Source organism: Trachurus trachurus (assembly GCF_905171665.1).
Source record: "Trachurus trachurus genome assembly, chromosome: 7".
NCBI classification, from domain to species: domain Eukaryota; kingdom Metazoa; phylum Chordata; class Actinopteri; order Carangiformes; family Carangidae; genus Trachurus; species Trachurus trachurus.
The window spans coordinates 33,216,037-33,276,984 of NC_139901.1; the positions used below are offsets into that span (position 1 = coordinate 33,216,037).

Consider the following 60,948-nt stretch of genomic DNA (forward strand, 5'->3'; position numbering starts at 1 on the left):
TCCTCTGTCTCTCACCCTGAGCTTTCTCCTGGTTTTCCCTGTTAAAAGGGTTTTCCATGGAGTTTTTCCTCAGTGGATGTGAGGGTCTAAGGACAGAGGATGTTGTTGTGATGCCATGTGAAGCCCTTTGAGACAAACTGGTGGTAAAAACGGGCTATACAGATAAAATTGCCTTGCCTTGGTCAAACTGTGCTGCTCTGCACTGGTTGAAACAGAAACCTGCAGCCACACACGGTGCTTAGTGCAGCAGTCTGGACATGTCACTGACTGTAGGCCTCCCTGCTGCTTCTCTCTCTGCAGTGAAACATGTCTCACTCCACCTTTACAGCATGGATGTGTTAGCTTTACAGTCTACTATGGTCTCCACCTCCTCTGGTGCCGCTGCAGTCCCCCGCTCCGCCTGCAGGGGGCGGTCGCTATGGAAGTCAGCGCGCGGCTCTGAATTTGTTGACACACGTCATAAAGGCGCGACGGAGGAAGCGTCAGCAGCTGTAATTATACAAAATAATAAAGACACTAAACCTAAACGGTGGAGCAGCAGAAAAACACGAGGCTCCGCGGAGGATCAGCGGCTGCAGGCGGAGGAGGAGAGAGGGTGAGTGGAGGGAGAGGGTCGTTATGAGGCTCCGCTGCTTCACACCGGGCAATACAGAGATCTGATCACTGGGATCGATCATCTGATCACTGATCAATCACCTGATCAGCTGGTTCACTTCATCCAAGATCCAGATTCAAAGTGTTTATTGTCATTTAGCAGAAGGAAGCAGCTGTCGTCCACAACACAGATGAATAAGAGACACAACTAAGTATAGAAATAGACAATTAAACAGCGACAATAATATAATAATAGTAATAATATAATAATAATAAAATATAGGCTATGTATATAAAATAAAGACAGAACTCCAAGCTGAACACAGGAGGTAACAGTTGGATCAGCTCCAGGTGGAGACTGATCTGTTCTCCTGTGTACTGGGCTACTTGGTCTTTTTAAATGTATTTTACCGATATTTATGTAAAGCTCTATTGTTATTTATTATTCTCTGTTTTTATTGGTGTCACAGCCACAGAAATGAAATTATTATTATTATACTGGACAGAAATAATATGATTTAATTGACTCACCGGCGACTGAAGCAAAGAGCAGCATCAGGATAAGTTATTGAACTTATTGATAAATTAAATCTGTTATCATCGGTGTGTTCAGGTGCAGTGGGAAGCTACCATTAGTTCAAGTGTACATTTTTTTCCACAGACAGCGTCAGATGGCGACTCAAACATGCGTTTGTGTTTTTTTTACTTGAAGCAAGTAAAGAGTTGATATTCCTGTGTTTATGACACAAACGGGAGCTTCCCACTGCACCTGAACACACCGAGCGTCAACTTGGGTCTCGACTCCGCCAGACTTTGAATTAGATCTAGTTTTACAAACATGTCGGCTTGTTGAAGTAAATAAACGTCTGTTTGCGCTCATAAATTTCATGTTAGGAGCCACTTTGCCCGTAGTAAAAAAAAGTTTGCCATAAAGCTGTTGAACTGTCCCTTTAAAGTGTGTATCTGTGTTGTGTGTAGTTGGTGTGTGGCCTCGGCAGCAGCGATGAGGATCCGCCTGCAGGGCCCGGGCCACGCCGCCAGCCTCCTGGCCGAGCTGAACCGCTGCCGTCAGGCCCGGCGGTTCTGTGACGTTCTGCTGCAGGTTGGGAACCGGACGTTCGCCGCGCACCGCGCCGTGCTGGCGTCCGCCGGCGCGTACTTCCGCAACCTGCTGGCGCGGGCGCCGGCCTCGCCCACCGCCGCCTTCTCCCTGGAGTTCATCTCGCCCGCCAACTTCGAGAAGGTGCTGACGTTCGTGTACACGGGCGAGATCCTGGCCGACCTCATCGACGTGGGCGTCCTGTACGAGCTGGCGGAGCGGCTCGGCGTCGCTGAGCTGGTCCGCGCCTGCCACGCCGTCTTCCCCGACCTGCAGCCGGCCGTGACCGCCAGCTGCAAAGCTGCTGAGTTGAGTTGTTGTTGAGTTACTTTATTTATAGTCAGAATCACTTCTGAAATCTGTTGTGCATCCGAGAAACATCAACACAGTGTAGCGCCAAACAAACATCAAACAAAACATCACAATTTTGAAAGATTTTGAGGCAAACACCAGAAATACTCTTAGGGCCAATGGCGTGAATTAGTGGTAAAAATTCTCAAAAAAAAAAAGTTTAAAAAAGTGGTAAGATTTCTTTAAAAAAAAGAAAGAAAAAAAAAGTGCTAAGATTTCTTTGTAAAAAAAGTTAAAACATTTTCTCAAAAGTGGTCAAATTCCTAAAAAAAAGAAAGAAAAAGTTTTAAAAGATTCTCAAAAGTGGTGAAATTAAAGAAAAAAAAGTTTTTAAAAATTCTAGAAGAAACTGGTAACATTTCTCAAAATAAGTTTAAAAAGAATCTAGACATTTAAAATTTTGAAGCAAACACCAGAAATTTGTCATGCGTCCGAGACACATCAACACAGTGTAGCGCCAAACAAACATCAAACAAAACATCAAAATTTTAAAAAGTTTTGAGGCAAACATCAGAAATACCGTGAATATGTGAATTAGTGGTGAAAATTCAAAAAAAAAAAAAAAGTTTCAAAGAGTGGTAAAATTTCTTAACAAAAGAAAAAAAAGTTCAACATTTTCTAGAAAAAAGTGCTAAGATTTCTTAGGAAAAAAAAGTTTAAAAAATCTAGAGCTACTAGCTACTTTTTATGTGATGAGTCTTATTTTAAGTAGAATGAGATTTGTTTTGACTAGAAATAAGACAAATATTCTGGGTAAGATTTAGAGTTTTTACAGTGTGGATGCATGATAAATATTTGTAGGAAAAGACTTGCTGTCGATGTTTGTGTTATTGATATATTAACTCTCTGGATGACCCAGTCAACTATACCATGCACTGACTCCATACTGCAGAACACTAAGAACACTAACAGAATAGGCTTTCTGGTACCAAAAGACCTTAGTCTCCTAAGAAAATAGATACGTTGCTGTGTTTTACTACAAATATGATCAATGTGTGTGCACTCCATGATAGAGCAGCGTCCACATGCACTGCAAAAACTCAAAATCTTTCCAAGAATATTTGTCTTATTTCTTGTCAAAATGTCTCATTTCTAGGCAAAACTAATCTCTTTCCACTTAAAATACGACTCATCACCTAAAAATGAACTTGTTTTTAGATCATTTTCACTTGTTTCAAACACATTTTCACTTGAAATTAGTAGAAAAATCTGACAGTGAAAGCAAGTTGTTTGTGTTTGTAATAAGAAAGAAAAACTTGCTCCACTATCAGATTTTTCTACTTATTTCAAGTGAAAATCTGCTTGAAAGAAGTAAAAAGTGTCTAAAAACAAGCTGCTTTTAATGTGATGAGTCTTATTTTAAGTAGAATGAGATTTATTCTAACTAGAAATAAGACAAATATTATTGTTAAGATTTAGAGTTTTTACAGTGTGGATGCCTACTGTAAATATTTGTATGAAAAGACTTGTTGTTGATGTTTGTGTTATTGATAATAACTCTCTGTTAGACCAAACATGACTTCTTTTGTCTTTTGTCTTCTCTCTCCTCTTCCAGTCCTGCAGACCTGGTGCTGAACTCCAGCGTGGTGTCAGCCGCCGCCGTCTCCACGGTGACGGCTGCGTCGTCGTCGTCGGTGTGTTCCTCCGCCGCCTCCTGCTCGTCTCTGTCTTCATCCGCCGCTCCGACTCCCGCCGCCGCTGCCTCTCCTCTGTTCCCCCCGGCGACGACGGTCCGGTCCACGACGACGACGACGGTCCGGTCGACCTCGACGGTCCGGGACGACGACGTCAACGCTCTGACGCTGCAGCTGAAGGCCGAGGACGTCCAGTCCAGTCTGGGCTACGGCCAGATGTTGTCCAATCAGAGCGACGCGATGCTGCTGCTGCATCCTGAGGCTCCGCTGCTGCAGCTGAAGACGGAGCAGGAGGAAGAGGAGGTGGGAGGAGGAGGAGGAGGAGGAGGAGCAGGAGGTAGGGTATTGCCAAGGACCTCACGATACGATACGCATCACGATAATTTGAATCTGGTAAAATGTCTCCCCAAAAAATCTAGAAAAAGTGGTAAAATAAAAAATAAAAAAAAGTTAATAATAATAATAATTTCAAAAAGTGGTAAAATTTTCTCAAAATTTCTAGAAAAAAAGGGTAAAATTTCTATTAAAAAAAAGAAAGAAAATTTAATTCTAGAAGAAAAGTAAGACTTCTCAAAAAAACGTAAAAAATGTGGAAAAATTAAAAAAAAATAATAATAATGAAAAAAAGTTTTCTTTTCTCAAAACAATTCAAAAATTCCAGAAAAAAGGGTAGAATTTCTTTATAAAAAAAAAGAAAATTAAATTCTAGAAGAAAGAAAAAACGTTAAAAATCCAGAAAAAGTGGGAAAATTCCCCCAAAAAAGTTAAGGCAGAACTATGCAAGTCGGCCGGAAATAGCTTGCTCCTTTTTTGAAGAAAAAAAAATCGATATTTAAATATTGAATATTGATATCGTATCGCGATATAAAGTATCGCGATATATTGCCATATCGATGTTTTTGCCCACCCCTAGGAGGAGGAGGAGGCTGTAACGACGCCTCTAGAGACGGACGGAGCGGCGACCACACGGCGTCCGACTGCTGCTCCTTCCCAGACTCCTCGGCTCAGCTCTGCGCTCCGACTTCCTCCTCCTCAGGAGAGACCCTGGAGGACCGGCTGATGTTCAGGCAGGAGGAGGAGGAGGAGGGGGGGAAGGAGGAGAGGAGGGAGGAGAACGGAGCGATGGAGGCGACGGAGGAGTTGGAGGAGGAGGAGGAAGAGGAAGAGGAGGAGGAGGAGCAGTGGAGGCAGCTGGCGGGAGAAATCATCGAGCTGAGCGACGACGAGAACTTCATGGAGGAGGAGGAGGAGGAGGATGAAGACGACCTGGTGTGTGTGGAGGACGGGGACGGACGGAGCTCCGGTGGACAGGTGAGACTCTCTGTCGGTGTCCAACCCCCTTTTTATGTGCTTTTTTCACAACTTTTTTTTCCAGGGACTCTATTTTCTGGCATTGAAGGGGTTAAACGTCTGAAATTAATTAAATCAAAGGTTTGGATCAATAGAGGAGAAGTGGATAAGAAGATTCATGCAAAAAAAACTGGAAAAATATTGTAAAATATGCCTTTTTCATGGCTTCAAACACATTGGACACTATTGTCCAATGTAGTACATGTGTCGTTTTTTTTCCCAAGAGTCCCGTGTACAAAAAACTACAAACCCCAGGAAATCAGTGTTGCTACTCATCAATGACATATCCAAGACTGATCTAATTCCTCCAAACCAAAATCAATTTGCATTCAGTTTTTTGGAAATAACCCCCTTTTTATGTGCATTTTTCACCACTTTTTTCCCCAGGGACTTTATTTTTTGGCATTGAAGGGGTTAAAAGTCTGAAATTAATTAATTCAATGGTTTGGATCAATAGAGGAGAAGTGGATAAGAAGATTCATGCAAAAAAAACTGGAAAAATATTGTAAAATATGCCTTTTTTATGGCTTCAAAAACATTGGACACTTTTGTCCAATGTAGTACATGTGTCGGTATTTTTGTTTTTTCAGAGTGTTAAGGTGTTATACAGGATCGGGTTTGGAATTCAAAAATATATGAAAAATGATGAACCTTTAACAATGTTGAAGGCTCTAGCGAAAACCACTATGAAATAGTCGCAAAATGAAAATCAAAAATGGACAAAAAAGTCTGTTTCAGACACAAAGGTTCAAAAATTCTAGAAGAATCTGGTAGTTACTGGTAAAAAAAAAAAAAAAAAAAGAAATTTAAAAAGTGGTTAAAATTTCTCAAAAAATCTAGAAAAAAGGTTAAAATGTATTTAAAAAATGTGATTCTAGAAGAAACTGATAAGATTTCTGAAAAAAACATTTAAAAAAATCTAGAAAAAGTGGTAAAAAAAAAACATTTTAAAAAGGAAAAAAAAATATATTTTTTTAATGTGGTAAAATTTTCTCCAAAAACTTCAAAAACTCTAGAAAAAAGGGTAAAATTTCTAATAAAAAAAAAAAAAAATTCTAGAAGAAACTGGTAAGATTTCTCAAAAAAACGTAAAAAATCTAGAAAAAGTGCTAAAATTAAAAAAGTTAATTCTGCTCCTCTGTCCTCCTCCAGCTGCTGTCCTGTGAAGCCTGTGCGGCCCCCCTCCCCCCCGACCCGGCGGCGGTGCATCGTCATGCCGACAGCCACCTGACGGAGACGGGGCTGTGCAGAGTGTGCGGCGCCATGTTCACCGACCGCGCCGCCAGCGTCACGCACACGCTGTCCCACGTGGGCGTGCAGCTCTTCACCTGCGGCATGTGTCGCATGGAGTTCTGCAGCCAGAAGAAGCTGCTGCGCCACCACCGCCTAACGTCCTGCAGCTACACGCTCCCCCAGGGGGCGCTGCAGAGCGGCGGGGGCAACGGCCAGGACCTCGGCGCCGAGCTGCAGTGCGCCGCCTGCAACAAGACGCTCGGCCACGACTTCCAGGTCGGTGGTTTGATGCTCTGACACACAAACATCACAGGGGCTGTGTCCGAAATCCCCCCCTACTCTCTATCTAGTGACCAGTTGTTGTAGTGGTGTCCGAATGTTTAGTGATTATTAATGTTCACTATATAGTGACTGAATCTATCCCACAATTCACCGCAAAATGTAGTGAACATCCGATGGTCACTAACCGGAGCAAGATATCCCATCATGCATTGCGGTCACCGGCGACCGTTGTAGCTACCAAATAAATGAAGTAGTGACCGGTGTAGCTACCAAATAAATGAAGTAGTGACCGGTGTAGCTACCAAATAAATGCAAGTAGTGACCAGTGTAGCTGCCAAATAAATGCAGTAGTGACCGGTGTAGCTACCAAATAAATGCAGTAGTGACCGGTGTAGCTACCAAATAAATGCAAGTAGCGACCGGTGTAGCTACCAAATAAATGAAGTAGTGACCGGTGTAGCTACCAAATAAATGAAGTAGTGACCGGTGTAGCTACCAAATAAATGCAAGTAGTGACCAGTGTAGCTACCAAATAAATGCAGTAGTGACCGGTGTAGCTACCAAATAAATGCAGTAGTGACCGATGTAGCTACCAAATAAATTCAGTAGTGACCGGTGTAGCTACCAAATAAATGCAGTAGTGACCGGTGTAGCTACCAAATAAATGCAGTAGTGACCGATGTAGCTACCAAATAAATTCAGTAGCGACCGGTGTAGCTACCAAATAAATGCAGTAGTGACTGGTGGAGCTACCAAATAAATGAAGTAGTGACTGGTGTAGCTACCAAATAAATGAAGTAGTGACCGGTGTAGCTACCAAATAAATGCAGTAGTGACCGGTGTAGCTACCAAATAAATGAAGTAGTGACTGGTGGAGCTACCAAATAAATGAAGTAGTGACCGGTGTAGCTACCAAATAAATGAAGTAGTGACCGGTGGAGCTACCAAATAAATGAAGTAGTGACTGGTGTAGCTACCAAATAAATGAAGTAGTGACCGGTGTAGCTACCAAATAAATGCAGTAGTGACCGGTGTAGCTACCAAATAAATGAAGTAGTGACTGGTGGAGCTACCAAATAAATGAAGTAGTGACTGGTGTAGCTACCAAATAAATGAAGTAGTGACCGGTGTAGCTACCAAATAAATGCAGTAGTGACCGGTGTAGCTACCAAATAAATGCAGTAGTGACTGGTGGAGCTACCAAATAAATGAAGTAGTGACTGGTGTAGCTACCAAATAAATGAAGTAGTGACCGGTGTAGCTACCAAATAAATGCAGTAGTGACCGGTGTAGCTACCAAATAAATGAAGTAGTGACTGGTGGAGCTACCAAATAAATGAAGTAGTGACTGGTGGAGCTACCAAATAAATGCAGTAGTGACTGGTGGAGCTACCAAATAAATGAAGTAGTGACCGGTGTAGCTACCAAATAAATGAAGTAGTGACTGTTGTAGCTACCAAATAAATGAAGTAGTGACCGGTGGAGCTACCAAATAAATGCAAGTAGTGACCGGTGTAGCTACCAAATAAATGAAGTAGTGACCGGTGTAGCTACCAAATAAATGAAGTAGTGACTGTTGTAGCTACCAAATAAATGAAGTAGTGACCGGTGGAGCTACCAAATAAATGCAAGTAGTGACCGGTGGAGCTACCAAATAAATGTGTCCAGGTGCCAGAGTTGTCCGGTTGCGGCTTCCACAGACTCCCACAACAAACGTCAGAGCAAATTTCCTAACAAGCGTTATAAACTGACCACAGACTCTGGATAGCGATGCTAATTTCTGTTAGCCCGTCTATGAGATTTTACATTATACGTTAGCATTAAGCTAGCGGACTTTATGCTTAGTTGTGACACTGGCTGTGTGTGTTTTGAACATGGTTTCAAACTATGTGGGTTTGATTGAACATCTTTGATGCTTAAATATATATATTACCGCTCAATATATTGCTTTACTCCTCTTTTTATGTTGGTACCTATACACCAGTAGGTCAATGCTACACCGGCCGCTACCATGGTTGTATCCATGGTACCTACGCCAGCCGTTACGATCGCGGTCGGAACGTTTTAATTACACGACGTAATACGTCATTAACTGTGCAGCGGAGTAGTGTCCGAAAGTGTTTTTTTATTTGACCAGTGAGTCCACTATATAGTCACTATATTGAATTCACTAGTGAGTAGGGAGGAGGGAATGAGGGAGTGATTTCGGACACAACCAGGGTCTTTTCAGAGTAATGGGCCCAGAAGTCGGAGTTAGGGCCACGGGGGAAACACACCGGGGCGACGGGGCGAAGCCAAAGGAGAGTAGTTAAGAAGACCATTTATTGGAGTTATTCAAACGCCTACCACTCAGGCATACTTTCACCTAGAGACTCTATTTAAACTTTAAAATGTAGACACAAGTCTTGTCTATTGGTGTATGAATCCGACGTGTCGATAGGTTTTATAGTTTTTGATCAATCCCTGTTCAATGACCATGATCATTTTTGGAGAAATGTTGAGATTATAATGGGTGTGTATTGCACGGAATGTTCGTGTCAGAGTGGGTGACATCATCGGCTAGAGTGGGAGAAATTGTCTGAAACTGTCTGAAACGTTTCTCTTTCCACGCTGCTCCTGGACACAATTTACACTCTACACACGTGATTTTTTCCACAGTTGTAGACAAACTTGTCCTCTCTCTAACAATGTGTTCAACAGAGCAGAGAGACTTACAGGATTTAAACTGTGAGCCTCTGAGTGCGGCCACTGACTCTAATACAAAGATTTTCTGAGAGAAGCAGAAGGGACCCCTGTTCAGTGGCGTGCACAGACTTTTTGAAGGGCAGGGGCGAAAAGGAAAAAAAGGGCACCTAATAGCGCGTCCTCGCCACTGAAGAGAGCACTTTAGCACGCGTTTTGGCTTCCCTGAAGGCACTTTAACACGTGTTTTGGCTCCCAAGAGGGCACTTTAGCACATGTTTTGGCTCCTAGATGTGGCTCCTAGAGGGCACTTTCAGGGCTGCCAAGTTTCAGAAAATGACAAGAGTGAGACTGTAGCGACATGGTGCGTTTGGCCGACGACCACAGGTCGGTGGCGAAAAAAATTTGGCCTTTTTAAACGTTGATTTGGCCTGTTTTATAATATCAATACCTTAAGACTAAAAAACATTGATGTGGCCTGTTTTAACACGTGTTTTGGCTCCCAAGAGGGCACTTTAGCACACGTTTTGGCTTCCAAGGGCACTTTAACATGTGTTTTGGCTTCCAAGAGGGCACTTTAACATGTGTTTTGGCTCCAAGAGGGCACTTTAGCACACGTTTTGGCTACCATGAGGGTACTTTAGCACACGTTTTGGCTCCTAGAGGGCACTTAAGCACGCGTTTTGGCTCCCAAGAGGGCACTTAAGCATGTGTTTCAGCTCCTAGAGGGCACTTTAGCACGCATTGTGGCTCCTAGAGGGCACTTTAGCACACGTTTTGGCTCCTAGAGGGCACTTAAGCACACGTTTTGGCTCCTAGAGGGCACTTAAGCACACGTTTTGGCTCCTAGAGGGCACTTAAGCACACGTTTTGGCCCCCATGAGGACACTTTAGCACGTGTTTTGGCTTCCAAGAGGGCACTTTAACACGCGTTTTGGCTCCCTGGGGGCACTTTAGCACGCGTTTTTCAACAATTGGGACACGAGGGGGGGCAACCGCCCCCCCTGCCCCCTGTGCACGCCACTTTCCCACGTTCCCAAACTATTTACTGTAGAAACACCAAAATCATATCAAAGTGTTCAGGAAGTCCTTACGACGACCACGGTCTGCTCATTTTTCTGATAGGAGCTACCATTTTGTCAGAATAAACCCAAATGTGAGACCAGCGGCGAAGCAGAAAAAATCACCCTTTTTCCTGAATCACAGCTGCATACAATGAAAGCTTTCTGGTACCTTAGAATGAGTTGTTACAAGTCGTTACAAATACATAAGTGGGCGACGCACAGAACCGAGGCGGCCATGTTGCATCGTGACTGTAGGTAACCACGGAAACGGCCTGTTAAAACTGTCACCACTGTGTAGTGTGAGGAAGGACGGAGGCACTGGTGTTGCATTCAGGTGCAGTCAGGCAGACGGCCGTCGGCAAACCAACCGAATGTCATTTTACTCCACCAGAGAAAGACGGTAAAAACAATACCACATCACCATGACAACATGTTGTCACGGACCACTTGTTTACATAGACGCTTGTTTATCCTGTTACATGCAGCGTCTGTTGTCTGTCTGACGTCTGCCCCATTTCACCTGAATGCAACATCAAGAATACGTTCAGATATGCAACCGCACCGCTAGATGGGGGGAATTCCTACACATTATACCTTTAAAGTGCTCGCAGTAATCTGTAACCAGCAGCAGCACCTTGTTTTACAGATTTAAACCCAGAGAAGTTAGAAAAACACTTAAACTTTAATTTCAAAATAAAAGTCTGTATATTATGTGGCGTCATGTTTGTGCAACAGGAGCTGACTCAGCTGTGTGTGTGTGTGTCTCCCCTGCAGGCCGTCAGAGATCACCTGCTGAGCCACGTGTGTCCTCAGACTCTGAGCTGTGGTCTGTGTCACCACCTCCCTCCTCCTTCCTCCTCCTCCTCCTCCTCCTCCTCCCTCTGCTCCCTGCTGTGGCACTCCCTCTCCCACCTCTCCCTCCCGGTCTTCACCTGCCCTCACTGCACGCGCTGCTTCGTGGAGCGCCCTCTGCTGGACAGCCACATGTTCGTGCACGCTCACGAGGCGGCGGCCAAGGAGAGGGAGCGGTCGGCGGCGGCGCTGCGGGCGTACAGAGGAGTCGGCACTGACGGAGGAGGAGCAGGAGGAGCAGGAGGAGGAGCAGGAGGAGGAGCAGCAGGAGTGGAGGAGCTGCATTGCTTCCTCTGCACACAGACTTTCCGATCGTCGTCGGCGTTCCAGTGCCACCTGAGCCTCCACACCAACGAGCCGCTAGAGGGAGCAGCTTGGTCCGGGAAACGTAAAGCCGACCAGGCGGTGGATTGTCCTCCTCCTCTTCCTCCTCCTCCTCTTCCCTCCTCCTCCTCGCCACGGGACGGAGGAGCAGGAGGAGGAGGAGGAGGACTGATGAAGATGAGCAACCTCGGCCTCGGCTTCAGCTTCAGCGTTCCGGACAAGTTCTTCCAGAATCCGATCCACCACCACAGCAACTCCTCGTCCTCCTCATCCTCTGTGGTTCTGACCAACGGGAGCTCCGCTGGGCTGCAGCAGCATGACGGTGCAGTAGCGGCGGCAGGAGTTGGAGTTCGGGGGAAGTGGTACCGGTGCCGTTACTGCGGGAAACGCTTCGCCCACTCGGGGGAGTTCACGTACCACCTGCGCATCCACACGGGCGAGAAGCCGTACCAGTGTAAAGTCTGTCTGCGCTTCTTCCGAGGACGATCGACCATGATCTGCCACCTGAAGACGCACGCCGGCGCCCTGATGTACCGCTGCACCGTGTGCGGCCTCTACTTCTCCACGCTGAAGCTGGTGTCCTCGCACATGGAGCTGCACAAGGACCACCTGCCCCCGGACTTCAACATCGAGCACACCTTCATGTACAACGACCACTCCAAGGAGCCGCTGCCCGCCGCCGCCGACGCATGACGGCTCTAACGGCTCTGGATCGGTTCAGACTGATGTTTCTGTGTTGATCTGATGGTTCCTGCACTGCAAAAACTCAAAATCTCAAAAAAGAACATTTGTCTTATTTCTAGTCGAAACAATCTCATTCTACTTAAAATAAGACTCATCACATTAAAAAGCAGCTTGTTTTTAGACACTTTTTACTTCTTTCAAGCAGATTTTCACTTGAAATAAGTAGAAAAATCTGATAGTGGAGCAAGTTTTTCTTTCTTATTACAAGCACAAACAACTTGCTTTCACTGGCAGATTTTTCTACTTATTTCAAGTGAAAATTTGTTTGAAACAAATGAAAATGATCTAAAAACAAGTTAATTTTTACGTAATGAGTCTTATTTTAAGTGGAAAGAGGTTAGTATTGAGTAAAAATTAGACACTTTGACAAGAAATAAGACAAATATTCTTGGAAAGATTTGGGGTTTTTGCAGTGTGATGGTTCTGGATCAGACTAATGGTTCCTGATGGATAGGGATGCACCGAATATTCGGTAACCGAATATATTTGGCCGAATATTGCAAAAAAAAGCAACATTCGGTGGAATGAGTGAAAAGCAAGGCCGAATATAATAAAAAAAAGTCTGATAAATATGCGATCGCGCGACGATCGAGCCACGATCGAGCCGGCAGCTTAAACCCCATGGAGCTTTATTAGTAAGTGACTCCGACTGCTGGAAAAACAACAGCAACAAGAGCAGTGGGGGGGAAGCTGCACCGCTGCACGTCGCTCCGAGAATGGAATGTACTTCATAGATCTTTCAGCACTCACAATGGACCGATATAAATGAAAAACTTTATTTAAAGGGATAGTTCAACATTTAGTCAAATTGGCCCATTGCCATAATCCCTATAGTCATAGCAGTAGGTTCGTTACCTTTAATTGTCGGTGCAAGCTGTTTTTAGAACGGCGGAGCAGAGCCGTGAGCTGCTCAGAGCTACGCTATGGAGGCTCATTATGGGATTTCTTGGTTTCCCTCATCAAACTCATCAAATACACAATCCAACAACTCCACAACGCTCTGGTGGACAAGTTGTGAGCTGCACAACCCAGTATTTACCCTGTATTTACCTCTAAAACGGCTCCGTTTTGTAACGTTCCATTATTATCTCATAGCGTGGTGAATGTGCAGCTCACAACTTGTCCACCAGAGCGTTGTGGAGTTGTTGGATTGTGTATTTGATGAGTTTGATGAGGGAAACCAAGAAATCCCATAATGAGCCTCCGTAGCGTAGCTCTGAGCAGCTCACAGCTCTGCTCCGCTGTTCTAAAAATAGCTTGCACCGACAAATAAAGGTAACGAACCTACTGCTATGACTATTTGGCCAATTTGCCAAAATGTTGAACTATCCCTTTAACTTGTTGTGCTTTTTTGATGAGCAACGGCAACTGGAATATTAAAAAACTGGCCGAATAGTCAATAAACATAATTTACTTTCTTTGAAAATTAAGTCTAAAAAAATATTTTATTTATCCAATAGGCCCTATTAAAAAAAAAAAAATTAAAACCACTTTCGGTATTCGGTATTATTCGGTTATTCGGCCAAGCGTTTTGATTTTATTCGGTATTCGGCTTCGGCCAAAAAAAATGCCATTCGGTGCACCCCTAGTCCTGGATCAGTCTGACGGTCCTGTATTGATCTGACGGTTCTGATGGTATCGGCCCGGTTCAGCTCCTCGCCTCTGAAGTGAACTCTGTCTGGTTGTCGTGGACCATATACTGAATATAACAAACTAGAGCTGCAGATGATGATGATGATGATTACCTCCGTTATTGATTGTTGATTATTGATAATTTGTCTATCAGTCACAATTACCCACAATTCACAGTGTTGTCTTTAAATGACCTAAAATAACCAGTTTATTAACAAAAGAATCAAGAAAAGAAACAGATTCTCTGGAGAAATTTTGATATTTCTGTTTCATAAATTATTCAAATATTTGGTATTGATCAGAGATCCAGTCCGATCTGGTTTCTCTGAGACGGACCGATTGATTGATCGATGATTGGTTAATTGATCGATCGGCCGCTGCAGCTCTGTTGTAGACGTAGACGTGTAGAATGTAGTGGAGTGTTGTGTGACTGAGGTTTGGTCTCCAGCCACCTGGTGGCGCCGTGTCCCGTTGTGTCTCTATAACCTCGGTACCAGGATCGATTCCAGTGTCAGTGACTGATCGATTGATTGGTAATAATAATAATAATCACACTGTTGATCAATGAAGTAGCACCTCATTGTAGCATAGAAATTATTTTCTTATCTTTGCAGTGGAAATTTTCACAGTGAGATTTTTTAAAGTTTCATGTTTCACTTCCTACAAAAAACATAACCTGCCATATAACTGTGTGTGTGTGTGTGTATGGAAGCCCATTTCTGCCACTTGATGAAAAAAAAAGTCAAAATTATGAGATACTAAGTCATAATTATGAGATACTAAGTCATAATTATGAGATAGCTAAATCATAATTATGAGATACTAAGTCATAATTATGAGATAGCTAAGTCATAATTATGAGATACTAAGTCATAATTATGAGATTACGAAGTCATAATTATGAGATAGCTAAGTCATAATTATGAAATACTAAGTCATAATTATGAGATTACGAAATCATAATTATGAGATAGCTAAGTCATAATTATGAGATAGCTAAGTCAAAATTATGAGATAGCTAAGTCATAATTATGAGATTACGAAGTCATAATTATGAGATAGCTACTTCATAATTATGAGATACTAAGTCAAAATGATAAGATAGCTAAATAAATTTTGATTTAGTATCTCATAATTATGACTTAGCTATCTCATAATTTATTTTCATCAAGTGGCGGAAATGGGCTTCCATATGTGTGTGTGTGTGTGTGTGTGTGTGTGTGTGTGTGTGCATGCGTGCGTGCGTGCGTGCGTGCGTGCGTGAGAGTTGATTGCGTAGAAACATGATGTTGAAGTGCCCGTCACACATTTGTGTCTTATTTATGATCACAATTTATTATTTATTATATTTTCTACATCTTGTATTTTTTTGTTTTTTGAGAAGAATAAAATGAAATAAACTCTCTGACTGTTACCAGCTCCTCGGTGACTCTGTGTGTGTGTGTGTGTGTGTGTGTGTGTGTGTGTGTGTGTGTGTGTGTGTGTTGTTTTTTGTTTTGGACCTTTCCTCTCAGACATCAGTTTTCCAGTGATGACCGGGCAGAAAGCAGCAGCAGCAGCAGCAGCAGCGTCGGGTCTTGAACCTGCTGCTTCCAGGGGCTCGGGACCTCTGGCCCTCTGTCAGAGCCCGGTCTCTTCCTGCCATTGTGCCTGAGTGTGAGTGGACTGGCAGCCCCCCCCTCTCACCCCCTCACCCTCTCACCCTCCTCTTCCTCCTTCCTCTGCTCTCGTTATCGTTTCAAACACTGAACTCTGACACTTTTTCCAGAGGGAAGAAGATGGAATAAAGATCAACAGGCGTCGCTGAGAGCAGAGATAACACACACAGGAAGAAGCAAAGGAGATCTGCTGCTCCACCATGAGGACAACAACAGATTTAAGGGATAGTTCAACATTTTGGGAAACTGGCCCATTGCCATAATCGCTACAGTCATAGCAGTAGGTTCGTTACCTTTAATTGTCGGTGCAAGCTGTTTTTAGAACGGCGGAGCAGAGCCGTGAGCTGCTCAGAGCTACGCTACGGAGGCTCATTATGGGATTTCTTGGTTTCCCTCATCAAATACACAATCCAACAACTCCACAACACAACGCTCTGGTGGACAAGTTGTGACCTGCACATTCACCACGCTATGAGATAATAACACAACGTTACCACACAGAGTTGTTTTAGAGGGAAATTCATGCAAAACCACTGGTGCACGTTGCCTTCAGGGACAGTTTTTCATCATCAGTCTCTGTATTTCCCTCTAAAACAACTCTGTGTGGTAACGTTGTGTTATTATCTCATAGCGTGGTGAATGTGCAGCTCACAACTTGTCCACCAGAGCGTTGTGGAGTTGTTGGATTGTGTAGGCTATTTGATGAGTTTGATAAGGGGAAACCAAGAAATCCCATAATGAGCCTCCGTAGCGTAGCTCTGAGCAGCTCACGGCTCTGCTCCGCCGTTCTAAAAATAGCTTGCACCGACAATTAAAGGTAACAAACCTACTGCTATGACTATAGGGATTATGGCAATGGGCCAATTTGACAAAATGTTGAACTATCCCTTTAAAGGTCCAGTGTGTAAAATGGAGGTAAAAACCGCACATCCAGCGACTGTGACGACTTAGAGTATTTCAGGAGCGATGAGGTGAAGATCTAAACCATTTTTTTCCTGCTGTTTCCTCCTCCCTCTTCTTTGTCGTTTGTTTATTATGAACGTGAAACTCTTGAATCGTGCTCTCTGATTGGCTGGATTTTCCCTTCAGGCTGCCGTACAAACATGGTGGCGCAAGATGGCGACGCTCTCTAAAGCAAGACCCTTGTTATATGTAGATATAAAAGAAGAATTAAGGCTACCAAAACCAAACAGATTTTATTTTATAGCGACTATACATTTATATATTCATGGGTACTAGATTCAGATTTGAACAATAAACCTTGATGATTATTATTACACACTGGACCTTTAATCTCTTGATAAAAACAAACAGTTTTATTGTGTTTTAAACAGAATTTGTTCGACTGCAGAAACATTATAATTTATCGGTGGCATCATTTGTACGTCACAATTATGACGTCTTCGTCTGATCACAATTATTATTTTGCATTACGGTTCAAATGGTTTCCACTCATCTGCATAAAAACATCTGGATAAAACAAACGTGACATCATCACGTTGCACCCCCCCCCCCCCGTCTTCTTCGTCTACTATGGTTTAAAGGTGTTCAGAAATGGCCGTTTGTCCTGTTTGTCCCGCCTCCTTCTACGAGTTTACCCGAGTAAGGAAAACAAATTTGATTGGACGTTATCGAGCAGCGAGATATTCAATGTTTTGGGGGCGAGACCGAGCTCAGTGTGTGTAGGCTATGTGTTTAGCTAACGTAGCTAACTGGTAGCTAGTGTGCGAGTGTGTTTAGCTAACGTAGCTAACTGTTAGCTAGTGTGCGAGTGTGTTTAGCTAACGTAGCTAACTGGTAGATAGTGTGTGTATGTGTTTAGCTAACGTAGCTAACTGTTAGCTAGTAGAATTGCTACATTATAGCTTGCTAACTTAGCTAGCAAGGCTAAGTGATGGAGCGCAGGGATCTGGAGGAGGAGAGTTTGGTGGCGGTGGACGAGTCTCCTCGTTCTTCTCAGATGTTTGATTGACGGATGACGGATCCAATATCATTGGCTGATGAATCGTGAGCAACGTGATGCATAATTCATGCACCTGCATTATCCAATGTGAAAGAAAATTACCCCACTTTCACCCCGGATTTACTCGAAAATAGAATTTTGCACAAAGTTTGGCCTACATCGTCTCATAGATGAGTGATTACACTAATGTTAAGACCCACAGTGGGCTCAAAATTAATTTTCTTTTCTGAACACCTTTAATGACACGAGTGGAGCCACAAACTGTTTATCTGGAGCAACTTCATTTCTAATATGGATATAAATGTCTCTTTTTCTTCTTAATCAGGTGTGTGTGTTATTAGACTGTGTTCACGTTTTATTATTATAATTGATCAGAAAAAGTGGTAACCCTTTAATTTACAGGCCGTTTACGTGATAATGTCAAGAAATAGCCTTGAAATAACGGTCGATTTCATACTAATGTCATGTTTTTCATAAAGGTAATAGATTACACATGCTTTTCATGCTTTGGATTTTTTGGGAAAGGCCAGAATTTTTCTCCACCAAGTCGTTATGTAATTCACCAACATTTCTTGGCTATTTCTACACACAATCGTTATTTCTTGGCCATATTTCTCAACATTACTATAAAATTGACCGTTATTTCTATTCTAGGCTATTTCTACACATTATGATGCAATTAATTGTTATTTCTTGACATTATCATGTAATTAGCAGCCAGTAAATTAAAGGGTTTATTACAGACAATTAAATCATTAATCGCAGTTATTTATAAGGATTATCAATCGTCAGTTAAGATTTCATGATTGTGACATCAGTAGTTTCTATGGCGACTCTTATCTGACTCTGGACAGAAAAAAACACATTCCTGGTGCCTCCCCCCCTCCCTCACCCCCCCAGGTCAGGCTGGTCCAAGTCGGGTCGAGCCGGTGGACGCTGCCCTGAGTTCCTGTGGGAGTCGAGCAGCTTGAAAAGGGGAAAAACAACAAAACAAAAAAAATCATCAAACATTTCCTGCCTGGCTGCGTTTACACTGCAAAAATCAAAACCTTTCCAAGAATATTTGTCTTATTTATTGTCAAAACATCTCATTTCTAGTCAAAACTAATCTCTTCCCACTTTAAAATAAGACTCATCACCTAAAAATTAACTTGTTTTTAGATCATTTTCACTTGTTTCAAACAAATTTTCACTTGAAATAAGTAGAAAAATCTGCCAGTGAAAGCAAGTTTTTTGTGTTTGTAATAAGAAAGAAAAACTTGCTCCACTATCAGATTTTTCTACTTATTTCAAGTGAAAATCTGCTTGAAAGAAGTAAAAAGTGTCTAAAAACAAGCTGCTTTTAATGTGATGAGTCTTATTTTAAGTATAATGAGGTTTGTTTTGACTAGAAATTACATTTGGGGCCAATTCCAATTCCTATCTTAACCCTCAAGCTCAACCCTCACTTTTAGTAGCCCTCAAAACCAAGTGTTAAGGGCTATTTTGTGACTTAGAAATGGGACACCTATTAAATGCAGATACGTCTGAATCAGGGCCCGCGTTGTCTCGCGCTGGCTCGCTTTCTTTGCAGCTTTCGGTTTGGTGAAAATACGCAATGCATTCTGGGTAGCCCTTGCTCCCAAGGGTGGTGTCGGAAAATCTCAATATTGAGGGCGATACAGCCTTAAACTTGCCCCTCAACTTAATTTTTCTGAGAATTGGGACAGCACTTGCACTAGCGGGAGTGCGCATTTTTGAGATCGAGGGTTAAGCAAGGAATTGGAATTCACCCTTTGACTAGAAATAATACAAATATTCTTGGTAAGATGTTGAGTTTTTTGCAGTGTGCAGTGTGATCAGATACATGGTTATGAGAGAGGGAGGTGTCGCTGAGCTGCAGCAGCTCACAGAGTCTGAGCCTCAACACAACAAACATCCAGCTCCAAAAAACGTCTCGTCGTCTCTTGTTTCTCTGCTCCGTCCTTTACGAGCCCACGTCAGACTGGCTCGTGCTGGCGTTGCTCAGCTTCCGTTGTTTCCCCGGCGCTCCTCCTCCTCCTCCTCCTCCTCCTCCTCCTCCTCCTCCTTCGGCCCCCAGCTGGTCCCGAGCTGCCCCCCCCTCCCTGGGGATGTAGTTGACCACGGTGTTGATGAGGTTGCTGCGGAAGCTCTTGCTGAGGAAGTTGTAGAGGATGGGGTTGGCGACGCAGTGGAAGAGCGACAGGCCCTGCACCACGCTGAAGGAGAAGTAGAGCACCTCGATGGCGTCGCAGCTGAACACGTGTCCGTCCAGGTCGTCGATGATCATGAGGAACATCACGGCGTGGTACGGCAGCCAGCACAGCACGAACACCAGCGAGTACACGTGCACCAGCCACACGTCCCTGCGGCCCTGCACCTGCAATATGGCAAGAGGATTTAAAGGATAATTGCAGTTTTTTACAATCTGGACCTTATTTCTAGCATAAAATCAGATCATTTCCTCACCCAGATAACTTTGGTGTCATTCCAAGTGGTTGTGATGAAATGAGCTCCAGCCGAGAGGCGCGTATATCCGTATAATGGAGTCTACAGGGCAGCAGAATGCAGCCTCTAAATAACACATTATCTGCAGAGAAACTCCTTCATTTCACCAATATTTAGTTCTGATATGCTAGTGCTATTCCCCTCTGAGTCCGGGGTTAGCTGTTATCAACATCCGGGGTCTGTAGGTTGACCTACTGACCTCTGACCTGGATGATGTCATCTCTGAGCTTGTTGCTAACGCTAATGCTACGGTTCATTTCTGCGTGTTTCCGACTTGTCAGAACAAAATGAGCAGCTGGATGAAGTTCAGCTTCCACAGGCTTCCTCTCCTCAACCTGGACTCACTAAAGCTCCGGCTAGTTGAGATAAAAATGGACCCGAATGCCGAAGCAGAATGATTATTATCAGAATGAGCCGCGCGGCGCTCAGAGATGACATCATCCAGGTCAGAGGTCAGTAGGTCAACCTACAGACCCCGGATGTTGATAACAGCTAACACAGGACTCAGAGGGGAATAGCACTAGCCTATCAGAACTAAATATTGGTGAAATGAAGGAGTTTCTCTGCAGATAATGTGTTATTTAGAGGCTGCATTCTGCTGCCCTGTAGACTCCATTATACGGATATACGCGCCTCTCGGCTGGAGCTCATTTCATCACAACCACTTGTATTGACACCAAAGTTATCTGGGGGAGGAAATGATCGTAGTTTATGATAGAAATAAGGTCCAGGTTGTAAAAAACGGAAGTTATCCTTTAACATTTAAAAGCTAAGTTTGACTATCCGGAATATATCAACAACGTCTTTCTGACTTGTCCTAACTACATTTTGAATAGTTGGATTTTTGATATAAGATATCTGTAATTCAGTTTTGCCTCTAGTCAAAAAGAACATTTCAGATATCCAACTACGTTCTTCCTAGGACAAATGACGTCACTTTAACCATTCATGTGTATGGGGTTTGTCATTACAGATATCTACAATTCAGTTGCAGATATCCACTATGTGAATTACGGATATCTGTAACTGAATTACGACTAGTACGAATTCCAGTTTGAGATATCTACAACGTCATTTCACCTAGTCAAAACTTAATTACAGATATCTGAAAAGGGACATGTAGATATCTTTAATTGAGGTGAATTAAAGATATCTTGAACTGGGATTGTGACTAGTCAGAATCAAACTGTAGATATCTCAAACTGGAATTACTACTATTCATAATTCAGTTACAGATATCTGTAATTCACATAGCGGATATCTGCAACTGAATTGTAGATATCTGTAATGACAAACCCCATACACATGAATGGTTAAAGTGACGTCATTTGTCCTAGGAAGAACGTAGTTGCGGATCTGAAATGTTCTTTTTGACAAGAGGCAAAACTGAATTACAGATATCTACAACACATCTCCAGTCTGGCTTTTACAGTAAATGTTAAAATGGCTTGCCATATGGGGTTTGTCATTACAGATATCTACAATTCAGTTACAGATATCCACTATGTGAATTATGGATATCTGTAACTGCATTACGACTAGTACGGATTCCAGTTTGAGATATCTACAACATCATTTTGACTAGTCAAAACTTAATTTAAGATATCTGAACAGGGAAATGTAGATATCTTTAATTGAGGTGAATTAAAACTGTAATTATGACTAGTCAGAATCAAATTGTAGATATCTCAAACTGGAATTAGTACTAGTCGTAATGCAGTTACAGATATCCATAATTCACATAGTGGATATCTGCAACTGAATTGTAGATATCTGTAATGACAAACCCCATACACATGAATGTTTAAAGTGACGTCATTTGTCCTAGGAAGAACGTAGTTGCGGATCTGAAATGTTCTTTTTGACTAGAGGCAAAACTGAATTACAGATATCTACAACACATCCAGTCTGGCTTATAAATGTTAAAATGGCTTCTTGCCATACCTGCACGTCCGGCGTGGAGCGCACGGCGCGCGCGATGAGCACGTTGCAGGTGATGATGACGGCGGCCGGGCCGAGGAACTGGAAGAGCAGGCAGAAGAAGGCCACGCTGACGAACCACTCCACGTAGTCGTACTCGGGCATCATGTAGCAGCCCGGCTCCTCCCACTCCAGCAGGTCCACGTGCACGTTCTCCATCAGCGCCAGGAAGAAGGAGAAGGCCCACAGGCCGCCGCACAGCAGCCAGCGGCGCCGCCCCGCCACCGGGAACAGCGCCGGCGCCGAGGGCCGCGTCAGAGACAGGTAGCGCTCCAGAGTCATGGAGGCCAGGAAGAAGGAGCTGCTGTAGAAGTTCACCACGTAGATCAGGTTGGTGACCTTAATGATAATAAGTTTATATGAAAACAGAGACAGTGCACATTAATAACGTTGCTGTAAGAATTAGCCAAGAAGCTATTTTTCATCTGTAGTCCCTACGAAAAAAAAATGTTGGCTAACATTTTTTTTTCCATGTCTTGCCTCACTCCCGAGTCCATGACCAGCAGATAGACACCATCCTTTCGACTGTGTGTGCAGTAACAAGGGAGATAGAGCCGTATCGCCCGTAATTAGCTTAGCTCAAACGCTGGAAGTGTATGTGTAGTGTTAGCCTGCCTCCACCTAAAGTCACTAATTAGCTTAGCTCAAATGTTGGAAGTGTATAGGTAGTGTTAGCCTGCCTCCTACCTAAAGTCGCTAATTAGCTTAGCTCAAACACTGGAAGTGTATGGGTAGTGTTAGCCTGCCTCCTACCTAAAGTCGCTAATTAGCTTAGCTCAAACACTGGAAGTGTATGGGTAGTGTTAGCCTGCCTCCTACCTAAAGTCATCAGAGAAACTCTTCAGCAACTCTAAAGGGAAACCGGCGGGCCGATCTTCGTCTCAGAGCTGACAAAACTTGCATCTTGAGCGGTCAAATGCCGCTAACGGGACGAGATCGGTCAAAACGGAGGGTTCAAGCAAAGACGGTTTATTTTGGTTCAAGCTAGCTACATCGAGGGTAGGTTAGCTTCCTGTTTCAAAGTAAAAGCACAAATTCTATCCTCATGGTTTTCTGTATGTAAAAAAAAAAATCGATTTAAAAATCGTCAAAAAAGATATCGCGATATTTATGTGAATCGATTTTTTTCTCCCACCCCTATGTTTTAGTCAGATAGACAGGAACCAAAGTACACAAGAAATAAGCAGTTCACTGCACAGCCAGAAATAAAATAAATAAAAAAATAAAATATACAATTCAGATATTATTTCTGGGCTACTTCTAGCCCGTCATCATCACAGACCTTGCAGAGGAAGCGTCCCCACAGCCAGACCTTATCCATGGTCACCTCCATCATGAAGAAGGGCAGGATGGCGATCACCATCAGGTCCGACAGGCTCACGTTGATGATGCAGAAGAGGACGCCGTTGGCCGAGTGGCGGCGGCGCCAGTTGACCCAGACCACCAGCGCGTTCTCCAGCAGCCCCACCACAAACACGAACAGGTAGAGCAGGAACAGGGCGACGCGCCGCGAATCCGCGTCCAGCTCCACCGTGCACTCGTACACAAACCACGGCGTCCCGTTGATGCGGTCCAGAGAGTGGTTCTGGTGCGCAGAGCTCATGGTCCCGACTGGAAAACAGTTTCACAGTTTAGATTTACTTTGGGCCTAATCTGATTATGTTTTCAGACGTTACATAACAGAGAGAGGAGGAGGAGGAGGAGGAGGAGGAGGAGGAGGAACAGGGTCGGCCGCTGGCATAAACCCTCTATGCGGTTGTTTAGGGCCACAGCCGTTAGGTGGGGGGCCACATGATCAGAAAGGTACCGGGGTTCATCAAGTCATTTAAACATCCTGAGGTCTGCACGTGCAGCTATGAGCTTTATATGTAATGTGAAGTCAATATTCAGCAGGGGTGGAAAGTAACGAGTTACATTTACTCAAGTTACTGTAATTAAGTAGCTTTTTTGTGTACTTGTACTTTTTTGAGTAATTTTTAAAATCAGTACTTTTACTTTTACTTGAGTACATATTGTTGGAAGAAATTTACTTAGTTACATTTTAAATAGCTTAAGTTACAAAGTAAAAAATATATAACTCTGTGTGGGTTGTCAAAAGTAGCTACGCTGCTGCCGCCTCTCTCTCTCTCTCTCTCTCTCTCCCTTCACAGACGCACACAGCAGCAGCAGGTACACACCTCTTTCCCCCTCACCGCTACGTGAGTTAGTGCATAACAGGGCTCGTCGCTATGTTGTCGTCTTAATATTAGCCATTAGCCACAGCTAGCGGTTAAAAGCTGACGTTAATGATTAAAGACAACGTTATCAGGCATGTCCATCTATTAGGCTACGTTTATGGTGACCGTGCCAGACACACCGGGGCTGAAGGCCGGACCGGCAGTCCGTTGAGTTAAATGTAGGAGCCCAGTCAGATCCATGGCCATGCTCAAAGGAACAGACAAGCAGCCCACTGCTTCAGAGCAGTTACAGTAAAGAGGCAAGAGAGAGAGAACCTACAGTAACCCCCCCCCCCCCTCCTCCTCCTCCTCCTCCTTGAGAGCAGACAGGAAAGACAGTAAAAAAAAACAGGTGTGTGTGAGTGAAAGAGGGAGAGAGAGATTTTTCTTTTCTTTTTTTATCCATATTGAAAATGGTATTGAGTATCGAATATTTTCCTTAATATCGAGATTGAGTTGAAAATGTTAGTATCATGATCATGATCGTGACAACCTTAGGCCAGTAACTGTAACTGTCCATCTGATTGGCTCTGGACAACTGCAGTGTCAGAAGGTCAGAATCAAGTTGGTGCCACAGGAGCTAAAAGATGGTGGAGACCAGAGTATCGATGGAGAAGGGACAAGTTTGGAACACAGAGACATGCACGGAGAATGTTAGGCCAATCTCTGGCCATTATAGCCCCCCCCCCCCAAAAAAAAAAAAAAAAAAAGTAACTAAGTAACTTGTACTCTGAGTAAATTTTAAATGAACTACTTTTTACTTTTACTTGAGTAGATTTTTACACCAGTACTTTTACTTTTACTTGAGTAAAATTTCATCAAGGTAACTGTACTTTTACTTGAGTAGATTTTTTTGGTACTCTTTCCACCCCTGATATTCAGCTTCTTTTATCTCATATTTAAGACATTTGGTGAAAATAGAACGGCAGAATGACAACATTTGTGCTCAAAAAACAATCTTACAAAATGTCATTTTAGACTTGTTTTCTACACGTATCTATTACTGTATTCATATCCTATTTCAAGCACCAAAACAGTTCATTCTCATGACTGAAGGAGTGTTTTCACAAGGGATTGGACATTTTTCAAAAAGCAGACCTCAAATTTCCAGCATTTGGCCTAAATTATTTCTTTCTACAGTGTTGTAGGACAAACTGGCCTCAGTGTGCTTACAGCGGAGGTTCTAATATTTAGACATAAAACACTTGAGTATTGTTACATCTGCAAGTATCTTAAAAAGATACATTTAAGAAAATATGTAAAAGTCGAGAAAATGGCCTCAAACCTCAGAGGGATAAACACGTCTGTATTCAGTTTTAACCAGTGATTTGGTGTTTGCGCTTAGAGTGCAGGGCCACAAACAAAAACCTTGTTTAGGGGGCCACCAACATCCTAGGGCCGGGCCTGGTCCTCGTACAGCCCTGAGGAGGAAACTACAACTCAGATTTTATTGAAGCAGTTTCTCAACTTTTAGCACGAAATTCATTAAATGCAGAAGTTTCTCTGTTAATCTGTTCATGTTGAAACTGAAACTGAACAAACAGAAAGAAATCTGTCTTTATTCACGTTAAAGCACACTGTCTTCATTAAAGGGATAGTTGAACATTTGGAGTTGTTGGATTGTGTATTTGATGAGTTTGATGAGGGAAACCAAGAAATCCCATAATGAGCCTCCGTAGCGTAGCTCTGAGCAGCTCACGGCTCTGCTCCGCCGTTCTAAAAACAGCTTGCACCGACAATTAAAGGTAACGAACCTACTGCTATGACTATAGGGATTATGGCAATGGGAACAATTTGACAAAATGTTGAACTTATCCCTTTAAGAAAACCTTACCGTACGCCTGCGTTACCCACAGTACAGAACTGGACTCGTACCTGGTGATGATGATGATGAAGGTGATGAAGATGGTGATGAAGGTGATGAAGAGTGTGGTGGAGGTGAAGAGGGCCGGTTCCTCCTCTGCAGAGTTCCTGAGGGTGAAGACGAACTCCTTCCAGCTCCGATGTTCAGGACAAACTGAGCAAAACCAAACAGTCTGGAGCTCCTACCCTCCCACACACACACACACACACACACACACACACACACACACACAGGACAGGACATCCTCAGTGAGCTGTGGGGAGTGTCGAGGTGTCGAGGTCCAGAGACGCCGACGCAGCAGCTAAAGGACGAATGTTCAAACATGTTAATGAATGAATGTGTTTCAACACCAAGACGTTTCTCAAACTTTAGATTCAATGATAAAAAAAACAACAAAACTGTGATTTCTTTTCTTTTCTTATTTTAACTCTGATGAAGACGCACACTGGCGTCGAAACGTTCGTTGTTGTGCACCTTTATTAAAAATATTTCTGCATTTTATTGGGCTCAGAACACCGATTTACTGGTTTGGCTGAAGCGCTACACTGCAAAAACTCAAAATCTTTCCAAGAATGCTAGTCTTATTTCTTGTCAAATTGTCTAATTTCTAGTCAAAACTAATTAAAATAAGACTCATCACCTAAAAATTAACTTGTTTTTAGATCATTTTCACTTGTTTCAATTTCCACTTGAAATAAGTGTGAAAAGTCACCGTGGTAACGCAGTGAGGAGGAATGGAGCGTTACACTGATGCTGCATTCACCTGCAGTCGGGCAGACGGCCGTCGGTACACTGCAAAAACTCAAAATCTTTCCAAGAATATTTGTCTTATTTCTTGTCAAAATGTCTCATTTCTAGTCAAAACTAAACTCTTTTCACTTAAAATAAGACTCATCACCTAAAAAGTAACTTGTTTTTAGATCATTTTCACTTGTTTCAAACTAATTTTCAATTGAAATAAGTAGAAAAATCTGCCAGTGAAAGTAAGTTTTTTGTGCTTGTAATAAGAAAGAAAAACTTGCTCCACTATCAGATTTTTCTACTTATTTCAAGTGAAAATCTGCTTGAAAGAAGTAAAAAGTGTCTAAAAACAAGCTGCTTTTAATGTGATGAGTCTTATTTTAAGTAGAATGAGATTTGTTTTGACTAGAAATAAGACAAATGTTCTTGGTAAGATATTTGATTTTTTGCAGATTTATTTTATATCTCTGTATCTCCACCTGGAAAGTCCCGGAAACATTTAATGAACTACTTGATTTACTTTTACTCAGCAGAAAAAACAGAGTTTTACAGTGAAGTTGTGTTGAACACGACTGAGGAGGAGGAAACACAGTTAATGGAGCTTTGACATGAACATGATAATAACACGTTACCACACAGAGTTGTTTTAGAGGGAAATACAGAGACTGTTGATGAAAAACTGTCCCTGAAGGCAACGTGCATCAGTGGTTTTACATGAATTTCCCTCTGTGTTATTATTATTATATTATTACACGGCTCTATTGAATGCTGCTCTCTGATTGGTCCAGCGCTGCGTTCTGCGGTCTGTTATTTCTGTATAACGGACCGTCGTCATGTATAACAGACCGTTGCTAGGGACGGCGCTCTGATCAGCGCAGCACAGAAAAGAGGAACTATGCAGGATATTTACCTTGTGTTTCATTTTTACCGTCATTAAACAGCGTCGGACTAATAGCGATGTTAGATAAATGACTGGTAACTTGTTACAAGTAGAGTGGAGGCTCCTTCCACATCGCTGCTGGAAACCAAACCTGCTGATCAGAGCCTCTGACCCGGTGTCACAGCTCTCCTCTCGTCTCGGTGGCACCGCGGCTCCGCGACACAAACGCACCCCGTAAACAGTAAAGTTTATTATTAATCTCTTGTTTATGACAGATACGACTACACACAATACACACATCTTAACACGTGTATGGTAATCCATCGATCCACTGATTGATTATTAAAGGCTTCAAATGCACGAACGGGAGGAGGCTCGGCAAAACAGCGGAAGTGACCGGTCTCGCAGATTCGCTAAATGCAATTTTAAATCGATGAAAGTCGTATTTTGATCAACATTATGTTTCAAATTAATTATTTCACTCGTAAGCCGTGTAATAAGCGGGATAATGTATAGTTGGTCGGTTGTTATGGAGAAATAAACCCCGACAGGTTGTATGGAACCCCGACGCGAAACACAATGAGTTTGATGAGGGAAACCAAGAAATCCCATAATGAGCCTCCGTAGCGTAGCTCTGAGCAGCTCACGGCTCTGCTCCGCCGTTCTAAAAATAGCTTGCACAGACAATTAAAGGTAACGAACCTGCTGCTATGACTATAGGGGTTATGGTGATGGGCCAATTTGCCAAAAATGTTGAACTATCCCTTTAAACCGTCACCATGGCGCCTCCTTCACAGCCACAGGTTTGTTACCAGGCAGAAATAATCCAGTGATTCTCACAATTTGTCTTTGAAGGACATGAAAAATGTTTTTACTTTAATGAACTTGGATTTAGGATTTTTATTTTTTTTATTGGAGGCCACAATCAAATACAAGATACAAAGTTATTCCACAGCTGTTTGTTCCCCCCCGCTTTTTTTTTATACAGTGCATTACAACAGAAAAACTAGAAAAAGAACATCCACCAAGAACAAAGAGCAAAATAAAATAAATAGAAAAACAATGAATTAATGGGTGAAGATATATTGATAAAAAGAAGAGGAAAAGAAATGGAATAAAAATGGGGGTGAAAAAAGAAGGAAATAAATAAATAAAGGAAGCCCAGTGTGCTCAGTATAAAAATAGATAAAATAAAAAATTGGGGTGAGGGTCTTTACTATGTGATGAGAAGTTACCATCTTTTATAAAATGATTTAAAAAAAAAAGGGATATTCAACATTTCCCAGTGACAGAAAGGACATTAAATCACTTAACCAAGAAGAAGAAGTAGTAGTAGTAGTAGTAGGAGGAGCTTTGGGCTTTTCCAATGAACGGAATTAGGATTTTTTTTATTAATGATTCAAATTAAAAACGTGGTGAAGCTCAGAAACCTGCAGCTTCATTTCCCCTCCTCAGGTTATTCAACATGAATCCTCCATGATGCTTCAGTGTGTGTGATCAGTTTGCATTACAGTAACACTTGATGTGCACTATCTATGTTGGTAGAAAATGGTGCAGAAACAGTAAAACAGAGAACAATGGCAGGAAGCCGGGGGTCTTCAACCTGGAGCAACACACACATCCTCACTATCAGCGTCGTTTCAACACCTTCGTCTCTCTAAAGCTGCAGCAGCACTCGTGTTGATCCGGTGCAGGTGGTGAAAGCAGCCGAGGCTCCGCCGGTCAGTTTTATTGTAACTTCATTACACTTCATGAACTCTGGATCGGCTCCTCTGACCACGTGTTACTGTAAAGTCATCTGTTTAGAACAGAGCCACTTTGAATTTACTTTATATTTTGTGCAATAAATGAGACAGTTTGTGCAATACGATCCACAAAATGCTCTTTTTATGTGTTTTTTAAATTACAGTATGACAAGAATGATTGTGTACGATCTATCTATCTATCTATCTATCTATCTATCTATCTATCTATCTATCTATCTATCTATCTATCTATCTATCTATCTATCTATCTAACAGTTTCGGTGTTTTGTATTGTTTTGTTTTGTTTTTATCCTCTGTGAGGCACTTTGTGTTACTGCAACGTATGAAAAGTGCCATATAAATAAAGTTGATTTGATTGGATGGATGGATGGATGGATGGATGGATGGATGGGTGGGTGGATGGATGGATGGATGGATGGATGGATAGATAGATAGATAGATAGATAGATAGATAGATAGATAGATAGATAGATAGATAGATAGATAGATAGATAGATAGATAGATAGCCGCTTTATGTGATAATGTCAAGAAATAGCCTAGAAATAACGGTTTCATAATTTCATATGTCATGTTTTCCATAAAGGTTAAAGATTACACATGCTTTTGGGAAAGGCCTCAGTTACAATCATTATTTCTTTGCTATATTCTTCGACATTACTATGAAACTGACCGTTATTTCTTAGTAGTTAACGGCCTTTAAATTAAAGTGTTACCTTTTTTTCTTTTCTTTTGATGGACAATTTGACTTTAATATTAATGTTTGGACTCCAGGAAGAATTACAGCTCTGCTAATGTAATAAAATGAAATGCTGCTGCTGCTGCTGCTGCTGGGTGAGGGGGGCACAGTGCCATCGCTCGCCACTGAAAGGTCACGGCTGAGTCACAGAGCGACAGCAGCAACGTTTGTGTTGGCTGTGACTCTCTCTGATTAATGTGACCGAGGGTCCGGACCGTCAGCACTTTCTAGCCGCGCTGCCTCGTCTCTCTCAGCTCATCCTGTGTTCTGTAAGTTCAGTTCTGGTGAAAAAAACCAAAACAAAACAAAACAAAACAAAGAAAAAAACCTAGTAGGAACCAGTCAGCAACTTCTGCCTCTCTCTGATCAAACAGGAAGGAACCGGTCAGCAGAAACACGTCTTCTGGAAATGTGAGACAAAGAGCAGACCCTGACCCTCGTCGTGTTGTTCTCTGGCTCTAAAAAACACCCAGCAGAGCAGCAGACTTCACCTACACACGGCTCTAAAGGCCCGCTTTTATTCTGAAGGGTCGGGCGACTGCTGTTGTTGTTGTGACATCACAAAGTGACAGGAAGTCCTGACGGCTGGTTTTTACTAAAGGCTCAGTTTCTGAATACGGGCTGTGTGCATTTCTCTGTGGACTGAGGCTTTGATACTTTCACAGTATTAATATAGAACCTAGAGCTGCTTTATAATCACACTACACATGGACATCTACCTTTATACTGTATGGAGCTTTAACACAAACATCTACCTTTATACTGTATAGAGCTTTAATACAAACATCTACCTTTATACTGTATGGAGCTTTAACACAAACATCTACCTTTATTTTGAAGGAGCTTTAATACAAACATCTACCTTTATACTGTATGGAGCTTTATTACAAACATCTACCTTTATACTGTATGGAGCTTTAACACAAACATCTACCTTTATACTGTATGGAGCTTTAACACAAACATCTACCTTTATACTGTATGGAGCTTTAACACAAACATCTACCTTTATACTGTATGGAGCTTTAACACAAACATCTACCTTTATACTGTATGGAGCTTTAACACAAACATCTACCTTTATACTGTATGGAGCTTTAACACAAACATCTACCTTTATACTGTATGGAGCTTTAACACAACATCTACCTTTATACTGTATGGAGCTTTAACACAAACATCTACCTTTATTTTGAAGGAGCTTTAATACAAACATCTACCTTTATACTGTATGGAGCTTTAACACAAACATCTACCTTTATACTGTATGGAGCTTTAACACAAACATCTACCTTTATACTGTATGGAGCTTTAACACAAACATCTACCTTTATACTGTATGGAGCTTTAACACAAACATCTACCTTTATACTGTATGGAGCTTTAACACAAACATCTACCTTTATACTGTATGGAGCTTTAATACAAACATCTACCTTTATACTGTATGGAGCTTTAACACAAACATCTACCTTTATTTTGAAGGAGCTTTAATACAAACATCTACCTTTATACTGTATGGAGCTTTAACACAAACATCTACCTTTATACTGTATGGAGCTTTAACACAAACATCTACCTTTATACTGTATGGAGCTTTAACACAAACATCTACCTTTATACTGTATGGAGCTTTAAAAGAAAGTTCACGGAGTTAACTTAAGTTCAGGAGCAGGGCCACGCCCCAACCACACCTCTAATCACCGGTCAAGCCTACAAATACCCGGGTCAACCTCTTCCTTCCTCTGTTGCCTCGATTTCTCGAGGGGACACGACGCGCTTCCTCGTCGCTCCACGCCGCCACCGCCGCGGACCACGACCTGCACGTCTCGTCCCCGCTTCTGCAGGCTCCACAAACCTCCCGTGCACATCTCATCCCATCCCCTCTACCCTTCACCATCTATGTTCACCTGAATGTTTGTTTTCTCGTGTGTTTCTCACTACGCTCAGGCGGCGGCCACGCGTGACATCACAGGGCCTCTGTGCCCTCATCGTCGGCTGACAGGTATCGTGCCGGCTCCCTCTCACCTCCATCAGGTAATTTCTGCCTTTTCTCATCCCCATGCCTGCAGGCTCCACAAACCCCTCTACCCTTCCTCCCTCCCCCCATCCCTCCCCCACCACCTGTATGTTTGTTTTATCGTGTGTTGCTCACTACTCTCAGGCGGCGGCGCACGTGACGTCACAGGGCCTCCGCTGCCCTCATCGTCGGCTGACAGGTATCGTGCCGGCTCTCTCTCACCTCCTAGCCTCGCGTCACCAGGCTCTTCAGACAAGCGAAGAGCCTGGTGTCCGTTACCTCCGAATTCGTCTGCATTCTGGTTCCCGTCTGTAGCGGATTCCGAAATCACCAAATTCACCAAAATAAAAGTGTTCACCAACATAGAACTTATGAAATAAACATTAACTTGTAATACAATCAATGCAAAATGTTAACTTAATGGCTTGGGGACTTTCTTGTAAATTATATTCCTTAAAAAGACTTTTACCGCTTTTATTAGCTCGGTGCTTTTATTTTTACGGGAAGGTCTGTCTCTCTCGCCCTGGATCCGTTTTCTACCAAAACGGCAAGTCAACGGCCCCAGACTACTCACCTCCATCAGGTAATTTCTGCCTTTTCTCGTCCCCATGCCTGCAGGCTCCACGAACCTCCATCCCCTCTACCCTTCCTTCCTCCCCCATCCCTTCCTCACCACCCGTACGTTTGTTTTCTCACGTGTCGCTCACTACGCTCTGGCGACGTCGTCACGGGGCCTCCGCCGCCCGCTTCATCGGCTCCCGGCGGCGGACAGGTCGTATCCTCCCCGTGCCTGCTCTCTCACCTCTGTCCGGCGATTTCTGCCTTCACCTGGCGTCTCACAGCTGAAAACCAACCTTGCAACATCAGCGTAGTTACACGGTCGCCGCCTCGGTGTCCCAGCTCTCGTCTCTGCGCTCCGCGACACAAACGCGCTCCGTAACCTGTAATCTTTTGTTTATGATTAAGTCTACAAAACACACAGCCGTAACTTCGTATATGTTATGTACCATCTTCCACCGCGGACTCATCGTCCTTCCATTACGGGCGGAACAACGCTGAGACGGAACCCCCACTCTGAGTCTCCCTCCGTCGGTCTCCGGTTTATCTTCCCAGACCTGACGCGACATCAACCTCCCCGCACCTTTACCACTCTCGTACAATATCATTCATTCATGTTCATCATATCATTTCATCCCATTAAATCGTCTAATGGCACATTGTTGTGGCGTGGTCCTTGCTAGTGAATACAAACATCTACCTTTATACTGAAGGAGCTTTAACACAAACATCTACCTTTATACTGTATGGAGCTTTAACACAAACATCTACCTTTATACTGTATGGAGCTTTAACACAAACATCTACCTTTATACTGTATGGAGCTTTAACACAAACATCTACCTTTATACTGTATGGAGCTTTAACACAAACATCTACCTTTATACTGTATGGAGCTTTAATACAAACATCTACCTTTATACTGTATGGAGCTTTAACACAACATCTACCTTTATACTGTATGGAGCTTTAACACAAACATCTACCTTTATACTGTATGGAGCTTTAACACAAACATCTACCTTTATACTGTATGGAGCTTTAATACAAACCTCTACCTTTATACTGTATGGAGCTTTAACACAAACATGGTATTTGTGAAGAACTTTCCTTTAAATCCATAATAAATAAGAATGAGGAGTTTGTATAGTAAATGAAAACTTCTCAGAACTGACAGGAGATATAAATTATCTTCCAGGTTCGACCCTCTGAGTCATCGAAAAATGGGGTTTCGGGCCCAAATTCAACTGTGTCGTTGAATATGTGAGTGATAATAACTGGACGGTGGTGAAGAAGAGAAAAGCTCAAAGGTCAAAGGTCAGATGCCTTCATCCTCCTGAGACTGTTCATGTTTGTATAAAATGTCATGAGATGTTTCAGTCTGAGTCAAAGTGGTGGATGGACATCATCGCCCTGATCTTCTTCTTTTGCACCAGCCTCTTCTTCCTCATCTGGTTGTATTAAAGGGATAGTTCAACATTTTGGCAAATTGGCCCATTGCCATAATCGTTCAGGGACAGTTTTTCATCAACAGTCTCTGCATTTCCCTCTAAAACAACTCTGTGTGGTAACGTTGTGTTATTATCTCATAGCGTGGTGAATGTGCAGCTCACAACTTGTCCACCAGAGCGTTGTGGAGTTGTTGGATTGTGTATTTGATGAGTTTGATGAGGGAAACCAAGAAATCCCATGAGCCTCTGTAGCGTAGCTCTGAGCAGCTCACGGCTCTGCTCCGCCGTTCTAAAAACAGCTTGCACCGACAATTAAAGGTAATGTACCTACTGCTATGACTATAGGGATTATGGCAATGGGCCAATTTGCCAAAATGTTGAACTATCCCTTTAACATATTTTGTGTATTTTATCTTTTCTCTAAATCCAAACTGTCCATTTATCTCTATTCACTCACACTGAGCTGTAATGTATCTCTGAACAATGAAACGTGTATCGTTTTTCTACTGATGATGGAGAAACGCTGAGTGTTGATCATACGTCCCGTGACGTCTTGCAGGAGAGTTTTATTTTGTGAGAAGCTGAACAGTTTTAATTAGCAACGCGGCCTTGAAGATAGTGTGAAGATAGTGGAGCTATGCAAACAGCTTTCTTCTTTCTGAAGACTGATCTCTGTTCAGGGAGCTCCTCTCTCTCGACTCTGCTGTGGGAGATTCTGTGCATGGCTTGAATAAAGAGACATCAAGATCCTACACTGCAAAAACTCAAATATCTTACCAAGAATATTTGTCTTATTTCTAGTCAGAATGTCATTTCTCGTCAAAACAAATCAATTTATACTTAAAATAAGTCTTAAACATAAAAAAGTAGCTCGTTTTCATAAAGTTTTTACTTCTTTCAAGCAGATTTTCACTTGAAATAAGTAGAAAAATCTGACAGTGGAGCAAGTTTTTCTTTCTTATTACAAGCACAAAAAACGTACTTTCACTGACAGATTTTTCTACTTATTTCAAGTGAAAATATGTTTGAAACAAGTGAAAATGATCTAAAAATAAGATCATTTTTAGGTGATGAGTCTTATTTTAAGTGGAAAGAGATTAGTTTAGACTAGAAATGAGACATTTTGACAAGAAAAAGGACAAATATTCTTGGAATTTTTTTTGTTGAGTTTTTGCAGTGTGCACCTTTTGTATAGAGACCATGGTGGTTGAATGCATTACTCACAGTTTTTCTTTCAAACAACTGTACCTGCTGATTCCAGGTGAGATCTCCTCGGCTCTTCTTAGTTTTCTTTTGACTCCTGGCACCTGGTCGTGTCCAGTTCATGGTGAAATGTTCTTTTAAAGGGACATTGTTGATGGGGGGATTACTGGTTAATGAAAAACAGACTGAAGAACCAAATAATCGACTTTCGTGAATAGAGAACAGGAGAAGTTACACAAAGTGAAGTGTTCCTTTCAGCTCTGAATGAGCCGTTCATATCATTCATATCTCCATGGAGCGTTACACTGATGCTGCATTCACCTGCAGTCGGGCAGACGGCCGTCGCTAACAAACCAGATGTCATTTTAGTCACAGAAGTCCAGAGAAAGACGGTAAAACAATGCCACATCGCCATGACAACATATTGTCACGTGTATTGTTTGGCCTCGTGCTGACGGACCACTTGTTTACATAGAGGCTTGTTTATGCCGTTACGTGCAGCGGCTGTCGTCCGTCTGCCGTCTGCCCAATTTGAGGTGAATGCAGCATGAAAAATACGATTGAGTTGCTTGCGATATACAACCGCAACGCTACAGGGTAATTACAGGAATCTTGAAGTTAATTTCAATACATTTTTAAGACTTTTTCAAGACGTTCTCAATATTTTTCAACACCTCACCGCCACTTCAAGCTGTAAACATTTACACTAGTGACACTTTCAACTTAATAGTTCTAGTTTGTGATAAAGACTATAGACCACTATGATACAACAGAATTCAAAATAGGCTGGAATAATAAATCAAAGGCAAAAAAACAAAACAACACATTGCATAAAATGAATAAAATCACACACTTTCACAATGTTTTTTAGGACTCAAACTCTTAGACAGCTAATTTAGAAAAAATACCTTCAATATTTAAGACTTTATTAAGTCGTGAAAAGACTTTTTAATACTTTTTAAGGGTCTTAATTTTCCCAAAATGTATTTATCACCTTTTAATACTTTTCAAGACCCCGCGGATACCCTGTGCTAGATGGGAGGAATTCCTACACAATGTTCCTTTAATTTATGGTCATAAATGTTTGGATTTCTTTGTTATGTCTGCATTACTTTGGTTGTTGTCGACATCTAGTGAAAATTTCATGTCAGTAGCTCTGACAGAAATATATTTACTGAGAAAAATGATGATGCATTCGATACTTACTTTCCCTGCTGTACACAGTGTCTTTAGATTTTTTCTGCTACTGTAGCAAGTGGGATCAATAAATAAGTCTCACGTCTAATTATTTATTCACACATTCATTCACACAGTCTCAACCTTCAAGGATTCAGTGATTCAGACAAAAACAAACAATCAATAACGACTCGAACACTTCAGAAATTCTTCGTAAAATATATTTTGGTCCAAAAAGCTGATTTTTTTTGCAAAAAAATACACCATGTGCAGTGGAGTGGCTGAGGCCTGACACAGAGAGCCAGAGTTGCTGCTTCACGTGGCTGTGTTTACGGCTTTAACCTGCACGAGCTACGGACACGAACTGAGAGTTATGGAGAAGAGAGGGATCGGTCTAACACCTGGTTATCATTAATATTATTATCATTATTATCATCATTAACCACTAAGTCTTTCTACCACACAGACACGGACAACTGCTGCTACGATGACTCTACACGGTCCTATCAACAACGAGCCACTCAATACTTCTCATGTTCATGTCTCTTTAATTACACATTATTCTTATTATTATTAATTATTATTTAAAAAGTCGGGAATGATCCTAAAAACCAGGAAGAGGAGGAATCTACTGGCTCCTCTAAATCTACTGAAACACACTGATTCACTGTTTCAGCTCAAACTCTTGTTCTGGACAGTTTGTTTTTTTAATTCATTTTTATTAGAAATTGAGTAAAAGACTTTGGTGGAAAACAGAATTTGATCTGTTAATGTTTCTGTTGTTGTTGTGTTTCATGAGTTTTCGATTTTTAATCTTTTTTTTGTGTTTTTAATATACATATATATATATATTTTTTTAGGCAAAGTGCAAATCCTGCTCTGATAAAGCTTTGATCCCACAACATTTGGCACTCGAAACATTCACATTGGTGCTGCAGTGACAGAGAGACAGAGGAGGTTATCACAGGAGGAGGAGGAGGAAGAGGAGGAGGAGGAGGAGGAGGAGGAGGAGGAGGAGGAGGAGGAGGAGGAAGAGGAGGTGCTGCTGTTCTTTCTACTGTCCAACTACTGTGAAGCAGCTGATGGGATGTTCATGTATATACGTTGGGTGTTTTTTCTCTTTACAAGCCCTTATTGGTTTCTATCTCCAACCTGTGCATCTTTATTTTTATTTTATTTTTTTAATGTTCTTTATCTCTCTCCCTCTTTTTTTTTTTAAAGGGATATTTCAACATTTTGGTAAAATCGCCCATCGCCGTAATCCCTATTGTTTTAGCAGTAGGTTCATCACCTTTAATTGTCGGTGCATGTTGTTTTTAGAACGGCGGAGCAGAGCCGTGAGCTGCTCAGAGCTACGCTACAGAGGCTCATTATGGGATTTCTTGGTTTCCCTCATCAAACTCATCAAATACACAATCCAACAACTCCACAACGCTCTGGTGGACAAGTTGTGAGCTGCACATTCACCACGCTATGAGATAATAACACAACGTTACCACACAGAGTTGTTTTAGAGGGAAATTCATGCAAAACCACTGATGCGTGTTGCCTTCAGGGACAGTTTTTCATCAACAGTCTCTGTATTTCCCTCTACAACAACTCTGTGTGGTAATGTTGTGTTATTATCTCATAGTGTGGTGAATGTGCAGGTCACAACTTGTCCACCAGAGCGTTGTGGAGTTGTTGGATTGTGTATTTGATGAGTTTGATGAGGAGAAACCAAGAAATCCCATAATGAGCCTCCGTAGCGTAGCTCTGAGCAGCTCACGGCTCTGCTCCGCCGTTCTAAAAACAGCTTGCACCGACAATTAAAGGTAACGAACCTACTGCTATGACTATAGGGATTATGGTGAGAGGAGGATCTGAATAAATGTTGGACTGTCCCTTTAAACCAAATGCACAAATAAAAAAAAGAAAGTCTAAATCATGAAGAGTGGAAAAGACATTTGACCGATCCTCCTAAATTTTTTATCTTTATCTAAACTTCCACAGAACGACAGTGAATCACATCCTCTGTTTCTTCACCAGCAGCTCTGACTCATTTTCCCAGAATGCAACAGGAACCAGTGGAGCAGTTCCCAGTTCAACTGAGCTCAGCGTGAAAACTGGTTTCTGTGGTTTGTTTTGTCTCCTTTGTGTTTTAGTGGATGAGTGAGTGAGTGTTTCAATCAGAAGTGTTGATGGTTGATGTGTTACTGCGGCGGTGCAACACTGAACTCTGCTCCACTGATCCGTTAAGAGCTTCACGTCCATAAGAAACATCTGGAATCTTAATAAAATAAATATATGCATCAGAAGTAGAACATTATATATTGCTACGACGACCTCAGATCAAAGTGACCTGTGTGTGTGTGTGTGTGTGTGTGTGTGTGTGTGTGTGTGTGTGTGTGTGTGTGTGTGTGTGCCACTGCAGCGGCGTAGTGACGTCATGACGTAGTGTCGTCTCAGTGTTACGCGAAGATGTTGGAGATGAAGTCACGAAACCGTTTGGCGTACTGCTCCGGGTGGACGGTGGAGATCTCTGCACCGGCCTGAGGACACACAACAACAACACACACAACACAGGTCAACAACAACAACAACAACAACTGTCATTTTAAATTGTATTTTATTGTTTTCATATATTTCACTCATCGCAATTATAGAATGCGAGTGTGTGTTAAATTGAAAGCGAGGCTGGATGTGTGTATGAGGTAATGGGTTTTTTAGGTGCTGTAGCTACAAGCAAATCTCATATTGTCTCTGTACAAAGACAACAAAGACCTTTTTAAATGTGAAAACATCGTAGACTCATTCAAGATTTGCGTTTGGGCAACACTGACATAACAGCGAAACATCGGAATTAATTTATTCATGGCCACATTAAGTGAAATTATTAACTTTACCGATTATCCATCTGATTATCTGACTGCTGCGAGCGCACGGGTGGGTGGGAGAAAAAATCGATTCACATAAATGTTGCGATATCTTTTTTGATGATTTTTAAATCAGTTTTTTTTTCTAAAATCAATTTATTTATTTTTATTTTTGGGGGGATTTTTTTTTTTAATATTGTGCAATATGCATTTGTTCGCCTTTTTTACATACAGAGAGTCCAAGTTTTAAAAAGGGTTTAAGTTCACTTTATAATGGAGTATGTTAATTTATAGGCTCCTACAGTATTTGTGTGCAGATAAATGTTAAAAATGCTAAAGACTAAAAATCGTAGTAGAATCGAATCAGGAGAAAACCATATCGTCCCAGCCCTAGGCTATAGCCTAATATATAATGAGCTCCTGACACTCGGCTCAACGGGTGAGGAGGCGGAGACAACTCTCGGCGGAGACGCTCAGAAAGAAAGTCTGTTACTGATCCAGCTCCACTGTCAGAGTAAAGGTGACGCAGCTGAAAATGAGTTAAATAGTGAAACAGCGGCACTTTTATAGCCGGTTTTATGATTAAACTCTGAACATAACCTGGTGGGGACCTGGTTAGACTCTACACACCTCGCTAACTCACTAAACTGGCTTCACAGTAGCTCCGCCCCTCTGATGTTTCACTCACTCATACGTGTTGATTCACCAAATGTGGTTTATTCACAGGTTTCAGTCACATGATGTTTTTGTGTTATTATAATATTATAATATTTTGTTTGAATATTTACTGCTCATCTTGGAAACAAAGTAATAAAGTAATAAATAAATAACTCACCCCGTGTTTGACAGTCTTTGCAGCGTGAGCAGCTTTCTTCTTGGTGTCGTACTGAGTCAGGACGTCGATCAGACCCATGAAGTAAACTTCTCTCTGAGGAGATCCTGACAGGACACAACAACCACAGGGTTTATGTTTACATTGTTACATCACACACACACACACAGAAACACACACACACAGAAACTAGTGCTGCACAATTAATAGAATACAAAGATACTGTAAGGAAACACTTATTACTTAAAATGTGTTTGTTTGAGCTGAGAAAGACACTCCTAAAATATGGTTATTTCCTGTGTTGTGGGTGATAATCAAACAAATAGACTCATTACAGCATTAATTTACAATAACGCAAATCGCAATATTTTCCACCATAATCGCAATCGCACATTTTTATCAAATTGTGCAGCACTAACAGAAACACAACCTCTGAAACTACTGCAGCATCATCATCATTGTTGAATTATAACTCTTATAACTCTTCATCAGTCTCATAATCAGATTAATTTGATACAGATTTATATTATTGACTCTTCAGATAAAAAAGGGATAAATAAACAATAAAAATTAAGTATTTTTAAAACTTCATTTTACCCGTTGGCCCTGAACTCTAATCTGAACTTTGAATGAATCAGAGTGTGAACGGTTCAATAAATGAAACACATGAGCTCTAACGCTGCGTTGCTCCGAAAGATGAACTGAACGTTGTCAAACCTGGAAGTTACAGGTCGGACGAAAATGCGTTGTTGTAACGCGTTACTTAGATTATAACGGTTAAAGTATTGTGTTATATTACTGCGTTACAGCAAATAGTACTGCATTACTGCAACTGTGTTACTCCCAACACTGGTTTTGATGCATCTTCATCTGCTTCTAAAATAAACAGAAACTGCTGCTGCAAAGATTCTTCATGTTCAGCCACAATATAAACGACATAAATATAATTAATACACCTGTTTTTCTCCTTTCAGTTAAAAGGGATAGTTCAACATTTTGGCTAATTGGCCCATTGCCATAATCCCTATAGTCATAGCAGTAGGTTTGTTACCTTTAATTGTCGGTGCAAGCTGTTTTTAGAACGGCGGAGCAGAGCCGTGAGCTGCTCAGAGCTACGCTACGGAGGCTCATTATGGGATTTCTTGGTTTCCCTCAACAAACTCTTCAAATACACAATCCAACAACTCCACAACGCTCTGGTGGACAAGTTCTGAGCTGCACATTCACCACGCTATGAGATAATAACACAACGTTACCACACAGAGTTGTTTTAGAGGTAAATACAGAGACTGATGATGAAAAACTGTCCCTGAAGGCAACGTGCATCAGCTGTTTTGCATGAATTTACCTCTAAAACAACTCCGATACCGATAATTAAAGGTAACAAACCTACTGCTATGACTATAGGGATTATGGAAATGGGAACAATTTGACAAAATGTTGAACTATCCCTTTAAACGTGAACGCTCCGATGACGGAAGAGTCTGAGTTTTCCGACTTCTCTGTTACTTCCAGGTCGTCTTGAACGCAGCATCAGACCGGATGTCTGTGAAGTTTTAAACCTCGACTTCCTGTGTGACATCAACCGGTACGGTTCCCGTCTCCATGGTTACCTGCACAGCTGCCGACGGCGTACACGTCCACGTAGGGGTCGAACTCGCCCGGGCCCAGAGGTTTACAGGACGACATGTAGCCGGCGATGCCCTCGGGGGAGGTGCCGTAGGACCCGGCGGCGGTGGCGGCAGCGAGGCCGTTCTCCTCCTGCTCCTCCTCGTTAGACACCTCCTCCCCCTCCTCCTCCTCGCGCTCCGCTCGCCCCACGTCGTGGATGCCCAGCAGGAGGCTGTAGTCCATGATCTTCAGCTTCACCAGGAACTGGACACACAGAGAGACAGAGAGAGGTGAACCAGAGCTGATACAAGTGATTAACTGTAATCGATTAGAAACTGATCAATAACAGTTTCACTCCTCAACTTACTAAATGTTTAAAGACCCCCTCCCATGAAAATCGTGTTTTTTGAGCTTTTCACATGTTCCTGTGGCATTTTTCTTGTGTTAGAGGACATCAGCAGAAAAGGAAGTGCAAAATTGCATTTCTGAGTTTTTCTGCCTTTAAACTGCTGTGAACCAACAGCAGACGCAAACTGGCAGTTTCAGGGAGACTGGAGCTGACGTGTCACAGCTCCAGGGGAGGGCACTAGTGCTACAAGCTCCCGCCCCGCTCTGCATCTGGCTCAGAGGTGAAAGGCTTCACAGCTCGGTGTATAACAGGTGTAGCTCACCTGGTAGAGCAGCTTGCACCGTGAGTAAGGACTATGTTCCAGTCTGGGATCGAATCCCAGTGTGGAGTTTTACGCTAAACGCATGTCAAAAAAAAGTCAGTGCAACCGAGTAAAAAAAAAAAAAAAAATAAGTCAGTATAAATCCCAATCATCTAGCAGGGTTTACCTCCAAATGCATTAACCTCATGATATGACACTTCCACGGCCTCTAGAACCATTATCCAACATTTTAAACATATAGAAAAGTCTGAAAAGCTGGAAAAGCATAATAGGTCCCCTTTAAAGACTTCCCGGGGGATTAATAATTGATTTTATATTAATAGATACTTAAAATATTTTGTGTAAATAATTAGTGACATAATTATATTTTGACTGTATTTGATTTTACACATTCATAGTGTTGTGAAATTAATTAATGCATAATAATCATAATACCGTGATCAATTATCATACCAAAAAAATCTATAATCGTGACATCCCTAATTAATTAATCAGTAATTTAACTTATATATAATGAGCTCAGAGGGGGAAGAGGCATTTTGATTGTCCCAACATTCACCGTCTCAATTATAAACAAATAAAATAAATTAACTTTCATATCTAAAAGACAAAAGGAAACAGAACCAGTGGTTGTTTTGTGTCGTCTCATGTTGATAAAACTTCCTCATCGTGTCTGAGGTTTAATCTAAATCTAAATCCTTCCTCTGTTAAAGGAACTTCCCTGTTCTCCTGATGAGTAGACGCTGCCCCCGTGTGGTGGAGGTTTGTAACGACACCACGACGCCACCACCCACCTCCACATCTCTGTTGAGCTTCTCCATGAACTTCTCCTTCTGCTCCTCGGTCACGTAAACCTTCTGCATGTTGTTCCTGAAGTCCATGTCCTTGAAGGTGGGAAGCTCCTTCACCTTCACCAACAGACAGAGAAACAAACAGAGAAACAAACATCGTTACACTGGGATGGAAACATGAGGGGACGGACCGACGATGTAAAACAGACACAAGACGTTTGTATTCACCCGCTCTTTGTCGCTTGCTTCTCGAGCCACCAGAGAACCCTGAAGGAGAGAAGAGAGAGAAGAGAGAAAGTTTTTGCAACAGATTGATTTTCTGTGGGGTTTTTTCCACATCTGTTAAAGATTTTTTCAGTGTGGCTCCAGTAGAGTTAATATCTGTTAAAGGGATAGTTCAACATTTAGTCAAATTGGCCCATTGCCATAATCCCTATAGTCATAGCAGTAGGTTCGTTACCTTTAATTGTCGGTGCAAGCTGTTTTTAGAACGGCGGAGCAGAGCCGTGAGCTGCTCAGAGCTACGCTACGGAGGCTCATGTCAAATAATTTTTATTTGTCCCAACTTGGGCAATTTGATTTCAGTAGGTGTAAGAAAAATTAAAAACATTACTGTACATGCAACCGTCACACATACAACAGATCACAGCTATCACATAAAAACAACAGGAAGTTCAAGTGAGCGTCAGCCACAGTGAGGATTCACCACGCTATGAGATAATAACACAACGTTACCACACAGAGTTGTTTTAGAGGGAAATTCATGCAAAACATCCTAATAACCGTGACCTTGACCTAATAATCTATCGAACTGTTCCACTGACGTCCTAAAATAAACAGTTGCAGTGATCGTGATGACTCTGCAGCTCTATTGTCTCTTTGACGTCCTCTCTGGATCGGACAGACACAATTTTTCGATAAGTGAAACGACCACAAAGTCGACAAGAACAGGAAATAAAAACACATCGGACTCAGTGTGAACGGCGAGAACTCGATGTGCAAAGACCTTTAGTTTAGTATGAAAAGTCTGAGCTCAGGTTGTCCTCTGGTTGGAAACTGTGACGTAACACATGGTGGCTTCCGATTGGCTCTTTACTGCTTCACCTCGCTCCGATGAAAACAACATGACTAACAACGTGTTTGTGACCCCGGTGTCGTTGCCGACGGCGGCCGTCCTCCTCAACTCTACAAACCTACTGTACGTTAAGACATTTTAACGTTTAAAAGCCAGACTGGATGTGTGTTACAGATATAAAAGAACATTTCAGATCCACAACTACACTGCTCAAAAAAATAAAGGGAACACTTAACAGGGATGCAAACGGGTCAGGACCAAAAAAGAGAGGAATTTCCCGGGGGGGGGAAATTATTAACAAATAAGTACATTACAATATCACGGAAAGGCAATTTCCAGTAGTTCAACCCCAAACAAGTATTGAGTGCATATAGATAGACATAGTTTTCAGAAGGCCAACATTTCTATATTAAAAAAGCTAAAAAAAAAAAAAAAACCTTTGCAATATTTCAATTTTGGAGATACTGATTTTTAGGTCTTCACTGAATGTTTAATTTAATTTAATTTAATTTCCTTTATTTGTTAAGAGGGACAGTGTACATTAATGAACATTAGTCATAATTATTACTATTAAAATAAACTGAATAAATAAAGACATGGGATGTTTCATTCAGTGTGTAATGGACATATAGGCCTATATAATGTGTTAGTTTCACTTTAATTGAACACATTCTACATCGCGGAGGCGACGTCTTTCCACTCAGGGCTTCCTTCACCTCTGAAACGGGGCAGAGCTCCGTGGAAACACCTGCCTGACACAGCAACGTAGAGAACCGTGCATGTCCGCGGCGCACAGCTCCACGGTGCACGGGGGGAAAAACGGCGTCGCCGTCGCACCGACTGCACGCGGACACGCGCCGCTTTAATGAGCGCGCATGTCGCGCGTCTACATTGGAGGTCGGCTGTTATCAGTATAATCAGAAACCATGAATGAGTTCGCCTCAGTTTCACGAGATTGTCACTGTCAGCCTGTTAGAAAAACATTTTACTGACCCCAGCTGAGACGCTGAGACCCCCCCCCCCTCCCTCAAAAACAAAAACTCTTCGGATCTGAACGATTCACACAAGTCACCTAATTGGTCATGAAAAAAGCGAGTTTCGCTTTTCGGCGCGCTGTTTGCATCCATGACTTAAACAACACATCTTAGATCTCAATTAATGAAATATTGCAGTTTAAAATCGTTATTCCATATATAGTAGAGTGTGTTGAGAACAAAATAACATAAAAATGATCAATGTAAATCAAAATTATCATCCCAGGTTGATATACTTGGAGTTACAATGTGTTGTTTAAGTGTTCCCTTTATTTTTTTGGAGCAGTGGTACATTCTTCCAGATGACATCACTTGTTACTTGTCAATAAAAGACTTTATTAATGTTTAATGCTAAATTTAACTTGTGTAACTAGTTTAATCTGAATTTTGCAGCTATTCACTGTATTATCCACTGTATTTGTATTATTGCATTTATTGTATTCAGTATATTTTATCTTATTCTAAAGCCTTACCACCAGGGACAAAGACTGCTCATTAGCTGAAGCTATAGACGTCTTGTATGCATCACACTTTCCATTTTCTGTGGCAATGTTTTATGTATTGTCCCTGTTAAATAAACATTAAAATAAATAGTGAATAAAAACTTTAACCATTCATGTGTATGGGGTCTGTCATTACAGATATCTACAAGTCAGCTGCAGATATCCACTATGTGAATTACAGATATCTGTAACTGAATTATGAATAGTAGTAAATCCAGTTTGAGATATCTACAACTTGACTAGTCATAAAGATAAAGATATCTTTAATTCACCTCAGTTAAAGATATCTACATGTCCCTGTTCAGATATCTATAATTAAGTTTTGACTAGGCAAAATGACGTTGTAGATATCTGTAACTGGAATTAGGAACAGTCGTAATTTAATTGTAGATATCTATTATCAAGTTATAGATATCTTGAACTGCATTTTGATTAGAGATATCTGTAACTTTCATTCAGCCTAGTCAGAATGTAATTACAGATGTCTTGAATTAGAGTTTAGACCAGGTGAAAATGTTAATTCTCGGTCGTCAAACTTCGCTTTTAAATGTTAAATCCACTTCCCGTACAAACACGTCTCTACACTCAGACTCTCTGCTGTTCTTCTTCCTCCTCTTGTTTTATTCTCTGCTCAACTTCCTGTATGTTCAGTGTAAACAAACACAAACACATCCAGGACAAAGTAAAACTGGTTCCTCAATCCCAGAGCGATGTTTGTCTGACCTGAACAGAACAGAACAAGAACTGTCTTTGTCTTTGTTTGGAGAATATTTCCTGAAACGCGATGATTATTTATCTGTTGTGCAACTAAATATTTAAAAAAGAACGTGTTTGTTCTGATGATACGTGTGCAGCTGTGGCTCCAGTAGAGTTGTAGTATTTAATATCTGCTACAGGTCTGTTATTCTGAAACGCTACAGATTTTCAAATCTCTCTCTTAAAGGGATAGTTCAACATTTTGAGAGGTAAATTCAGAGACTGTTGATGAAAAACTGTCCCTGAAGGCAACGTGCATCAGTGGTTTTGCATGAATTTCCCTCTAAAACAACTCTGTGTGGTAACGTTGTGTTATTATCTCATAGTGTGGTGAATGTGCAGCTCACAACTTGTCCACCAGAGCGTTGTGGAGTTGTTGGATTGTGTATTTGATGAGTTTGATGAGGGAAACCAAGAAATCCCATAATGAGCCGTAGCGTAGCTCTGAGCAGCTCACGGCTCTGCTCCGCCGTTCTAAAAACAGCTTGCACAATTAAAGGTAACAAACCTACTGCTATGACTATAGGGATTATGGCAATGGGCCAATTTGCCAAAATGTTGAACTATCCCTTTAAAAACAATTTTTTTTTCTCCTTTCAGGCTTTTGAACCTTTGTGAGAGAAAACTAGTTTTGTGTGCTACTGTCTCTCTGTCTTTGTCTAATTTAGAAACTCTTCTTAAAGGGATAGTTCACCCAAAATTGAAATTTCCCTCATCATCTACTACTCCCCCTCATGTGGACTAAGGGCTGGGAGTAGTTTCAGAGTCCTCCGTGGCTTCTCTGAGTTACAGGGGGTCTCGGCGTAGCAGTGCATGTCCATATAACGGTTGCAGATGGATACCAACTGTCTTCGTAACAAAAAGACACACCAAAAAACATCCAAATACCTCCATGCTGCTCGTATGTAATGTATGTAGCTTCTCTTCCCGGTTCGTCAAATTTGGACGGACCAGGAAGAGGAGCTTCGAGAAGCTTCCGCTACAAACAAGCTTGAAATATAGACTTATTTAATTTTTTTCAGGACAATTTCGCATTTCGCGGCTTCAATACAAGACGGACATTACATACTAGCAGCATGGAGGTATCTGGATGTTTTTTGGTGTGTCTTTTTGTTACGAAGACAGTTGGTATCCATTTGCAACCGTTATATGGACATGCACTGCTACGCCGAGACCCCCTGTGACTCAGAGAAGCCACGGAGGACTCTGAAACTTCAATTTTGGGTGAACTATCCCTTTAAAACCCACATATGTTGTTGATGCAGGTGTGTTGGTTCGTCCTCACCTTCAGGTCGTACTTCCTGTGCACCACCAGTCTGTGGCTGAACATGTTCCTCATGACGATGAGGTAGGTCTCCTCGCTGTCCACGCTGACGCGGTACATCCCCAGGAACTGAGGCAGCAGCGTGCTGCCGTGGCACTTCACGATGTGCTGCAGAGGAGGAGGAGGAGGAGGTGATGAAGCATTTGCATGAGTTTGTTTGTGTCAGAGATGAAAACATGCAAATATGCAAAAAAACAAAAACACACACAACGAAATGCAGAAAAATAAAAACATGACGCTCAGAGTTTCATCTGGTCAGAGGTCGGTGTGACTGAACGTACTCATGAAACTAGCAGAGAGAAAACGGTGCCGAGCGATGATGAGGTCAGACTTTGTCGTGGACGACGGTTTTGTCATGCAAATGTATTACTGAAATTATTATTTACTCATTTATGTGTGTGTCTCACACACACACACACACACACACACACACACACCTTGTTCTGTGTCCAAACTCTGATTTTGTAGATGAATTATTAAAGTTTATGAACTTTCCTCCTGTAACTCATGAACAGAGTTAATGATCCACTCACTCTTCAGTCTGGAGCTCAGAGACCACGAGGCCTCACAGCTCATCATCAGTAGGGATGGGCATTTCGAATAATTTTCTTACCGAGTAACCTAACCTGGTGTTACCCGGGTAACCGATTACTTTAATAAAAATAGAATGATGTCATGTCTGACGGACAGAGAGCAGCCGGGGCAGAAATGCTCTCTGTCCGTCAGACAGTCGCATCACTGACACACGGCGTCGTCAGACTAAACATCAGCTGGATAATAAGAGTAGAGATGGAGTTTAAGATGCTCATACGGGGCAGATGTGCATCTTTATGCTGCGGCATAAATGCGCTGCTGCATGCGCTCTGAGCGCAGCGCATTTATGCCGCAGCTGCCTCGGAGGAGAAAACTTTTTTCTTTTTCTTTTTTTTAATCATTAGCGGTGTTTATTTATTAGTCCACACTACATGTTGGTGCCTTCGCTCCTCTCTGCCTCGCATCGTCTCAGGAAATAACTGGGAAGGTTTCAGAATGTTTGTAAACTGAAAGCAGATTTTCTAACAGACTTGATGACACCTGTCGTCTCCCACCACAGATTATTATAAAAGGTTTGAAAGTCCGAGGCTCGATCCAAAAACACTTTTACACAGCAAAAAAATCACGTTGCTGCTTGATCTGAAACTGTTTAACACGACAAAAAGCTGAACCACGGCATGATGATGTAGTTTGATCCGACACTAGACTGTTGCTCTAACGTGCTGTTTTTTTTAACCCTAGATTAACTGTAGTAATAATTCATAACTGAGTAGCAGATCGGCTTCTCTGCTCCACTTTGTGTCGTCTCTGCTGTTGTGAATCTTGCACACATGAACACATGAACACATGAACACATGAACACATGAACACATGCACACATGAACACATGCACACATGCACACATGAACACATGCAGAAGAAAATCAGTTTCCAATCACATCATCTGGGAGTTTCAGTCGGATGTGGAGAAGTCTAGTACCAACGCGTTAACATGAACTCCAGTCGTCCAGTTACAGTCAGATTGAGGCCATAATTTGTTTTTCATGTGAACGTAGTGAGTCTGAAACTGAAGCTGCTCGGCCGTCGTCGCTCCGACCACAAAGAGCCGATTGAGAGTCGGTGAGTGTGAGTGTGTGTGTGTGTGTGTGTGAGCAGAGCTGTGGGCTGCAGATTCCTGAGCCGAGCTGGACTTCTCTTCTCTCCTACACGTGAACTGAACTCTGTATTTACATGGGCTCAGATGTGGAGATAAACCAAAAGTCATTTGCATCTCAGCAACAAACCAACAACCACATAACAGAGCGTCTGTTCCGACCTCGAGGCCGTTTCTCTGCAGCTCCGTGGGACAGATGTTTGTTGTAGTCATCCTTTCTCTCTCTCTCTCTGTCGCCCCGGAAACATGTCCCAGCTATAAATATTCGTATTTGGGTCGACCTGGCTCACCTACGCCGCCTGAATCTGTTTAAACCTCTACACACACACACACACGTTACAACATCTGGAGGAGCAGAGGAAGGTTGTTTTATTTATAGTCTGAGCTGCGCCGTTCGATCTGGGACTGGGGCTCATGTCACAGATTTACTGTATCACCACGGCGACGGCTCCTCCTGCACATGCACATCCACATTTACACACACACACAGATAATGTGAGATAACTGGGATGTTCTGGACTGAAAGAAACCTCTCTATTTACCGGCTTTAAATTTGTCTTTTTGTTTTTACAGATGTAACTGGTTGTTTGTGGTTTTATATGATGCTGATCAATATTTTGTCATGTAGAGCCGCAACAGTTAATCGATTATTTAATTAATCCTCAGATATTCTGATAATCTAATAATCAGTTTGAGTAGTTTTTTAATTAAAAAAAAGTCCAGATTCTCTGATTCCAGCTTCTTCAATGTGAATATTTCTGGTTTCTTTGTTCCTTTATGACAATAAACTGAGTCTCTCTTTGGTTTGTGGACAAAACAAGACATTTGAGGACGATGTCGTCTGGTGGTTTGAGAAACACTGATTGATGTTTTTAACATTTTATTGACCAAACAACTAATTGATTAATCGTTTAAATAATCGACAGATTAATCGATAATGAAAATAATGGTTAGTTGCAGCTCTATTGTCATGTTTTATGTTATGATGTGTCCATGCTGAACCTCTGCAAAGCCGCTCAACATGAGCTGTAGAGGTCCTGCTGTGATATGAGTGAAAACCAACGTCAGGATTTTACTGTCCAATAAGGACGAACGCTCAAAACTGCAAAGGATCGGCCCAAAACACGCCCACTACACCCAACAACCGGCATCTATACAGAAAACCACAACTGTTTTCCTTCCCCAAAGAAGATGAAAACCGTAGGTTAGACACGTACGGACGCGTGTTTATAAAGTCGACCAGTTTGTATTGTTCCACTGAGCCAGCCAATCAGAGGACAGCAGTGGGGGCAGCAGCTAAAGTGGTTGAAATCTGGATTTTTCTTGACGACCAGGGAGGTTTTGGAGCTAAAGATCATGCAGAACTGCTCTGTAGGTGTTCAAAACTCACACAATGGTAAGAAAAAGCAGTAAAATATGCATAACAGGGGCGGGAATCTTTTACTATCTCACGATTAGATTAGATTCTGAGTTTTGGGGCTACGATTCGATTCAAAATTTATTTTCGATTCAAAACGATTTGATTCCTAATGATTTCTGCTTCAGTCTGTCGGTGTGCAAAGGATCTAGGGCTGCCCCCGACCAAAGATTTTGTTGGTCGACCAGTAGTCGTCACTTATGGCGATTAGTCGACTAATCGACCCCCCACCTTGAGGGGGAAAAAAAAAAAAAAAAAAATATATATATATATATATATATATTTTTAATTTTTTTTTTTTTTTTTTTTTGCCCGCGGTCAGGTTGAGAATTAATTAATTAATGCTCGTGACTCCGGCCGTGTTGGGTCCGAGATTCAACAACAAGCCGGTCGGGTTTCACCGTTATTACCGGCAGAATGCCCCTTTATCACCAATAAACACAGTAGATGAGGAGGGTAAAACGTTACTGAGCTCAGGCTGTGTGACGGGGGTGCGGGGGTGGGGGTCCGCGGCGTGGAGCGGTGCGGGCATAGACACTATGGGTGCGGGTCTCTGACTGCAGCGGGGACCATCATGGATCCGCTCCGTGACACTGAGACTGACCGCCGGTGAGCGCTGTGGGACGGGACCGGGGCTCAGTCAGCACCGCTAATGGTGACAGCGGTGATACGAGAGAGAGAGACTGCCGTGCCGTGTAACAAAAAAAAAAAAAAAAAGTGTCACGTCACGACTTCCTGTATCTGGCCCTTCAAAATAAAAGCCCCATAACCTTTCCTATACAGTTCAGTCATTGATGTTGGCTTTATTTTGACAAGACACGGCTCCAAATGTTTTTTTTTTTTTTCTGCGACCAATCGACCAATGAAATTTTGGTCGGCTAATGATTTTTTGGTCGACCAGTGCTTGGTCGACTATTTGGGGGCAGCCCTAAAAGGATCTTCATGATCTAGAATGACTAAAGTGTCTTTTTCACATTTATTGAGTTTTAAACATGTATCCATGCTTAGATGGAATCGTTGAAACTGTTGCATAAAAGCAATATCACATATTGCTTAAGTAACACAATGAAAAGTGCCTCTTTATTTAAAATAAACAGTGCAGTTAAACATGCTGCCTTTTAAATTCTAAGGAAACGGAGGCCGACAGCAGCAGAGTTGTTTCATTGTTTTTATCGATTTTGGGACATTTTATATCGATTCTGAATCGTATTAAATGAGAATTGCGATTCTTATGTGAATCGATTTTTTGGCGGCACACCCTTAAAGCAGAACACGTCTCCTTTAACCCAGCGAGGCGTTGCCGTGGCGCAGGGTATAAAATTAACTTTTTGACCTACCTGCCAATGGCAGGTAGCTCAAAAATTTTACCGGCCAAAATATGTTTTTACCGGCCACTGAACTGCTCACAATACAAAGTCATTAAAATCAGCAGTGTTTTCCCCATTGCATTATAGTTAGGCAGCTGCCTTAACAACACACACCGGCCTCCTAAACTAAATTGTTGCAATAAATATATACAGTAGGCCTATATAAAAAATTGTTTTAGATTAGCTGATGGAATGACATTACATAAATAGGCTTTCAGAGGAAGATATAGTGATGTGAGTTTTGAAACTTAGCCTACATTTAATTCAGACTGAATAAGTGGTGTGAACACAGGTTTTTTTTGTTGTTGTTTTTTTAAAAATGTAGATTGCCTACTGTTCATCCTACAGTAGCCTATAGAAGGATGCAACTTTCTTTTGAAATATCAAACAAAGAGAACTATGGACTGTGGAAGTTTGAATAGCCTAAATACAGAAGTTATCATGACGTGAATCATATGTTGCGGTAAAAAAGAAAAAAGAAAAAAGACCGTTGATGGTGGAAAGGCTTTACGGGCGGGGGCTGCGGGGGTAGCCTATACTTTATGGCCCAGAGTGTCACTGGCACTGTCGAGCCCAGTGTTTGTGTTTTGATCACAGACGAGAGTGGCAGAAATTCAGAGTTTCACCTGATCACGGGCAGAGTCGGCACCTCTTCACAGGATCGCGAGCGGGGTGATGCTGCATTCAAGTGAACTCGGAAATACGAGACAAACCCGGTCCCGTATTGATGCAAAACAGGACAGGCCGACGGGGTTATTTAATCTGCAAATGCGGGATGATTCCATATTGTCGGGGACATGTGGTAACCCTGGTAACCCTACCTCTCACCATCGCGATGTGTCGCCACATAAACACGTTACCACAAACTAACGTCGCTTGCCTCTGACCGCCTCCTCTGAATGACCGACTGAACGCGAACGTTACAGCAGCAGAAAACTTGATACATTTTCTTAAATGTTGATTCACGGAGGATAACGGGGCAACTCCGACATTCGAAACACAGTCAGAAGATCTCCTGTAGCTGTAAACTGTTCGTTTCACTGTTCAGCATTTATGATGACAATTATATAGTAAAGTTGGCATATTCCAGCTGCCGGCCAATGGCGAGTGGCCTAATAATTTTACTCGCCAAATCATATTTTTACCCGCATTTGGCGAGTGGCGGGTGCTAATTTTAAACCCTGCCGTGGCGTCTCTCTCACCTGGTGGTACTCTGACAGGATGCTGTGCATGTCAGCGACGTCCTCGCTGGAGATCTGCTTCACCACCAGCGTGCGGTCGTAGGAGTTGAGCAGCAGACCTTCCCCCGGGTCGTCAGCGCTCCTCAGGGGGGGGCTGCGGGTCAGAGACACCTGGGGGGGGGCAGAGGGGGGGAGGGGGGGTGTAAGCTCCATGGAGACAGACAGAGGTGGAGACGAGAGGAACTGAACATCACTCACCTGGTAGTCCAGATCCTCGATCCCAAAACGCTCCCGCAGGTTCCTGAACACCTGAGGACAGTATTCCTTAAACTTGAAATGTCCTGGAAGGTTTTCTCTGCACAGACACAGGAGGAGGGACACATTAGATAATATAACATAATATAATATAACATAATATTATATACAGGGATGCAAACGGGTCAGGACCAAAAAAGAGAGGAATTGTCTGGCATGGGGGGGGGAGGGGTCACCATTAACAAATGATTACATTATAATATCATGGAAAAGTCAATTTCCAGTAGTTCAACCCCAACCAAGTATTGAGTGCATATAGATGGACATAGTTTTCAGAAGGCCAACATTTCTATATTAAAAATGCTTAAAAAAAAAAAAAAAAAATCCTTTGCAATATTTCAATTTTGGAGATACTGATTTTTAGGTCTTCACTGAATGTTAGTCATAATTATTACTATTAAAATAAACCGAATAAATAAAGACATGGGATGTTTCATTCAGTGTGTAATGGACATGTGAGTTTCACTTTAACTGAACACATTCTACATCGCGGAGGCGACGTCTTTAGGGCTTCCTTCACCTCTGAAACGGGGCAGAGCTCCGTGGGAGACACCTGCCTGACACAGCAACGTAGGGAACCGTGCATGTCGGACATGCACGGGGGGAAAACACGGCGTCGCCGTCGCACCGACTGCACGCGGACACGCGCCGCTTTAATGAGCGTCGCGCGTCAACATTGGAGGTCGGCTGTTATCAGTATAATCAGAGGCAACCATGAATGAGTTCGCCTCAGTTTCACGTGATTGTCACTGTCAGCCTGTTAGAAAAACATTTTACTGACCCCAGCTGAGACGCTGAGACGCTGAGACCCCCCCTCCCTCCCTCAAAACAAAAACTCTTCGGATCTGAACGATTCACACAAGTCACCTAATTGGTCATGAAAAAAGCGAGTTTCGCTTTTCGGCGCGCTGTTTGCATCCCTGAATATAATATATAATAACTTATAAAATGGAAAGGTGAAATCCGGCGATCTGATTGGTTGTTAACCGTGGTATATTGAGCATATACCACGGCTGCTATTCTAAAGCCTTATCACAGCGTAGGCTATCACTCCGCCTCAGGCACGTATGACTGGTATGAATGGAAGTTGTTGTCATGTATCCATGACAACGGACTGTTGCAGTCCGTAGCAACAGACAGCTGATGTTTTTACGATGTTAAAAATGGACTAAAGTAGTTGAATTGACATGTTGAAGGTGAACTTTCACCTCTGGGGAGGGTTATATTTTATTGGATAATATGTATTTCTGGTTGAATAAAACTACATGAAATTGATGCGTATCCCTCTTTCATATCCTGTAAAATAAAGTCAAGTCATATTGTCATTATTGGTAACCGTTTTATAAAAGCAATATATCACTCAGTCCGTGGTCTATGCTCATTCTACCACTCTAAGGGGGAACAACGCCCCTTAAGGCCCTTTCACACACCGTAGACGTATTTTTCGTGTGAATAATTCGCGCATCAATATTTTTTTTCGAACCCCGGTTTTCATAACGGGTCCTTTCACACCGACCGCGAATGTGTCGCGGCGAAAATGCGGCAAAATTTTTTTTCAGAGAGAGGTCGATTTTTCTGAGCTTTCGCCCTGCGAATAAACGCATCAACCAATCATGTGCCGTGAAAAGGAGGTACGTCACACCCACCACGTCAGAACACACACAGCTGTTACAAACGAGACAGTCTCTCACAGGAAAAAGAAGTTGTTGTTTCACCGTCGTTGCTCTCATCTCTGCCAGTCAGCCCCTCCACCTGCCGCCTCTCTGGGCACGTACACACACACACACGGACTCACACATTGACGCGCACACACATACACACACACGGGCGCATGGACACGTGCTTGGCCGCTAATGTAAACAATGTAAATAACCTGTGTCTCGGAGGAGAGAGGAGAGGAGAGGAGAAGAGAGGAGGAGGGGGAGGAGGAGAGGAAGAGGAGGAGGAGGAGAGAAGAGGAGGGGGGGTAAGTGGAAAGAGGAGGAGGAGGAGGAGGAGAAATAGCAATAGAGTGTATACCTACTGTCAGGACAGTGATCAGATATTGATCAGTGATCAGACAGTGAGCTGCTGCTGTGTTGAGTAAAGTTGGTAACAACAGTGGCATAACGTAGTGAATACATGAGGGATAATTAACAGATTAAAGACATGACGTGGAGGCGAGGAACCACCCGTCGCAAAGCCAAACTTTGGAATCTAATTGTCGCATCTGTCGCATATTCGCGTCGCCGCCGGTGTGAATGGTTTTGATGCGAAATATTTGGCCGCGAATACTTCGTCCGCGGTGTGAAAGGGCCTTTAGAGTGGTAGAATGAGCTTATACCACAGTCTGGAGTGATATGTTGCTTAAATATTAAATAACATAATACAATATAACATAACATAATGAAATGAAATGTGTGCTACTTGTTGAAGAGGTGGTTGTTGACTTTGATCTTGGTGTTGGCCTTGAAGTCGTCGGGCAGCAACATGACAGGAACCGGCACCTGGTTCAGATCATTGATCTGCAGACACACACACACACAGACACACACACAAACCCATCAGTCACACAGATACAACTCATTATTATCGTCTTTATCAGTTCTATAGCTGAAAAAAGTCTAGTCATCTAGTCACCATTTACTTATTTAATATTAAAAAGACAAATAAATCTGATTGACAAGAGCTGTGACACTGTTTACACAGAGAAGGTGGGAAACTTTTCTAGTAAAGGCATGGACTGTTCGTCTTTACAGCTTGAGCACTTGGTGTGGAAGTTAGAATGTACAGACTATTTAACTCTTTCAGTGCAGTACAGTGCATGTGTGTCGACCTGTCCCTTTTCTTTTAGACAAAATATACTAAAAGTAAGTTTAGAAAAGGAGTGTTTGAAATGTAGAGCAGAGAGGAGGAGAGATAAATGATGTAAACTGATGTGATGACTGTGGGGAGGAGGAGGGTTTGGAGAGTGCCCTTGTGTTTTGGTTGTGTTAATGTTGTATGTGTGTTGTCTGGGGTTGGAAACTGATCAGCTGCTTCTTCCATCCCCATTTCAAACAGTGTTAGTTGTTGTTGTTTGTCCTGTTCGATATTTGGTTATATGGTCCTGTGGATGTTCTTGTCATGTTGTACGTGAGATATAATTTTGGTTTGGTTTGAAATAAATATGATCAATCAATCAATCAATTTAACGTTTCTAAATCTGTTGCTCACTCTTGTTTTTAATCATTTTAAACTTAATATTCTGGACAAAACCAGACGGACAATGAAAACACGTGTGTGGGTCAAATCACAGCACATTTTCAGGTTAAAAGAATAATCTGCAGATTAATTATTAAATGTTCAACAGTTGCAACTCTACTCAGTTAATCTGATTGTTTCCTCCATTAATTGTTCATCGTCTCATCATCATCAACATCACAACACGGTAAAATCTGTTATTTTCTATGACATCAGAGGAGGAGGAAGTTACACAATCTTTACATTTTAAAAAGTGAAACTTTGACGACTCTCGACATCTGTTAATGAACTGCTGGTCAGAGCTCCAGTGACCAATTAACAGTAAAGTAACATTCATTTCCCTCCTCGACTGAACTACGGTTCATAATAACTGTTTAAAGCAGAAGTAAGCGATCCGGTCGTTTTGGCTAATGCTGCGTTCCAGGCAGGCTTTTGAAACCGTAAATTACAGCTTCAAGTCACGACTTACGACTTTGTAGCGTTCCAGGCAACACACTCGTGTTTCTCCGACCTGTTTTACCTGTGAAAGTCACTATAACGGCCACTCGTAACTTCTGACCTGTGAACTCGTACCAGATCGAACTGGTACGACTTCACAGGTCGGAAAAACACCAGTTACGGGTTGCCTTGAACGCACCATAACAGTCCTCGTCCCTACGTCACCACATTCACGCGCATCCCTTGGCTGCACACACAGAGAGGACTGCCCCTTTATGCCGTTCTCTCTCCTCATTGGATAAAACTTGTAGGATACGAGAAAAGTTTTCTCCTGGGCTCAGAGCAGAGCAGAGTGACTGACAGACCCGTGTTTCAGACCAAACACTCTATAGAAGTGATTGCTGTCGGAAGATACAACTATTTAAGACTTATATTAACACAAAAATATCGCTTACTTCAGCTTTAAACTGGCTGGTTATTCTTTTATTAGTGAACAGTGACGTCGTCGTTCCCAGTGGAACAGAGTCAGGTGATGATGATGATGATGATGATGTTACTGGTCGTGCTGCATTTTTCACTCAGATCTGATCTCAGATACAGATAATAAAACACTGGATCGTCACCTCTAGTGCCAAACATGAATAAATAAATAAACTAATAAATACATACAGTGACCCACTAATCCTTACATCTGGTCGTGTTTTAGCAGCTGTGTGCACTGCAGCAGCTGGCCAGATGTGCAGCAGCTGGCCAGATGTGCAGCAGCTCACCTGTCCAGGTGTCACGTCACAGCTCAGTGACTCAACAGGCTTCAACATCTCATTTATTATAAGTTCTCTGTTACTTTTTTATTCACACTTTGTTGTCGAGCTCTGAGAGCTGAAAACTGAGAATATATTATTATATAGCCTATATTTAAATATTCTTTTTATGGCATGGTGCACATTGGACATACTAACAAAGCAATTATAGTTTTACAATCGTTTTTGTTATAGACAAAGATAAAGTTAAATGTAAAAAAAAAAAAAAAGTTATATTATTCTTATTGCCAGGTGCACATTGGATAGAACACGTTACTATCATAGTTTTACTTTTTATTTTTTTGTTATGGACCAAGATAAAGTTTTTTTTAAGGATATTTTAAGTTATTCCTGGATGAAACAGACAATTTAATAAATTAATCTACAAAGCAGGAGTGATTTAAAATCCGGGGCCCTCAGTGTCTCCTGTTACCGGGGTGGTGTGTTAATCCAGGCCGGGGTGGAGGGCTGCAGACCCGGGGTGAGACAGCTCAGCTCCCCGCTGACCTGCTGCTGCTAGCCCCGGAGCTAACGGAGCTAACTGGGCTAACGGAGCTAATGGAGCTAACGGAGCTAACGGAGCTAACTGGGCTAACGGAGCTAATGGAGCTAACTGGGCTAACGGAGCTAATGGAGCTAACGGAGCTAATGGAGCTAACTGGGCTAACGGAGCTAACCGTTACGGAGCTAACGGAGCTAACTGGGCTAACGGAGCTAACGGGGCTAACCGTAGCTCGCCGCCGACTCACCGAGTGGTTGACGCCCCACATGAAGACGCTCTGGACCGGGTCGCTGGCCCGGAACACCTTCACTTTCTGCTGCACAAAGTGCTTCTTCTTGGTCTTGGTCTTCGGCGCCAGGATCACCATGGGGCTGGAGGCGGCCGCCGAGCTCCCCAGGGCGGCCATGACCGCGCAGCAGCTCTCTGCTTCGGCTTCTCTCCTCCAGACAGCGGCGCTGGGCGACTCTTCCTGCTGCTGAAGGCTGAAGCCTGCTGCTGCTGCTGCTGCTGCTGCTGCTGCACCAGAGATACTCTAGTCACCGAGATGCCCCATGACAGGCTGCTGCTGCTGCTGCTGCACCAGAGATACTCTAGTCACCAAGATGCCCCATGACCAGATACATCCATGCCCATGACAGGCTGCTGCTGGTTGCACCAGAGAGACTCTATTTACCGAGATGTCCCATGACAGGCCGCTCCAATGACAGAAACTACTTCCTGTCTCCTAAAGTGGGCGTGGCCAACCGTCACCACCTCCTCTGTGAACGTTGTGTGTGGATTTATAAAATTTGTAGGTAGATGAAAGTGAGATATTTATATTTTCATATGATAACATTGAAGGGACAACGAGGAGTTTTGGAAAAGCGAAGCGTGTAACGGATGTGCACTCACACACTCACCCATAAAGGACATGCTAACCAACTTGCCAAGCGGTTGACAACCTCGTGGCGAAGAGGTTAGCATCGTCGCCTCCGGTGTGGGAGGTCGTGGGAAATTATATGAACATCGGCTACACGCGCGCACCGTGAAATTCTTTGACCGGCGCAAGACAGACTCATGTTTTCATTCATCAAGAATTAAAGTCAGAGGTTGGAAGACGATCACATACCGTCGTAGTTCCCACCATAAACGGAGATTCGGCGGCGTTATTCTCATGACTCGCCGCAAAACTGAAAGTAAAGAAACGCTGGTCGGCTCGACCAGCATTTCCACCACCACTAATAATAACAAAATAGAGACAAAACGATATATTTATCGAAAATGGGCCCATTAAAGCAATACTTACCTTTCTGGAACTTTTGCACATTTCTTTGTCTAAGTTAAAATGCTATTAATAATCTGATGATACATTAAAATGTAAGAGAAACCCAACAGGGTTAAAAACTCATCATTTTTTCATTCTCATATAATTCTGAGAAAAGTCTGACCAATAATATTATTCGGTCCGATTAATAAGATTTGACGAGCGACCGAACCTACTTAATATGTAATCACTTTGTGCACCCCTCTCCTCCTCTCCCCCCTCCCGACCAGGAAGAACGCTTATTGACAGAGCAGTAGCAGGACACAGAGAGCAGAGGAGACTAGAGTCACAACACACACTAGAAAGAAGGTTTTTGGAAATAAATAGTTTTTTAAAAGACCAATAACTGCAGCCGCAGCTGGTCGCGGAGTTTCATGTATTGTAACGTTGATAGTGAGCAGCCCCGAGTGATACGTAAACACAGGAAGTCACATGTGTCTATAAAGCATCCAGTGCTAACGGCTAGGCTACTGTTAGCTCTGTGCTAACGGCTAGGCTACTGTTAGCTCTGTGAGTTCTCAGCGGTCCGGACCCGGTTGAACTCCGGACCGGCGCGGCTCGACTCGGCTCGGTCTGGATTTATTTTCGGCCTGAACCAGCGCATCAGGTGGCGCTGGTCCGGCCGCCAGCCCGGCTCGTTGAGAACTGTAATCTGTAACAATCACTTCCCCTGCGTCTCCAGTAGCAGTAGGCTAACAACAG

The 60,948-nt window shown here is 42.4% G+C and overlaps 3 protein-coding genes across 3 annotated transcripts; 1 reads left to right on the forward strand and 2 right to left on the reverse strand.

Annotated features, from left to right (window-relative positions):
* Nucleotides 1–481: 481 nt before the first annotated feature.
* On the forward strand, nucleotides 482–12,212 carry zbtb39 (zinc finger and BTB domain containing 39). Its single transcript, XM_083974691.1, has 7 exons — nucleotides 482–595; nucleotides 1,573–2,001; nucleotides 3,600–3,948; nucleotides 4,232–4,238; nucleotides 4,592–4,989; nucleotides 6,181–6,537; nucleotides 11,064–12,212. Exons 2-7 carry the CDS (start codon nucleotides 1,598–1,600, stop codon nucleotides 12,156–12,158), a joined length of 2,610 nt encoding a protein of 869 aa, XP_083830817.1. The 5' UTR covers nucleotides 482–595; nucleotides 1,573–1,597; the 3' UTR covers nucleotides 12,159–12,212.
* A 7,216-nt stretch (nucleotides 12,213–19,428) lies between these two features.
* On the reverse strand, nucleotides 19,429–23,553 carry ackr5 (atypical chemokine receptor 5; the record flags this gene model as incomplete). Its single annotated transcript, XM_083974692.1, has 3 exons — nucleotides 19,429–19,842; nucleotides 21,921–22,289; nucleotides 23,233–23,553. 3 exons carry the CDS (start codon nucleotides 23,551–23,553, stop codon nucleotides 19,429–19,431), a joined length of 1,104 nt encoding a protein of 367 aa, XP_083830818.1.
* Nucleotides 23,554–38,093: 14,540 nt separating this feature from the next.
* pip4k2ca (phosphatidylinositol-5-phosphate 4-kinase, type II, gamma a) lies at nucleotides 38,094–59,428 on the reverse strand. The gene is made up of 10 exons (XM_083975348.1): nucleotides 59,191–59,428; nucleotides 56,388–56,485; nucleotides 53,925–54,021; nucleotides 53,688–53,837; nucleotides 47,976–48,122; nucleotides 43,551–43,589; nucleotides 43,326–43,439; nucleotides 41,863–42,124; nucleotides 40,253–40,356; nucleotides 38,094–39,093 (listed from the first exon to the last, which is right to left on the reverse strand). The coding sequence occupies exons 1-10, from the start codon at nucleotides 59,347–59,349 to the stop codon at nucleotides 39,013–39,015; spliced, it is 1,251 nt and encodes a 416-aa protein (XP_083831474.1). The 5' UTR covers nucleotides 59,350–59,428; the 3' UTR covers nucleotides 38,094–39,012.
* Nucleotides 59,429–60,948: the final 1,520 nt, after the last annotated feature.

Coding starts and splice junctions, on each gene's coding strand:
- zbtb39 (XM_083974691.1), top strand. CDS start 1,598: ATGAGGATCCGCCTGCAGGGCCCGGGCCACGCCGCCAGCCTCCTGGCC. Junction 2,002..3,599: donor GCCAGCTGCAAAGCTGCTGA/GTTGAGTTGTTG, acceptor CTCCTCTTCCAG/TCCTGCAGACCTGGTGCTGA. Junction 6,538..11,063: donor CGCTCGGCCACGACTTCCAG/GTCGGTGGTTTG, acceptor TCTCCCCTGCAG/GCCGTCAGAGATCACCTGCT.
- pip4k2ca (XM_083975348.1), bottom strand. CDS start 59,349: ATGGCCGCCCTGGGGAGCTCGGCGGCCGCCTCCAGCCCCATGGTGATC. Junction 42,125..43,325: donor AGCTCAACAGAGATGTGGAG/GTGGGTGGTGGC, acceptor CTGTGTGTCCAG/TTCCTGGTGAAGCTGAAGAT. Junction 39,094..40,252: donor CAAAGACTGTCAAACACGGG/GTGAGTTATTTA, acceptor GTGTGTCCTCAG/GCCGGTGCAGAGATCTCCAC.